The sequence below is a fragment of the Arachis hypogaea genome, chromosome 20 (genome assembly GCF_003086295.3).
Source record: "Arachis hypogaea cultivar Tifrunner chromosome 20, arahy.Tifrunner.gnm2.J5K5, whole genome shotgun sequence".
NCBI lineage: Eukaryota > Viridiplantae > Streptophyta > Magnoliopsida > Fabales > Fabaceae > Arachis > Arachis hypogaea.
The window spans coordinates 133892684-133964772 of NC_092055.1; the positions used below are offsets into that span (position 1 = coordinate 133892684).

Consider the following 72089-nt stretch of genomic DNA (forward strand, 5'->3'; position numbering starts at 1 on the left):
CTTTTTGCTTTGGATTCCTTGTATAAAGAATCCAAAAGAGAGAGGGTGTAGTTAGACATATATGCGATATAATTTCATTTTGCTCACATGATATTATATTATGTGGTTTAATAGTTTTACTTATTAATAATGAACCTTTTTCCGAAGCAAATTGATTCAACAAATGATCTCAATAGCTGTGCCAAACTATGAGCTACCAAAAAATGATCCGATCCCAATTTAATTGAATGTCCTTAGTCAATCAAATAAGTAAGCATAATATTAATTACGTTATATTATAAATAACATAAAAATACACATGATAATACTAACCAAATTCTAATTCAATTGTTTGTAATAAAATGGGTAGAAATATAGCACTCTAATAGTATCGAGACTAATGTGTCTAACATGTCAGAATGAGAAGAAATAAATATTTTTTTGTATAGTTTTTATTTTTGCTTTTGATATTTTTGTCTTTTTATAATTTATAATCTTTGTTAACATTGTTATTACAGTTTGAGTGCATTAATCTAAAGAAGCAATTGGTCATCCAAATGCTTACATCACCTTCAAATACATTTCTTAAGAATCTTACAAAGAGTTCAGAGAAATATAGTGGTAAAGCCAACTCAGACTCAATCAAGTCCTTACGCAATATGCAATACCGACGAATTGATGATAGAATCTCTTTGTTTAGCTGGAAAGCGATTTAGAAAGAAAGCTCTTATTAAGGAGCGCAAAAACTGAAATTGAAAACTTAGTTAGAGTTACCAGCTCTTTTTAGGGGGTCGTTGGATATACTTGTTTTGTATATAATAGGATTCACATTTATGCTTTAATACTATGCTCAATTAAATTTATCATGTATACACGTTTCTAATTGAATTTAGCTCAACTTAATACTTGATAAATTTGCACCCATAAGAAGCCTACTTATGCCATCATAAATTTATGAACAAAAAAGAAGCCCATGTGGATATATGTATCAAGTATTAAGTTGAGTTAAACTCAATTAAAAATGAATGTACATGGTAAATTTAATTGAGCATAGCATTAAAACTTAAATTTGAATCCTATTATATAGGAAATAAGTATATCCAATGATCTTCTAAAAAGAGCTAATAACTTTAACTAAGTCTTCAAGTTCAGTTTTTGTGCTTCTTAACGAGAGCTTTCTTTCTAAAGCCCTTCTTAGCTAACCAAGGCATTTCATCGTCAATTCGTTAATATTGCATACTAAGTAAGGACTTGATTGAGGCGGAGTTGACTTTACCATTCTATATTTCTCTAAACTCTTTATAACATCCTTAAGAAGGGCACTTGAAGGTAATGTAAACATTTGGAAGACCAATTGCTTCTTTAGATTAATGCACTCAAACTGCAATAACAATGTTCACAAAGATCATAAATTATAAAAAGACAAGAACATTAAAAACAAAAATAAAAACTATACAAAAAATATTTACTTCCTCTCATTCTGACATATTGGACACATTAGTCTCGATACTACTAGGGTGCCACATTTTTACCCATTTTATTAAAAACAATCTACAATCATAGCTGAAAAAACAAATGAATTAGAATTTGGTTAGTCTTATCATGTGCATTTTTATGTTATTTATAACATAATATAATTAATATTATGCTTACTTATTTGAGTGCCTAGGGACATTTAAATAAATTGGGATTGGATATTTTTTGGTAGCTCATAATTCGGCATAGTTATTGAGACCATTTGTTGAATCAATTTGCTTTGGAAAAAGGTTCATTATTAATAAGTAAAATTATTACACCACATAATATAATATATGTGAGCAAAACGAAATTATACAGCATATATGTCTAACTGCACCCTCTCTTCTTTGGACTCTTTATACAAAGAATCCAAAACAAAAAATCTCTTTTTATGGATGTCATTAGCATATAGCCACCAATGATAATCATAACATCACACAACAATAACTGCATTATAAATATTTAATAGCTTTAACATGAAAAAGATTACATATACTATACTGATGAGTGATATAATTAATATAAGAAAGTGGAAAACATGATGAGTGTAGAGACAAATATAAAAAAAGAGTTTGAAATTTGAAGGGTTAAACACCGATAACACAGCAGAATAGTTATGTATATAAATACATAAACCCTCAATAGTCATTCTTCAAATAGAAAAATTAACACAAATACATAGAGAGTAGTTTTAATTTTACTCACCCATTTATGTTTTGAAATTTTCTTTTTCTTAAAGAAGCTGTCACCATTTTTTCCAAAATCAGTAGGAAGAGGTACATAATTTTTTTTCTTTCTTTTGGCAAAGTGTCCCCAATGTAAGAATATCTCTCTCCATATATAAAGATATAATTAGATTATAAAATTTAAACTCTCCAATCATGAAATTGGAAAAGTAGTTTGTATACATACCAAAACAAAAGCATTCATGCAATAGACATCCAAGCTAGGTGACCTTAATTTGTTGAAAAAAAAAATTATATAATTCAGAACCTGCATGTTCCAATGTAATGTTAGTTCTAAAACATAATACACATAAAAATATAAAAAAAATAGAAACATGTAATAGTCAAGAAATTTAGCCATATTATTTATCTGATGTCTAGACAACATTGACATGATATCCTCCCTAACAAGCATTGCTCTAGGTATGTCTTTTAAGATGCACAAAATCTCATCCTTGTTCACCGTATCGTCTGTTGTCCAAAAGTATATCTTGTCCTTATCTACTTCTGTTAACTTATTGTCCTTTGTCACATTTTCTTCTTTCCCTATTTTGTTTTTTTCATTTATCACCTTTTTTTTTTCTTTCCTTATTTTGTTTTCCTCATCTATCACCTTTTTTTCTTCTCCTATTTTATTTTCCTCATCTATTCTTAGGGAGAATGATGGAATTGATGGTTACACACATTCTTGTGTCTTTTTTATTGGGGAAGGTGTATAAATATCAGGATCTTCTTTTTCTAAGAATGCTTGGACTGTACTTTGCACTATTTCTCTCCATTCACATTTTATTGCATTATCTAAAGCATAAAAATAGAACATATACACAAAAATTATATTAAAGTATGTACACAAAAATGAGATTCAAATTTGAGAGAAAGAAAAATCTAAATAATAGGAATGTGGGTGCAAACTATGCTAAGTCATGTATGCAGAATTTCATTAGAGTGGGTACAAATTGTTTGATACATGTGTGCAAAATATGCTGAGTGAGGTGTGCAAAATCCCATTAAAGTGGGTGCAAAATGTTTTGATTCATGTGTGCAAAATCCCATTAAATTGGGTGCAAACTACGCTAAATAAGATGTGCAAAATCTCATTAAAATAGTTGTAAAATCTCATATAATCACATAATTCATAGCCAAAACAGTGTGGAATACTCATAATAACTAGTATTACATAACAAAAATTACATTGAAAAATCAAAACAACAAACAACAAACACTAAGAACTATAATTTATACCTCTATTGCTAGGCGTCATTAATTTGTTTGGTTTAGCTTCTTCCACTAATTTCATTAACGATCTCGTGCTGTTTGCATCTTTTTCTTCTTCCCTATTAAATCAATATAAACAATAATTAGATTTACACAACAAAAAACAAAAAAAGAAATCATAACTATAAAGAAGCCTATATACTATTTTTACCTTGTTTTAAGATCCTTCTCCTCATCTTGTTTTGCATCACTATAAAAAAGCACACACTTTATATTTTACTTTACATTCTCTTTTATCAAGAATAAATCAAAACTAATTTTTACCTTCCTTTATCTTTTTTCTCATCTGACACATTGCCTTCTTTTGATATTTTGTTGTCATTATTTTTTCATCAAATCTATAAACAAAAAATCAAACCAGTCCATAAACTTAAAGGTGACCTTAGAACAAGAATTACTAAGCTTTGAAGCTAACATAAAGATAATAGCAAAACATTAGAAAAATCTAGTAGTACCAAAAGTTTAATTAGTGGTAAAAAGTATTTGTAAAACTCATAGGTTTCAGTCCTTTCATTTATAACACCTCAAAACTTTATTTGTTTACCTTTCTTTCTTCTCCTTCATTGTGTTATCATCTTTATTAAGCTCATTCGCCCCCTCCCCCTTTTCTTAGCCAAACTAGTTGATGCTCTTGTTATGTTCTTTGCAAATTTAGCATCAACAACACCTTGCTTAACTAAAAGGGTAACAATATCCTACAATAATAGTCACACAAATAAAGGTTTTGTAAAAAAAGAGAAGAACGTGACAAGATAAAATAGATAAAACAAACCATTGGCCTTTACTTTGATGACTCCTGTATCAACTTCTTGTCAAGTTTTTTTTTTATCCCAATAAACAACCCATGGTGGTGGAGGCCCTATATAATTTTCCTTATCTCCAAATGTGTCTTTGTGATAATAGATAATCTACTAGCAAAATAGTAAATATAATGATTATCATCAAAAGAGAAATCGAAAAATGAAAAAAGAGATAAGTACAATAGATTGATTACCATCAAAACATAAAGACAACTATCAATACTTAATGTATTTTTTTCCTTTAATTTTTCAACCCCTTTCATAAGCTCATCATGCACAAATCTTGTCCAATTATATCTTGTGATGTTCTCTACATCAACAATGGGGATTACTTCTTGGTGCCAAAGTAATCTTCTCCCGTTAGATGTTGAAACATTACATTCTCTTGAATGTAACACTTCTTGTAGCCATGGACTTCTCACAGACTTGAACGGGGCAACTGATCTTTCTTGCTCTGAAGTCCATTCTTCTTCTTCCGGAAAGCTTTTATCAATTGAAGGTAATCCTATAGCTGCCCCAATTTTGTCTGTTGTCACATCAATATCCCCCACCACTAATTCTAGTTTGCTTGTTGTTGTGTTATGTGCTTTAGCAAGTGCACGGAATAACTGCCTATCAACTTTCCAATCTTGAATAGTCTTCAAGGATGAGAATTCCATTTTATCAACTTCGAGTTTTTGCTCTTTTGTAAGTGAATTTATCGTTGGGAAAACCAAATTGGGAGAACAATGACATTCTTTCAATTCTTGCAAACATAAAATAAAAAATCTTCACCCAATTTAACCATGATTTGTTTGGAAAATAACAATAATAACAATAATAATAATTATAATAACAGTAATACTCGCATTCAGATACAGATAAATATGGGTACAAACCATGCTAAGTTATGTGTGTAAAATCTCATTAAACTAGGTGCAAACTGTTTGTAACATGTGTGCAAAATCTCATTAAAGTGAGTGCAAAATGTCTAATTTATATGTGCAAAATCTGATTAAAGTGGATGCAAACTATTTAATTCAAGAACAACATCTACATTATAAAGATGTTTCATACTTACAAGGCAACGTTGTGGCAAGATTCCAAAAGAGCGTAAATTGAAGGATCTTGGAAATCAAGACTCTTTGTCCTTGGGTATGTTATGGGGCAATCTTTTGAAAACATTCTCATCTACAATTCTGAAATGTTTTAAAAATTGGTGATTTATCATTCCACAACATTTATCTACATAATTTCCGTATTTGCTATACAACACGGGGATAGTAAACATCAAAAGGGTTCCTGTCACAATAAAAGAGGAAGAAATGTAAATATAGATACAAAGGGTGTTCATATTTAAATGGCAAAATGACTCTATACAGCACCAAACAAAAAGCATCAAGTCAAACAGGAACAATGACATGACATGCAACCTAGTTTGAAAATACATAAACGTGTGTGCATTAATGGAAACCATGAAAATGCAATGGAAGTTTGAGAATAATTAGGGTGCAAATGAATGGACACAAATCCACTTTGACCTCACACCAGAAACAAGACAATAAGAGAATGCAGTGAAAGGAATGGCAAAAGGAGTTCAAGTAAGGTTTTGAAAACGGAACCGGTCATCGAACCATTCTAGTTACTAGTTTATTGGTTCATAGGTTCAACCGGTTCGACCGTGGTTGAACCGAAAAAACCGTTTTATAATAAAACAATAAATAAAATATAAATACATTCCATGGAAAAATACCATCCAAGGTTCCTGTCATGCATCTGAAACGGACATCACCAAACAAAGCCATATAAATCAATGGCACCAGACATCCAAAGAAGTTGTCTCTTGCCAAAATTTCATTTCATATTACAACATATGCAGACAACAAATGCCGCAGGTGATATGGAAACTCTAATGGTTATTGAACATGCATGCTCTCATGAACACTAATCAACTAATCAATCCCATCAATGCCATCAATGCCGCAGGTGCAAGTCCACACTGCACCATGGCTCCGATCTAGCAACTTGCACTCAAAGTTCTCAGTCTGCATAATAGTTATATGTATGATCAATAATACTAGCTGCTACCTGCTAGTACCATCCACAATGAAAAAAGTTTAGGAATCAACAATTTTAATTTATATTAGCTAACACTTTTAGTCAACAGTTTAGCGCCTTTAGTTTAACAGTCTAATGCTATATTTTTAACCAACACTTTTAAATATTACTGACTAATTGTTCAATAATGTTTTATACATATTAGTTATATACTAGGAACTTAATTCTTACATACATATATATAACATAATAAAGAGTTTCCAGTAATGGTTTTTGTGAGGGTGTCTATTTAGTGATTCCAATGCAATATATATGATGAAAAATAATTTTTTTAGTTACGACAATAACCACTATTTCATTACATAGATAGTAGCATTAGTGTAAGATGTTGAAGACTCAAATTTCAACTACTCTTGACGTTAATTACTTGATTCAGCAGAATAATTTGGAAGTAGGAGAATGTGTATATATATAGTATACCTCACAAAGCAGGACAGCAGTTATGTCTCTAATTCCCTGTTGATACCAAATCACAAATGCCAAGTAATTAGGGTTGCTGCTACTCTCATCTATCTTGAATGTTATGTTCTCGTGTGGATAATTGCATGCAACCCTGCACACACAATACAGAAAACTATAAATACTTCAATCTTAGCTTGCGTGTGTGCATATATAAGGATCTAATTAAGCAAAAATGTTAATTATTAAGGTTTAGCACCCAACAACTAATCAATTATCAATGCTTCAACAATTAATCATGCTTCAAGCAATTAACAGCAAGGTTTAGACTTTAGAACCAACAATTAATCAATGTTTCAACAATTAATCATGCTTCAAGCAATCAGCTTCAACAATTAATCACGCTTCAAGCAATCAACAGCTAGTTTTAGACTTTAGAACCAACAATTAATCAATGCTTCAACAATTAATCATGCTTCAAGCAATCAACAGCAAGGTTTAGAACCAACAATAAATTAATGCTTCAACAATTATTATTACAAAAAACAAAATTTATACCTAAGGTTAGTGGAAGACAGGAAAGAATGCAGAGCTGGCGGTGACCGGGACAGTGGCTGGGGTGGAAGGGTCGAACAGAGCTGGCGCCGGCGGGAAGACTACGCGACGGCAACTGGCGCTGGCTGCGATTTCGACGACTGAAAGGAAAGCTGGCTGAAAGGAACCTGCGACGGTGAGTGACTTCCACGGACCTTGGGACGGCGGCGGTGGCTGGACGGAGGTTGCGCCGGAAGCTCACGGTGGAGACTGGACGTGTTGAGAGCGAGAGGTGAGAGTGGAGGGCTGGAGGAGAGGCTCGAGAGTGGGTCTGTGCAGTGTGGGTGTCTGGGTGAAAGAGTCCTAGGGTTCCCTTTTTGGGGGCCAAGTCAAAACGCCTGCGTTTTTTGGCAAAATTCAAAAACCGGCCGGGTCACAGTTCGGTTCGACCGAGCAGTTCCCGGCCGGTTCGGCGGTCCACCTCCGGTTTGTGGATTTGACGGTTTTGCCTTCTGCCGTAACTGTGTTTGCTAATGGTTCCTGGTTCGATCGGCCGGTTCGAACCGGTTTTCAAAACATTGAGCAAGTTTCTGAGAAACGGACCGATCATCAAACCGCTCTAGTCATTGGTTCACTGGTTTACTGGTCCAACCGGTCAAACCGTAGTTTAACTGAAAAAACTGTTTTAGAATAAAATAATAAATAAATTATAACTATCTGAGCATAATTAAGTCATAAAATTGCATAACACAACAACAGCATATTAATATTACCCTCCCAGCAGCTAAAAGCCTAAAACACAAAACACAAACCACAAAACAGGTAACACAAGTGCTAACTATATTTTTTGACTTGTTTCCTTTGCTATATATGTGAAGCTTCTCTTGGGAACCATGTTCTGCACTTGCTTTTGAGTCAGACACAATGCTCCCCACAACAAATATACTGATACACACGCTTGCAAGCATAGAAGACAATCCACACACCAATACCAAGAGACAGAAGAAGCACCTTCTCTTTCCCATCCCTATAAAGAAGAGTTGTTGTCCATCCAATTCCTAGGACCATTTCTTCATGCCAGCCCTCCACACACTTGAAGCAGACAAAAAAGAGTAAAATTCTTTTCAAAATTGAATTAAAGGATCTTTATGCCTCATTAGCCCTATGCCCCCACCCTTCAATTTATTTTTCTTACCTTAAAAATGAGTTCATTACACAATTTACTAAGTAAATTGATAGTATGAATTATTTTTTACAGAAACAATTAACGAGTGGAATACTAGAATGTAGAATCCATCCTAATTTTCACTATAATACAAAATTGGAAAAGAAATTTTAAAAAGGAAATACAGCTACAAAGCACTTAATTAATATTAAAGTCAGGCTAATTGACAAAACACACAACCCTGAGCTAAATAATCAAATAATCATCTACAAATTTAACTAAAAAAACAAAGCAGCAGCAGCACAGTAGAGCCAGAACCCAGAAATGAAATAATCATTGAATGATTTCAACAAAAACACAAAGCAACAGCAGCGCAGCTGAGCCACAAAACACACAACAGAACACCAGAATCCACAGCAGCACACCAAAGCCAGAGCAAATCAATGATTTGAACAAAACCTCAAATCCCTATAATCATTCAATGATTTGTTGATTTCAGAACAGAGAGTCAGAATAAATCGAAAAACGAAGAACAAATGCACACCAAAATCACTGACCATCGAGAGGGAGACGAGCAGGACGAATCCGATGGAGGATGGGGAGAACTTACTTTCCCATCAGGCAGTGAAACAACAGACTCAGTTCCAGAATAAATAATCACCCTGACCCTGAAATCAATAACTATTTCAACAAAAATTCAGAAACATCATACTCAAAAATTAAAAAACGGCAGCAGCATAACAAATCCATCTCAACAACATAATTTTAACAACACAAAATCAATGATTTACTTAATTTCAGATTCAGAAATCACTAACTATCAGACATTCAAGTTTCAACAGACTCAACAGAGCATAAAAGGAAATCACTAAACAGTGCCACTAACCTTCGACTGAGAGCAAGACGACGACAAAGACACGACGGCGAGCAGCTCAAACTTGAAGTCTCGAACACCGAAGCTAGAAGACAACGCGACGACGACGTGCCAAGCTTGGGGTTTGGGTTTGGGACAGGGGGAAGGAGGAGGCCGCGGAGGCGCCTACAACGACGGACGGCGGCAGCGGATCTGTTGAAGAGGCTAGGTTTTTGGTTTGGGTTTTGAATTGTTGAAGAAGCTAGGGATGGCGAGTGGTGTGACTGATTGGTTTTCTTTTTTTCAAAATAATCAAAACGACGTCATTTATTAAGAACCGACAAGTTTCTGGTCCAACTGGCCGGTTCGACCGGTTTTTAGCGATTTTGAAATTGGCGGTTTTAGGGGGAGGATCGGACCGTTTTTCTCGTCAGTTTTCGGTTGAACTAGTTCAACTGGCCGGTCTGGTCCGGTTTTCAGAACGCTGGTTAAAAGCTCTTCCCCATTCTTCCATGAAAACCCTAACCTCCATTGCGCCGCCGTTGGTCTTACCGTCGCCGCTTGGTTCGTTGTGGTCGTTCGCCAATCCTCCTGGTTTGTCGTGCTCGAAGGCCCTCCCGTTCGCCCAATGCCAGCGTCTCCAGGTTCTGCTTCATCGTTGTCCGTCCGTCGTGTTCATCGTCAGCTCGCTAGCATTCATCGCCAGCTCCTCGTCATCCGTCGCCAACTCGCCAGTGTTCGTCGCCAGCTTCCCGTCGCCCATCGCTCTCAAATTTCTGGCCACTACCCTCGCCTAAGGTAATGCTCAGTCAGTGCTCAGTGCTTTTTCTTGGTTGATTGGCTTTGCTCATTGCTTGATGATAAATTTTAGAGAAAAGGACAAATAGGTCCTTGACCTTTTGTCCTGTAGACATTTTTGTCCTTGACTATTGAAAAATACTTTTAAGTCCCTGACCTTCACAAAACTTGGACAGATCAGTCCCTCCGTCCAAATGCCTCCGTCAGGGACTAATCCGTCCAAATGCCTCCGTCAGGGACTGATCCGTCCAAGTTTTATGAAGGTCAGGGACTTAAAAGTATTTTCCAATGGTCAGGGACGAAAATGTCCGCAGAGCAAAAGGTCATGGACCTATTTGTCCTTTTCTCTAAATTTTAACTCTGTTATTGACTTATTAGCTTTGTTCTTGCTTGTTCTGGGTTGATTAACTCTGTTACCGGCTTAGTGATTGATGATAAATTGATACTGATAAATTGTTACTGGCTTGTTCTTACTCTTTTTTTTTTCTATTGTTAAATTTTGTTAAAGTTTTTTTTATGATAAATTTTGTGCTCATTGCCTCATTCAATGCTTTTTTCCTTCTGTTGTTAATCCTTGTGCCGAGCTTGTTATTGGGTTGAAAATTTTGTTAATCCTTGTTAAAGCATGTTAATTTTTGTGTTAAAAATTAGAAATCATGGATAACAACATTATAGTAAAACAAAATATTTTGTGTATTGAAATGAATTCGCAGGTTATGGCATGTTCTTGTTATGTGTTGATGTTTTCGTTATTACAAGCAATGTGTAACAGATTGTTCCTGCTTTGGCAGGTTGAGTTTCTGTGAATTACTTATAAACCAAAAAATAAAACAAATGCCTCCTAAAGGAATACATATAATTTAATTATTTAATCACAAAATGTGACAAATTGTGTATTGAAATGAATTCATAATATCGTCTTATTGGCATTTTAGTAATTATGTTTTACTGTTTTAGCTCTTAAAAACCAAGAAACTAAGTATCATTATTTCCGTCTGTGTTAATACCATTGAATACAGGGAAACACTGAAATGATATGTGATTAATTACTATTATGTCAACTTGAAAGTAATTATATGCAAAATTTAAATGTTATTAATTTAACTATTTGACATTATGCAATTTGATTTATTGGTTAATAAATCACCTAGAAGAACCTTTAGGATTTCATACTTTAAAACTGGACTTGATTAGCCAAATAAAGTGGCAACAAACATGCAAAACATGAGTATAAGTATTCTTGATAGTACATTTTGTCATAAGTTGGTGCTTCTTACTCTTATTGTATCACAAAACTCTTAAATATATAATTGGAGAAGTTAACACTTTATTTTTTGTCCGATCCAGAGTGCTCTTAGTTAAAGTAATAACAAGCCTTATTTTAAACTTATAACTGGAGAAGTTAAGCCTTTAGTGATATTTTATGTAGTGTTTTAAATTTGAATAACATTTTAATATTTATATTAGACTATAATTATATTTTAGTATATTTATTTATATTTTATTTATTATTTTATTATAAAACAGTTATTTAATTAAACTGGTTAGACTAATAAACCAATAAATCAGTAATTTGAGTGGTTTAATAATCGGTCCGATTTTCATAACCTTGCTTGTATGTAATATCTAATTATCTATAACACTGATTATAACACTGATACCACAATCAGACAATTGTATAAAACCCTAAAAAAAAAACCGATCAAACTCCTCGCACGCTCTTTCTCACTATGGTTTTCTTTTCAAGAAAAGTTCAGAATTCAAGAAACCAGGGTCAGGCTCTATCTAGAAATAAGGCTGCTAGTTAGGACTTAGGACAATATGGGCCTGTGAAGCCCAAACAAGGTAGGTGGAAATCTAAACACAAAAACAAAATGGGCCTATGAAGCCCAAACAACATAGGAAAATTGCAAGGGTCTTGACTTTTGACTTTATAACATGCAGTATCTCACAGCTTCGTTCCAGGCCTTGTCGGCAAATAGAGCAAAGAAGGAAGAACACAGTTACTTGCCATGGCAAGCACACACCTCATTTCTCAATCTCCTTCCATTCCAAAAACCTTGAATTTCAACAACCCCTTCTTTTCCAAATCCCCATTTCCCCAAAACCTAGTTCTTCCCCTCAAAGGTTCCCTTAAACCCCGCGTTCTCAGAGCCGTTAACGCTGCCAAGACTCCCCTGGTGGATCCTGCAGAGAAGAAGACCCATTTTAAGCACTGTTTCACGAAATCCGATGACGGTTACCTTTACTGCGAGACCGTTAAGGTCCAAGAGATCATGGAATCCGTGGATAGAAGACCCTTCTACTTGTACAGTAAGCCCCAGATTACAAGAAACGTTGAGGCTTATAAGGATGCGTTGCAAGGTTTGAACTCTGTTATTGGTTATGCCATTAAGGCAAACAATAACTTGAAGATTCTCGAGCATTTGAGGCACTTGGGTTGTGGTGCTGTGCTTGTTAGTGGTAACGAGCTTAGGCTTGCTCTTCGTGCTGGATTTGACCCCACAAGGTTTGGATTGGATTCGAACTTGTTGCATTGGTTTCTCTGTGGTTTGAGCTTTTTTTTGTTAAATGTGATTGTTTTTTGTATTTGTTGATAACTTAGGTGTATCTTTAATGGGAATGGGAAGATTTTGGAGGATTTGACATTGGCTGCACTGGAAGGTGTGTTTATCAACATTGACAGCGAATTTGACTTGGAAAACATCGTTGCCGCTGCAAGAATTGCTGGAAAGAGGGTCAATGTTTTACTTAGGATCAACCCTGATGTGGATCCACAGGTATGGAATGTATATAGATTTTTAAGGCTTTATGGATAAGATGTTAGAGTTGATTTTCAAGCATGACTAGTGGATTATAGGTAGGAGTAAGGTATTCATACAATTCATGTTTGATTTTTTACTAAAATCGTAAGTTAACTAATAGGGTTGACAAAGGGCAAAGGACAGCCCGGTGCACAAGCATCCCGAATTAACAATGTGTCAATATGCAACATTCATAAGTAATGACACTGTTTTATTCCAATGAAATGGTAAAACCCTCCATTTCAATTGTTATTGTGGTTTCTCACCCTCTTGCTGCTATTTTTGTGATTAACTGCTATGTCCAACTTGACACCTCTAAATTTGTAGTGTACTCATTTGTATGTTTGATGTCCTGTTTATTATTCTGAAAATATCTTAAGAGACTTTTGTTTTTCTGCTTAGGTCCATCCTTATGTTGCCACTGGAAATAAGAACTCTAAATTTGGCATTAGAAATGAGAAGCTGCAGTGGTTTTTAGATGCTATAAAGGAGCATCCTAATGAGGTTAAGCTTGTAGGTGCCCACTGCCATCTTGGGTCAACAATTACCAAGGTACATCCTGAAACCTTGTTCCTTCCTCTTCTTCTGCTTTGTGACTTTTGGGTGTATTTTTCTCCTACCCAGTTTTTTTCTCCTACACTTCTACACTTGCATGTGTGGTTCTTAATCTCTGCTTAGATATAATTGTTGAAAACATTGTTGCATATTTTATTTTATTTTTATAGGTAGACATCTTTAGGGATGCTGCTGTTATTATGATCAACTACATTGACCAAATCCGAGATCAAGGTTTTGAAGTTAACTACTTAAATATTGGTGGTGGACTTGGGATAGACTATTATCATTCTGATGCTGTCCTTCCGACCCCAAGGGATCTCATTGATACTGTAAGTACCGCACCCATATCTCATGCATTATTTATCACATTATTTTTGCGATAAATTGGCATTGCCAATATAATATGATAAAAAATGAAGCATTATGTACCATGCATGGACATGTGGAAAATCAGCCCTTGGAGAGCTATTACATTAGTATAAGTTTAATAATTATATGCAATAACAGTATGAGGGAATAGAGAAATTTGTTCCCTTATTCGAAAATAAGTCGATGAAAGGCACACTAGTGCTAGTTGCTAAGGACTCAATGTATCATATCATATTTTTCATGATTAGATGTCTTCTCTCAGTTGTCTTGTGCATTTACCTTGGTATACATGTGGTAAATGTTGCTACAAAAGGTGCTTTGCATATTCATGATTGTGTATGTTAAAAATCGTTGGTCAGCAACTTTGTTCTTAATAATGCCAATTAATTTGACATTCCTTATCATAGAATAAGTAGTATTATATTATTTACTTGCACACCTCAAGTAGCCCTGCTAATTCCCATTTTCACGATTCGCATAGGTACGGGAGCTTGTTCTTTCCCGTGGTCTCAATCTCATCATTGAACCAGGGAGATCACTTGTTGCAAACACCTGCTGTTTAGTTAACCGGGTGACAGGTGTCAAAACTAATGGGTCCAAAAACTTTGTTGTGATTGACGGAAGCATGGCTGAACTTATTCGTCCTAGTTTGTATGATGCTTACCAGGTAATTTTGTTCAAGCAAGCTACTCTTGTATTATCAAATGTATGTAACATTGTTTTATTCATAAAATTTTCTTTCTGATGGCTTGCTCCTTTGTCCTATGGATAATTTGGAGACCAATAAAAAGTCCTAGATCATAGTACATATGCTTTTAAATAACATGATGTGCTACGCCTATGAGAAATTCACATATTAATATATTATTGTTTGTTGTGGATGTCAATATCTGCATTCCTTTTAAAGCTTACAAACAATCTTGTAACTTTGAGGGTTGGATCTCTCCGGCCAAAGGGCACTCATATTGTTCAGTTTCTTCAACTTGGTAGTTTATAATACTTAATATCAACACGTTCAATTTCTTTTCCATAAATGTTCATTGACATCTCATTTTTCGATTGCAGCATATAGAGCTGGTTTCCCCTGCCACAGCAGATGCCGAGATATTGACCTTTGATGTCGTTGGGCCTGTCTGTGAGTCTGCAGATTTCTTAGGGAAAGGAAGAGAACTCCCAACTCCAGCCAAGGTGATACAACGCATAAGTCCTATATTCAATATTTGCACCATAAATAATATACTATTATACTAACATAACTAGTGACTGATGATTATGACAAAAATGACAACTTGTTGATAGTGTACCATCTAAAACCGAGTTTCACCTGCAGGGTGCTGGTCTGGTTGTTCATGATGCTGGTGCTTACTGCATGAGCATGGCATCAACATACAATCTAAAGATGAGGCCTCCTGAATATTGGGTATGGAAATGCTTTTTCTTATTTTTATTTGCTTGTTTTAAGTTTGTGTTTTATGGGGCGCAAAGTACGGTATTTTGGGTTGATAATGCACGTTGATATTCGTAATGAAAATACAATGCATTTTATTATTAAATCACTGTCAAATAAGATCCTTCTTAATGCTCTCTAAATTTTTTCCAAGGCCTTGAGTAAAATAATTTGAACGCTGTACATCAAGGAAATAAATTAGGGAAAGTAATACAATTTTTTGTGAAAGCTCATGTCATGTTGGTATGAGGTTTACATTAAGTTATGCTTTGATTTTTTTAAAAATATTATGAATAAAAATGTTTTCTTCTGTATATTTTAGGTTGAGGATGATGGATCTGTGAGCAAAATAAGACATGGAGAGACTTTTGAAGATCACATTAGGTTCTTTGAGGGACTTTGAGCCGAGAACAAAGTTAATTTTGGTTGTATTTTGGTTTTTGGTCTTTTGGATATTGTCATGCCAAAGAACACCAACAGTTTTTGTTCTGTTTCTTCGATTCTGGCCAAACTTTGATCCCTTGGCCCCTTGTAGGAACATGAATTAAAACATTGAATCCAGTAAGAGTTATAAGAGCATTCAATCTCCTTGTGGTTTCAATTTAGTAAAATGCAAGTGTGGTTGTAAATTGAAAAGTGGAACTTGTGTATAAAGATATGAAATATGTTCTACATAATCTTAATAATGCATATGCATACTAGGTAGTGTTTAGTGTTTAATAATGAATACTATATTCTACAGTGTAGCTGTGGCTTACTAAGAAATTAAACGAGGCTGTGTTCCAAATTGCGGTGAACAGAAAGAGCATACTAACAATAATTTAGTATTTATATACTTGATATTTCCCAATATACTATATAATTGTAGATTTGTAGGAATCCAATTTGCAAAAGGATCTTCAATTGACATCCTCACATTGCAAAACTTCACAGCTAGCTAAATAACCTATTCTCAAATAGAAAACTTTTATTTCTCTTTTATTTTGCCTCTAGATTTTGTATACTTTTGGTAGATTTCATCTGCTAATTAGCATAAGTAACATCTGCAAAATTAAAATAAAAAACTTGGAAATACAAATAAAATATACTAAGAAGGGTACTTAATAATTAACCTTCTTCACTTTGGCCAAATTAATAAATATTGACCCATCTATGTGTTTGTTTTTGAGATTAAAAATAACGGTAAAATTTTGAGATACAAAATAATTACTAAAACTCAATTTATTTATTCATCCTTATCTTCCTTATAATAGGTATTAGATTACTATTCTTATTATTTTCTTTCTTTTTTTTTAATTCTAATTTTCAAACTATATGTAACAATGAAAATATATACTTACATTTTGCATTAAATAAATAAATAATAAAATCTAATCAAAGTACAAAAAGAACATACTAACAATAATAATATTCATATCCTTGATATTTCCCAATAATAATTGTAGGAATCCAATTTGCAAAAGGATCTTCATCAATTGGCATCTTCACATTGCAATATGGCATATAAAACCTCACACCTAGCTAATAACCTAGTTTCAAATATAAAACTCTTTTTTTTTTCTCTTTTATTTTGCCTATTTAGATTTTATCTACTTCTTTTGATAGATTTCTGCTGCTAATTACCATAAGTTCCATCTACAAAATTATAAAACCTTGAAAATACAAACAAAATATACTAAGAAGAAGGGTACTTAATTATTAACCTTCTTCACTTTGGCCCAATTAATAAATGTTGACCGATCTAAGACTATTCTATTTCAACTATAGCTTAGTACTTTATAGATGATATATCAATCTCATCATATATTGCTACTAAAACTTTTATGAAGGAGGATGGTCCAATAACCAAAAGGTTAGGTTAGTAAATTTAAGGGAATTGTCTTCCAGTGTAGGTCTGTCCAAAGGACCAACTTGGAGGGGCAACATTGTAAGATACCACACTGTGGCCATTACTTGTGGTAACTAAAAATGAAAGGCTTTGTCCATTCAAGTAAGAGTTGCTTTGCCAATTTTGCCCCCAGTTTCTTGACATTGCTTGCCATCTAGTTCTTGAACCTTTGATGGCCACACCATGCACATCACCAGCACCTCCAACATTTGTTACTAGGACTAAATTGAAGTATGAGTGGCCATTTATGGTGAACCTTATTCCCCCTCTTCTCTTGCACCTCACCCTACAAACAAAATCCATCAAAAAGGAAGAAAAACATTTTGTTGGGTCTATAAAATTAATATTTCAGAAGACTAAAAATTAATATTGAGTACGGATGACATTTTGCACATCATATGACCAAAAATTTATAATCATTTAAAGGAAAAACTCAAAATATTTCAGAAGTCATAAAAAAATTATCTACAACCATATTTAATAGGGTAAAGTTCTAAAGTATGTTTTTTTCTTAATATATGCAATTTTTTTTCAAAAATATCCCATAATGTTTAATATCATTTAATTTTATTCTTATTATTTTTAATTTATTCAATTTTATCTTTAATATTTTTAGATGGAATTAATATCCAGTGATAATTTTGATATAAATAAAAAATATTAAAAAAATTAAATAAAATTAAACAACAGAGATATCTAAAAAAAAAAAATACCAAATGCTAGAAATAAAAAACATACTTTACCCTATGTAATATTATATTTACAAGAGTATTTGGTGTGCATTATATATATATTATCATCATATTTCATAAAAGTTTAAATGTATGAAGAGTAATTATAATACACCTATAGTGGACTTGAATCATAACACATAATTCACATACTCAAATCTAAATTCATAATTAGTTAACATCATAATCCCATAAAGCAAGTTAATTAAAGTGAATATTAGAATAACCTTCTGTAAATGACAGGAACAATGCCAGCTTTATACTGAGCAATTTGCTGAAAAACAGGCTGAGAGAGATCAAAATGGTGATTTGGAGGGTCACACCAACCACCAGGGGGGCAGAAGTTAGTGGCGGTTACTACAATTGAGGCAGGGGAACACCAGTGTGGGTCATTTGCACACCTTATTTCATAACATGCTCCACAGCTTAATCCATTGTTGAACAATGCTGTGCTTAGTGCTGCTGTGTTTGTCCCATACCCTTGGCTGTACAGGTTTCCATATCCACAAGCTCCACCTTCATTTTCACATCATATCATACAAATTAGAGCATCTTAATTGGTATTCTGTATTCTTTTGGTTACGGGCTAATTTTAGTGTACACGCATTATGATTGTTTCTTTTAGAGTATTTGAATATATTTGACATCTAATTACGACATTAGTAAAAAAACCACCTTTCACATTAATAGCGTAAATGATCATCCAAAAGAGCGGATGTGATTGTACGACTGTATAAAACGCTTTACACTGTTTGTGCATTAAAATTAAACTCATGTTTAAAGTATTTTAAGTTTGTAACCTTGAATCTTATTAATAAATACTTAGTGCATTGGTTGCTTAATTAAGTTTACTATAATTAATATAAAAGGAGTATAAGTGAAAAAATTTTAAATTAAACTAATCAAATAATTTATGTTAACAAAATTAATTTTGGATTAAAAAAAGTGACCAATGTTATTTAACAGAGAGATTATGTATGTAGCATAAATATGAATATGAGATAAAAAGAAATAGAAGGAATATTATGCAACTAATTGCAGAAACTGAAACACAAAGCTATGCATACCCATTGTTCCAGAAGCATCACTACCACCATAGAATGTGGCATGTGCATTGATCCAACCACCATATCCATAGGCACTAACATATGAGAGCATGGAGATAAACACCAGAAGAAGGAACCCAAGAAGAGCCATGAATTTCCCTGCACAAATTAAATGAGATGATAGAAAAAAAATTAGAATATTCACAAATTCAGCAATTAAAAGAAAGAATAATAAGGGAAGGTAGTTAATTACTTAAGAAGCAGGGAGTTAAGTTAGATTGTTGAAAGAAGAAGTTGGGTTTGAGGAAATTGAGGGGCGAGTTGTAGAGTGAATAAATAGAGAGAGGTCAGTCAACATCAAGACCTGACACATTTTGGGACCATGCATGCAAATTGCAACATCTTCAAAATTACTATGTGAGAAACTCAGAAGGATTACTATAGTGTTCTTGGGACTCAAATTTTACTAGAATCTCTGCTTTATTTTATCTTATGTAAACACAGTAGCGGATCTATAAAATTTTGATTGTGGGAGCAAAATATATATATAACATAATAATAATTTAGGTTTAGCTAACATGTATCCTAAGAGCACATAACAAGCTTATTATTAGTGAAAGATTTTAAATTTTTTCATTTAATAAATACATTAAAAATTTAAACTTTTTGAATTTTCAATAAAAATATTCTCAATTTGTAATCTTAATATGTGTTTTTAAGACACAAGATAGATAAATTCTAATAATTTTTATAATAAAAATATTATATGTACATAAAAATTAGGGTTAAGTACCGAAATCGTCCTTAAGGTAAAGGGCGAAAATCAAATTCGTCCCCGACCTTTTTTTGTTATTAAAATCATCCTCAACGTTATAAAACGTTATAAAATCGTCCTTTTTACCAATTTTATTTTTTTTATTACCAAATTACCCTTTATTCAAAAATTATAAAATAAAATAAAAAAAAAAAGAAAAAAAAGGCTGAGGGAGAAAGAGAATCGGGAGAAGGGGGAAAGGGGGGGGGGGGGTGGGGAAAAAGGAAGAGAGGAAGGGGAAGGGGGGAGGGGGGACGGCGCCGGCGAAGGGGGGAAGGGGGAAAGGACACGGGGTGGGGGTGGGGGGAAGGGGAAAGGACGCGGGGTGGGGTGGGGGAAGGGGTGTGGGGGAGGAGGAGTGGGAAGGGGAAAGGGGGAGGGGATCGCCGCCATCGCGCCAGTCGTCGCCATCGCGTCAGTCACCGCCGCGCCTTCGTTGCCGCCATCGCGCCAGTCACCGCCGCGCCTTCGTCGCCGTTCCTCGCCGCCTCGCCGCCTCCGCCTCCGCCATCTTCTCTCCTCGCCGCCGCCACCGGTCTTCACGTACGCCACCGATCTTCGCTGCCGCCGCCACTGCTGCACCGCCGCCACTGCTGCACCGCCTGCCCTGCACTGCTACACCGCCGCCACTTCTTCTTCTTCTTCTGTAAATTGGATTTTTGTTGTAGAATTTCTGAATTTTTTGTGAATTATTGCTGAGGGGTGATTATTGCTTATTGCTGAATTTTGATTATTGTTGTTGCTGAGTTTGTTGAATTGTTGCTGAGTTTTGTTGAATGTTGTTGCTGAGGGAGGGGTTACGGGAGTGGGGTGAGGGATGTTACAGGAAGGGGGAGGGGTTGGGGGGGGGTGAGGGAGTGGGCTGAGGGGGAGGGCGAAGGGGGGAGGGAGGGAGGGGGAGGCGAAGGGGTGAGGGAGTGGGCTGAGGGGGGAGGCGGCAGGGAGTGAGGGAGGGGGAGGGCTGAGGGGGAGGGTTGAGGGGTGGGGTGAGGGGGGAGGGAGTGAGGGAGGGCGGAGGGGAGGGTTGAGGGTGGGGGTGCGGGAGTGAGGGAGGGCGAAGGGGGGGGGGAGGGGTGGGGTGAGGGAGTGGGCTGAGGGGGGAGGCGGCAGGGAGTGAGGGAGGGGGAGGGCTGAGGGGGGAGGGAGTGAGGGAGGGCGGAGGGGAGGCGGAGGGTTGAGGGGTGGGAGTTTGGGGGGGTTTGTTTTAATTTTTTTAATATTATTTTAAATTATTTTTATTAATAATAAAGGGTAATATGGTAAAAAATAAAATAAAATTGAAGTGAAAAAGGACGATTTTATAACGTTTTGTAACGTTGAGGATAATTTTAATAACAAAAAAAGGTCGGGGACGATTTTGATTTTCAGCCCAGACCTTAGGGACGATTTCAGTACTTAACCCTAAAAATTAACTATCAAATTATTCATTAACCATTATATTTATGTATAAATATATTTATTGTTTAATTTATTTTTAATGTGTATTTTATATTTCAATATGTATTCTATATGAGTAGTTACTTTTTATGTACATATAACATAATTATTGTTATAATTATATTTTGTTATTGTAAAATATGATTAACCTTCAAAATATACAATTTACAAATTAAAACACTAAAATAATAATTCAAATAATAATATATAACTTAAAATTCTATTTTTTAGGTTTCATATTTTTTAAAAAATTGAGTAATTTTTTTAATAATATAATCGAAATGTTTCTCTTTCTATATATATCACTAAATAATTATTTAAAAATTCACTTCTCATACAATCAAAAGTCAACTCTCAGTGATATTCATAGTTAAAAAAATTCTTTCAATTAATGTAGTTGTTACAGGAAAAACAAAACTAATTTTAAAAAAAGATAAATAATATCTTTTGAGTTTATTTCTAAGAAAGAACATCAATCTCATTTAAATTAAAAATTGATCATTCTAATAAACATCTAATATGAAATTCTTAAATTGACTATTAAGTACCAAAAGTTGAGTAAAAAATTATTGTGGGATCAAATTCAATAATTTAATGGGGGCAAATAAATATTATTATCACATACTACTCAAAAAAATTTCAAGTTGTAACGGAGGCAAGTGCCTCGCTACAATGTATATAGATCCGTCCCTATATGTAACACTAAGAAAATGATATTTGTACATTTAAGGGTGCGCCTTTTATTTTTTATTTTTTTTTGAAATAGTAGAAAACTCTAATATTTATATGAGTTTAATTTTGATGTACTAATCGTGTAAAGTATTTTATATAGTTGTGCAATTATATTCGTTTTTTGATGTAAAAGATAGTTATTTTTACTAATATAGCATTACATAATTGGATGCTCGTATACAATTACTTTACACTAACAAAGCATTAAAATTATATATATATATATATATATATATATATATATATATATATATATATATATATATATATTGCCATCAAGATTTATTATTTTTGGTTAATATTTTTAGTAGGGCTGCACATGGATCGGATAATATCCGCATATCCGCGGTAATTATCCGCATCCGATCCGAATTTTGCGGATATTATCCGATCCGCAGAGCCATCAGATCGGATCGGATCGGATCGGATCCGCACTATAGTCAGATCGGATTGCGGATTTGGCAGTGATATCCGCGGATCCGATCCGCAAATCTGCATATCCGCACATCATATATAAATAGCATAGTTTAAGAAAATAAACCCTAATGTGATATGAATTTTAGTGTGTTATTTATGAATTTTATGATATTTTATTTTTAATTTTTTATGTTCTACTTCAACTTAGAATAATTAAACTTAAATCTTGTGTTATTATTTTGTTTTTGTTATTCAAAAGAACTATTATTGATAATATTTTAGGAGTAAAGAGGCTTAAACAGATAAAAAATAAATTTTTTGGATTTTTTTTGTAAAAATAGTCAAATAGAATCTTAAAATAGTTTTTTTTTTTTAATTATGCGGATATACCCGATATCCGATCCGATCCGCATTGCGGATCGGATCGGATCGGATCCGGCCTAAAAAAATGCGGATATCGTATCCGATCCGATCCGATGAGTGCAGTGCGGATCGGATAGAATTTTAGGCTATATCCGATCCGATCCGATCCGTGTGCAGCCCTAATTTTTAGTCATCAATCCAATTCATTTAATTCGATAATCTAATAATATACTTTTTAGCCTTGACTTAAATAGTAAATATTGACCAAAAAACAACAAATTTTGTCGATCTCTAACGTTATATTTAGGGTTAAGTACTTTTTTCGTTCTAAAATTTTGGGTGAAAATCAAATTCGTCCCCAACCTTTTTTTGTTATTAAAATCATCCTTAACGTTACAAAACGTTATAAAATCATCCTTTTTAAAATTTTAGACTAAAATACCCTTCATCATCATCTTTCTCTTTTATCCTCCTTACTCCATTGTTTACCTCAGCCTCCTCCTTACTCCACTTTCTCCACCCAAATCTTCAACAACAACAATACCAACTATTTTTTTTTAATTTCAAAAAATCAAACAAAACCAACACAAAATCAACAATAACAATATATCCAAATTCAAAAATCCATCACAACAACAACACCAACTATTTTTTTAATTTCAAAAAATTAAACAAAGCTAACACAGAATCAACAACAACAATATATTCAGATTCAAAAATCTATTAACAACAACACCACATTCAAATTCAAGACAGAAAATTCAAAATTTCAATCCTTTAAACTCAAGAGAGAGAACGCAGAAAAGAGAGAAGAGAGAAGAGAGAAAAAAGAGAGAAGAGGAAAACTCAGAGAAGAGGGGTGGTATTGCTTCGTCTGTCACCATCGCGGTTGAAGGAAAGAGGAGGAAGAAGCGACGGCACGAAAAGCTACTGCTGTTGCCGTCGCAGCTGTGGCTGAGGAGAGGACAGATCGAGCGAGGGGAAGAGCAGATCCCCTCACCACCAGAAGCCCGACGACGGTGATGGAGCTCGACGCCGACAGAGCAGCTCTCCGCCATCACTCTTCCCTGCCGTCACCTCCTCCTTCTTCCTTTCCTTTCTTCTCCCTCTGTTTCTCTCTTCTCTCGTCTCCTTGTTTTGTCTCTCTCTAGTCACGACACCGGCGACGACGACGGCAGCAGTCGCACTCTTCTCCGCTGTCAACTCCCTCTTCTTCCTTTCCTTCTCTTTCTTCTTCCTCTCTGTTTCTCTTTTCTTTTATTCTGTGTCTTTTGTTTTTTTTTTTTGTTCTGTTTTAGGTGGGAGGGGTAGAGATAGAGATGGAGTGGGGTGGTTTATTTTTTTTTTATAATATTATTTTTGTTTAAGGATAAAATTGTCCGAAAAAATGTTGTTTATAGACAAAAGAATAATTTTATAATGTTTTGTAATGTTAAGGATGATTTTAATAACAAAAAAGGTCAAGGACGAATTTGATTTTCACCTAAACTTTTAGAGACGACAAAAATACTTAATCTTTATATTTACTAATAAGGTACATACAAGTTACCGTATTTGACCGTAGATATTTTAGTCATAGATTAAAAATTAAGTTTGCACTTGTTTGAAATTTTAGAGTACCTGTATTATTGATTAAAGTGTTTATAAGCAAAAAATATTAATAATAAGTTATTTGATTCTAACCATTTTTATTTTAAATAAATTAGTCTCTAAAATTTTGATAAATTGATCCTTGATATTTTAGAGTATTAAATAAATTAGTTTCTAATAAAATAAGAGGCTAAAATTAGCCTTTTATCTTTAAAATTTTTGACGATTAAATTCCTCAGCTATATTATTTTTTAGAAACATCATAGTATAATTTGCCATTTTTTTTTAAAAAGATTAAGAACTAATTTATCTTTTTGTTTTATTAGAGAATAATTTATCTAATATTCTAAAATATAAAAACTAATAATTTGTCAAAAATTTTGTTATTAAGAAATAATTTATCCGAAATGAAAATTATTAACAACCAATTTTGGATATTAAACTTTTTAGAAGCTAGAACTAGTTAGTCCCAATAATGACATTAATTATAAATCTAACACTAAACTGCCAAAAGGAGATTTACACATAAAAAAAATAGCCACTAATTAATTTTAAAATTTTAAATATTGGTCGAACGTACAAAGTTTTAGATAATTATCCGATCAAATTTATGTGTTTAGATAATTTTTTAAATAGTAATGTTGAGGTTATTTTTGATGATATAATAATATTAATTGAATATATATTCAAAATTATTTTACACTATCATCAGTATATAAAAGTTATATAGATATGATGTTTATAAAGAAATTTAATTATGTTGTAAGAAAATGAATTATTTTACTGTAATAGATTTGATTATTTTATTTGAAAAAAAAAATATATATATATATATATATACAAATAGGTAGTGATTTTAATGGTGTGAAATTGGTGTGCGATTTTATTCAATAATTCATTTTTTTGCTAGTCAGAATTTAATAAAATTGCTGGCTCTAGACTTTTCATTTTTTTTATTCATGCGGTATTTTGTTTTATATAAATAGAAGGAACAAATAAAAAGACTAATGATGAAGTTCGCTAAATTTCAAGGGACGTCGTTGTAATTTGCCCTAAATAAATATCCTACAATTTGAAATCCCACTTTACTGGGAGGTATTCCTTCACTCACGCTTCTTAAGATTATTCAGATTTCCACATCCTTATTCCCATTTTGATTTTCCCCCTAAATCAGGAATCCATTCCATTGAGACACTGAAAAATAAAAATAAAAAAGAGAGCCCCATTTAGGCAATATAATTAGCCTTAATACTTAAAGAGAAAATGAGCGTGACATATAAGAGGGGTGACATATAAGAGGGGTGGTAACTGGTAAGTGAGTTAGTCCGTCCTGATCGATTTTATTTTGTTAAAGTTTGTCAATAATGGGTTAGTTCATTTTGTTACGTCAAAATTTGTCAAAATATGTAGATTAGGCCGTGTCGATTAGACCGATTTTTTATGAAAAAGTATAGGGAGTCAATGCCCTAAGCGTATAATGTGTACAATGAAGGTTTAGAAAGTATTAAAGATATGATTATTAGTGTTACATTATCCTGTCAGGTTACGCTTTTGGAATGAGTGGTTTCAGGACATGGTATTAGAGTTTCAGATCCGAAAGGTCAAGTGACAAGTTTAGATTTCGATCTATTTATCACTTTTAATGTATAGTGACTATGTGTGTATGGAGTTAACAAGCATACGGTTATTATATATGAGAAAGTTTAGGGGTCAATAATTTTTGTGTTTTGTGACCAGTACTTAACCATAAAAAAAAAGTGAGTGATCTCTCATTATTGGATATAATTTCACACCATTAAAAATATTATTGATAGTCAATTGATGATTACAAAACATAAAAATTGCTGGCCGTAACACTCCTCATTATATATATTTGTCATCCAAATTAAAATTAGCGAGTTATCTTTTATTTCTTGTTTTTGTTAACAACAAACTAATATATACGTAAACTTGCAAAATTAATTGAATTCTGCTGCATCTATATTTTTTTATAGTAATTATTACTATTTTGATACTAATTCTTTTAACAATTAAATTGTTTTTTTCTTTTGTTTTGTTATTAAAAAATAGAGTCCTTGTAAGTGGTTAATAGAATAGAGTCCCTATTTCTTGGAATAAAAGTGTAAGAAAGTAGCACAATTTATATATGTGCATTAAACCCAAAACTAGTAACTACTATACATAGAAGTTTCATTCTCTCTGAATGAATGAGTGAGTATGTAAATAAACGAAATGAGCTAATAAGTATGTAAATTACAGAACAACATGATTTTAATTATTGAGTTTTCCACTGGTATATTATTTGTCATAATTCTTTCCTCCTATTGTTTTCCGAAAAATAATATTTATATCATTTTTTTTTATCTTTTTTATAGTATATATTTTCTGTTTAATTTTTTTCACTTTTTTATCAATTATTTTTAATACTAAATGTAAAAAATATACAAAAATAGATATGCACAATACAAAAGTGGTCCATATATATTCCTCTTATTTTCCATGAGTAGTCAGCTCCTCATTTTATTTTAATATATTTTTTCCCGTTTCTTTTAATTTTTTCTTTTTTAAAATAAGGTAGTGGCAACCTAACTTTATGTAAGGGGAGTCAGGGTCATGTATATTATAATACAAAATGTGCGTAAAATTGCTGAATATGAATTAGAAAGCACATAGTGGTTTCAACATGGTGCAATTGATATCAAACTATATATATGCCATCTTAATCAAATGAAATCCACATCACAAATGATACATCATAAAAAATAGGGTAAAGTACTAAATTGGTCCCTTAGATTTGAACGTAATTCTGTTTTGGTCCTTAAGGTTTAAAGTGTTCTATTTGAATCCAAAAAAGTTTCATTTAGCATCAATTTAGTCCCACAGTGAGGTCAAAATTAAATAATTAACAAAATGTCCTACATAACAACAGTACAAGAACAAAATCGATAATCTGGAGAACAAGTACAAGCTCCAGAGGCATAAAATCAACCATTGATACATCAATACATTTATTTATTATTTTTTTTATAATATAAATAAAATATTTTCTATAAAACTAAAGAAAATGATAAATAAATGTATTGATGCATCAATGGTTGATTTTGTGCCTCTGGAGCTTGTACTTGTTCTCCAGATTATCAATTTTGTTCTTGAACTGTTGTTATATAGGATATTTTGTTAATTATTTAATTTTGACCTCACTGTGGGACTAAATTGATGCTAAATGAAACTTTTTTGGATTCAAATAGAACATTTTAAACCTTAAGGACCAAAACAGGATTACGCCCAAACCTAGGGGAGCAATTTAGTACTTTACCCTAAAAAATATAGCAACTAGTATAATATATATCACACCACCATTCCATGTCCTAAATGTAGTATGTGTCATGAAATTACATTTTTTAAAAAATTAAAATGATAAAAAATATATATAAATAATTATCTTTTTAATATATTTTTAAAAAACATAAACATTATTTTATTTTATTTTTTTGAAGTCTAACAAGAATTGAATTTTAAATTTTTTTTATTACACAAAAATTCTAATACTATTACATAAAATTATTTTTTAAAAAATTTAAATTAATAAAAAAATATACATAAATAATTATATCTTTAATAATGTATATTGTTAATCGATACTAAAATTAAGTATTTTAATTATATTTTTAATAAATAATCCAGAGAAAGAATTACAAGATCAAACTAATAAGTCATTCTAGGGAAAAAGAAAGGCCCAAGTCATTCTAACTTCTAAGAAATTTAAAATAATTGAATCAGTCCGTGCGTTTTATTTGGAAAAGAAGACAATATATATATATATATATATATATATATATATATATATATATATATATATATATATTGTTTTTGAAGGGGTATTCTTGTCCATATAGACTTAAAATTCTATATATTAATTATATTTTATATACTGACATTCAATTACATATAATTGCATAAAAAAATACATTTTAATTGTTTAGAAGAATAAATTTAACTAAATACTATAAGAAAATGTATATACATTATAGTATATAAGAGTACATTATTCTTCCTAAAATTTGCAAAGAACGTGTATGTTTGGCTAGAACGAAAGCAAAGTTGCTTAGACATTAAAACGAAACATGTGGTGTGGTATATGAAATTATGAATAGAATATCCACACATGCAGGGTGTAGACCACAATGCATATTGTTAGGTATACCGTACCATATCCATGGCATTACACACGTATATCTATAAAAATGAAGGCAATAAATTAAATTTCATGGTGTCCTAGCCATTGCATTAATAGATATATCCTTATTTATCTTTGGCCAAGGCTGCTAATGGTTACTCATACAGATATAGGACATGATACGATATGAAATACATAAATATGTAAATTTATAATTTTTATAAGATATGAAGACATAACATATATATAAAATATAAAGTATTTTTTAGATAAATTATAATAATATTTTAGTATTTTATTGATATTAAAATATAAATTAATTTTTTAATTATTTTAATATTTTTTTTAATTATATAAAGTATTTAAAATATATTTTATTTTAATAATTAATAATATATATTATTTCTAAACTCATTTCAAGAATACATGTTAAGAATAAGACTGAACACACGTACTGACATATTATATAGTATTTAAGTGTATCTAAGCGTATCAGAAATTTTTTTTTTAATTTTTTATTAAGACTCTAAAATATGTCCGACACAAAGATGAAACAAATAAAAAAAATATTCGTACTTTATAGGACTGAGTTATCTTCATGATTTTTTTATAAGATATATATTTTATTAATCGGATCGCATTGAATCACGATAATATATAATATAGTAATTAACATATATCAAATTTTATTAAAATCAGATATCAACAAATATGTAGTTGAAAAATACTTAGTTTATTATACAACAATAATAATTATAATAATAAATGTATTATGTTAATTTTTAAATATATAAAATTAAAATAATAGATAATTATTTTGAATTGACGTAAAAATTTTCTATAAATGACTAAAACATATAAACTTATGATACAACAATTTGTTATACATTTTGTAAATTTATATAAAATCAACTTAAGATTTTTGTTATATATATAACATTGATGTCCATTTTCGATGAAATTTGACACACACACACACAATATATATATATATATATATATATATATATATATATATATATAAAATCTTCATTCTGGTTAAGTTATTGTGATTCAATAATTGGATAAAAAAAAATCTACATCTTATAAAGAATTATAAATGATATAATTTTGCTTAAATTAACACTATCATTTGATCTAACTCTTTAAAATATGTGTATATATAGATATTTGAATTTTATCAAGGTAGACAAACGTGACTTGAAGTTCAAATCGTCGGCAGGGTTTCTATGGCAACATAAGAAATTTTAAAAAAATGGGGTCAATTTCAGACAAGTTTAATTACGATACTTTTCCACATGGGAATGAAGAACAATGACTCTTAGCTTAGCCCTACCATGCCCCTACACTCATCAATTTGCAATATACTTTTCTTTCTTCATTTCAATTTGGGAACACATGGTTTTGTGGGAAATGTACAATATTGAAAATTTCATAACAATTTTTTTCTATAATAAATATTTTTATGGGTAAAGTATATTTTTTGTCCCTGAAGTTTGCCAAAAGTTTTAAAAATACTCCTAAGTTTTATTTTATTTCAATTTTGTCTCAAAAATTTTCGATTTGCATCAAATATACTCTTGACGGCTAAATTTTAAAAAATTTTAAAACCAATTTAACAATAATGCATGAAAATTATACTTGATTTGCTTGTGTTGAGGGTTGTTCTTATGAAATTATTGTTAAATTGGTCTTAAATTTTTTTAAAAATTAGCCGTCAGGGGTATATTTGATACAAATCGAAAACTTTTGGGACAAAATTAAAACAAAATAAAACTTAGGGATATTTTTAAAACTTTTGTCAAACTTCAGGGACAAAAAGTATACTTTATCCTATTTTTATTGAAATGTCAAAGAAGCAAATATAGGATTAATTATTCTCTGTTAGTTTTATAATTTTATTAAATTTGTAATTAAATTTCTATAGTTTTTTCTTTTTAATTGAATCTATATATTGCTTCTAATTTTGTAATTTAGTTATTTTTATGTCAAAAATATTAAAATTAATGAAATATATCTCCTAAAAAATATGTAGTTAAAGATCTAATTAGGTTCTTAATTCTAAATACCTTTAATTTGCGAAAAATATTCAGTTAACTCTAATATTTTTATATTAGAAAGGATCTCGTTACAAAATTAAACGCAGTATGAATCCAATTAAAAGAAAAAAAAAAGATATAGAAACCTAATTACAAATTTAATAAAATTATAGAGACTAATAAAGTAATTAAACCGCAAATATAACATGATGGTTATCAGTGGCTAAGAGAAGGGGGGTTGAATCTTAGCCCCCTTTTTTTCTTGATAATACTTGCTGACTTTTGAAACCAACTTTGGAAACTTTTTGTCTTTTTATCTCGTCACTAGCCACGAGACCTTTTCTTTTTGTCTCGTCCCTAGCCACGAGACTTTTCTTTTGTCTCGTCACTTGATACGAGATATTATTGGTTTTTGCTCCTGTGCAGTAGAAACAGAAATGGAATAGAGAAGAGAGAAAATTACACCCAGATATATCCTGGTTCAGCTGCTAAGTGCAGTGCAGCCTACATCCAGTCTCCATCACAAACATGATGGAATTTCACTATAATCTTCCTGATTACAATCTGTAAAGTGCTAACCCAACTTACAAGGGGATTCCCACAGAATCATGAAACACAACATAGATGAACAAAGGAACTCTAAGAACATCTATGACTTTTTCTTTTAATTTTGCATTCTCTGCCTTTTTCCGATCTATGACTTTTTCATACAAACCTCACTGTTTGCCTTTTTTCCATGAGACTCAAGACATGACAAAATTAAACAGAAAAATACAAAACAGAATACATTGAAAGAGAAGAAAATCTGCTAGCTTAGGTAGCTCTGAGACTTCTGTGCCTTGCACTCTCACTCTTTCTCCTTGCTCCAAACAGTGGCTGTTAGGGGTGCACAAGACCCGGTCCAACCCGAAGATCCGGACCGGACCCGATGACTTTGGGGTTAATTTGGCCCGGCTTCATTACGGTCCGGTCAGATCCGAGGTTTCAATAGATGGTCCCAGTTATTTATTAAATCGGGTTCGGCCAAGCCTCGGGTCACCCAGCCCCGACCCGTTGGACCCGTGTAGTTGTTTGCTATTTAATATTTTGTTGTTATTGGTTGGTATGACACTATAAATTATTATTATTATGTTAATCTTGTGTTGCTTGTTAACTTTGTTTTAATTGTCTTTTGAACTTTGAATGTTTAATGTGTAATTGATATAATTATTATTATGAAACTTTAAATTATTATTATTAGATTCTAAATTATTATTATGCGAATGTTGCATTGTTATGGAATAATTATTTTTCAAAATTTAGAGGTTCAAAAGATGTAGAATCTAATTTTTGGTGATGTCGTGATAAAGTTGATCAAGACCCGGGTTTCACCCAGTCTAGACCCGGTTTAAGTGTGGCCCGAAAATAACACGATTTCATCGGGTCTAGAGTCGGGTAAGGGTCTCATAAATAGACCCGGTCATTATTAGGGTCAGATTCGGGTCACAGTGAACCCGGCTTCACCCGGCCCATGTGCACCCCTAGTGGCTGTTCTCTCTTTTTATAGAAGAGGGAAGCCTCCACTTTTGAAGCCAGAAAACTAAGCCAACTTCTTCTTCTCCAAGAAACAGATCCGGTTCGGCCACACAGAGAGAGAAGAGATAACCATGCAAAACCCAACATGCAATTACCTCTAGTCCTTTTTTGGTCATCACCCTTCATCAATCTGAGCGCTCCATCATTGGCTTGCTCTCCAAGATGGATTTCTGGCCCTTGATGCTTCATGATGATGATGGCTTCTTCTGCTCCAATCTCTGCCTCTTCCATCACTTCGCCACTCTAGCTACTTCCTGTGGTGGTTGAGCAGATTCAAAGACAAGCTATGCCTCCAAGAATCTCTTCCTTGCTGGCCGAATCACCTTCTCCATTTTTGGTATGGAGAGCTCGAGATTACCTCACCAAATCTTACCATTTTTGGTGAAAATCTCAGCCACAGCATACTTTTATTTTGTTATGTTTTCTTGCCATCATCATGATGGTCTTGTAGAGTGTTCTTCCTTCACTTCGGTAGCTCATTTTTGCTTTCATGATTTGCTGGGTATTGTCCGAAAAGAGAAGAAAGAATGAATGAGAGAGAAGAAACAAATGAAAGAGAAGTAATTAAATGAAGTTAAACCATTAGGTAGAAAAAGTAACTTTTACTTCCCTAGCTTGAGTGGCGTATAGCTTAAACACATCAATCATGTCACTCATAATCTCTCTCATAGTTTTCATGCTATTAATGATAATTGAGTGAATTTGAAATCCATCATGTGGCAAGCTTTGAGATCCGTTAGAAGACATATGGCAAATGATAACATTTGCTTTCCTGATGAATTGTTTTCGGATCAAGCATGAGAAACAATTTTGGACTTGGAGCATTGAAACTCATTCTGGCCTAAGTAACATAACAATCAATTTTGCCTCATAACATAAGAAACATTAATCAAGGCTGAATGTAATTTTGATTTGGGCTTGCACCAGAATTCTTTTTATTTTTGGCCCAATGGTTTCAGCCACTATAATCACAATAATTTAATACCAAGACTGAATTGGGCTTGCACCAGAATCTCATTATCGGCCCAATCAAAACTGCATCACAAAATTATTAATTAACACATGTTTAATGAAGATCAAATTAATAATTTTGTAATTAAATATTTCAATAATGTTTGTTCATCATCAAAATTAAATTGGAGTTTTCCAAACTCATCAGTCTCCCCCTTGATGACAAACATTATTAAAATTGAAATGGAGAGAAATTTAAGAATTAGAGTAAGAGTACTCCCTTTGAAGATTTGAATTTCTCCCCTTTCAAGTTTTCACATGGCTCCCCCTTAATATATACCATTTTTACCAAGGGAAGCACTAACCTGTAACATTTTAATCAAGTTTCAAGTAACAATGTTTTTTAGCATATTCATTATATGATGCTAAATGCTTGATTTATGAGCAGAGTTGTATGATAATCAAAACTCTTTTGTTATCAATAAATTGATTTTCTGTTCAAATTATACACTCATCAGTTGAGTACAAAACAATATTGTTCAAAAATTTTAAAAAAATTTCAGTCAAGATATCAAAGCAACATTATTCAAGTAAGAAAAATATTTTTGAATCACACATGATTACATCAAAATATGACAGCTGTTAGATATTACAGTTTAAAGGAACTGCTAAAAATAAATTATCAAACCTGCATGTTTGCCAAGATGAATCAGAATATTCAATATAAGTGTGCATATTCATCAAGGTTAATTAACAGCCAGGCATTCATGTAATCAAAACAAATGCATTGCCAAAACATCATAAATCAATAGCAGTAATCATAATGAAGCAAATACAGTTTCAACATTATTAACATGCTTTCATCAAGCATCACAATATATCACATCACAATATATCCTTTTAACAAGGGTGATCATGAATTTTCAAGAGAAAATTTCATCCCCTGTTTTCCACCTCTGTTTTTTAGATTTCAATTTTTCATTTTTTCTCCCCCTTTTGTCATCAAAGGGGCACCTGCAAGATATAACCCAGAACATAGAGAACAGAGTATGCAAAAAATAACCCAGAACATAATCCAAAAGTATTAACAGAGTATCACACAGTTATACTACTATCAGTCTTCAACCTAACAAAATAACAAATTGAGCCAAAGTGTGCCAATATCAAATAGTAAACTGAAATTTAATCATCAGAAAGATTAAAGTCCGAGTCCTCGGCCCCTGCTTCATTACCAACTTCATCATCAAGGCTTTCCAGCATTAGACCGACCCTTTCTTGGCATTTCTTCCAGGCCGACTCATTTTCATATGCAAGTTTGCGAGCAGACTTGTAAAATTGAACCATGAGATCAGCATGTTTGAGAATTCTGTGAGAATGTCTCTTAGGGAATCGGTCGCCTTTGAGGATTCTGGCCGGCTCTCAAAGTCATCATCAGAAGCCATAGATTTCTTTTCCTTTTTAACAGCCCCGCCTCCTTTGATCATAGAGACTTTGTTCTCTACATCCTCATTTGTTAAATCTACCTTAAAGTACTCAAAGATGCACGTGAGAAACATTCCATAAGGTAATTAGCCTTTTTTGTACTTTTTACAGACTCCCACATATGTCTAATCATTAGATAACTAAATGAAATGGAAGATGAAGTAACAAGAGCAAATATGATGAGACAGTCAGATACGGTTACCCTGTTATGAGAACCACTTTGTGGGGTGAGAATGTGAGTTATGATGCGGTGCAGCAGGGAGTTGGTTGGACCCAAAGCCTTGTGAGTAGGAACGGATCCGTCCAGTCCAGACAGATTTTCACAGATTTGATGAAGAACTTGCTTGTATGCAACCCCAACGTGTGAATCCCATTTATCACTCATGTAAACCTTCGGCCCTTCATCAATGTAACCAAGGGCAGAAGCAATGGTCTCAGCATTCAGAGTGATATGCACACGTTTCACGTAGGAGTGAAGGCTGCCATCAATAAATCTCAGATTCGCATAAAACTGTCTTACCAACCCTGGGTAAACCATTTTGTGAATAAGGAGCAATGGTGACCATTTGAGACTATCAAACAGGGGTTGTAGATTGATTCCTTTGGAGGCCAGAGACTCGAGATTCACCAAGTAGGATGGGCACATATGCCATTTTCCCAAAACCTCTTTGTGGAATTCATAGAAGGCACAAGTAGAAAACCTTGAAGGATCAAAATGGGAGTGTGGTTTGTGAAATTTATTCTTGAACTCCATTGAACCAAGGTTCGTGGGTTCTCTGGTCTCATGAAGCACGAAACCCTTAGTCTTTTGAGAGCTTTTTCCGGATGCATGAGGAGTGAATTTCTTCGGTGGTGATGGTGGTGGAGACAGAATAGGTGATGTGTGAGACTCTTCTTCTTCTTCCACGGGAGCTTTTTCTTTCTTCTTCCTTGAAGAGGTTTTCGTGGCAATGACTTTCCTTCTCATGGTGTCGGTTTGCTTTGAGGGAGGTGAGGGTGACGATGATGATGTAGAGTGAATATGGATGTGAGTGTGAGATTGTGGAGTGGACGGTTTTTGAGAAAATATGAGCCTTTGACTTTTTCTGGGAGCAGTTTTCTTTTTCATGGTTGGGAGAGTGGAGAAGTTGAATATGAAAGGGTGAGGAAGGCCGAAAGAGGTGAGGGAGGAGGGAGGTTAGTGGTGCAATAAATGTGGAGTGGAGAGAGATAGTGGAGGGAGTTATTAACCATTAATGGTGCGGTTATTAACCAGGGAAGTTTTCAAAAAACTGAAAAAGGAGGAGTTTCCTTGAATCAGGGGATTAGTTGGAAGGAAAGATTTGATTTGACAACATACTTCTTCCAACAAGATTTGATAAGACAACTAATGAATTTTATGATTTTATTTTTAAAAAAAATAAGGAACTAACAAAACTGCCATGGTGGGGTCAAATATATTTGGTAGGGCCCATAAAACTTAAATTCTGCGTTGCCTCCCCCTTAATTATAGCTCTTCCATCATGCCCTCATTTTTATCTCGTCCAAACCTACGAGACAAAACTGAGTAGAGTCAAATATTCACAAGTTATCAATAGAACTTAAATCAAACATTCCCAAACTTTTTCTCAGGGTGCAGAATCTGTCTTCACAGAGGGGTTTTGTAAAAATATCAGCAATTTGGTCTTCAGATTTTACAAATTGAATATCAATAGTACCCTTTTACACATGCTCTCTAATAAAATGATATTTTATCTCAATGTGCTGGGTTCTTGAGTGCAGAATAGGATTTTTTGAAATGTTTATAGCACTCATATTATCACAAAATAAGGGTATACTATTGATTTTTAATTTGTAATCTTCCAATTGTGTTTTTAACCAAATTAATTGAGAGCAACAAGCAGATGCGGAAATATATTCTGCTTCAGCCGTGGATAAAGCCACTGTGGCTTGCTTCTTGCTTGACCACATGTTGAGTGAGCTTCCAAGGAAGCAACACATGCCGGATGTGCTCCGTCTATCCACTCTATCTCCCGCATAATCTGCATCACAAAACCCTACTGCACAAAAATCATCAGATTTAGGATACCATAATCTAAAATTACAAGTCCCCTTAATGTATCTAATGATGCGTTTAACAGCCGTAAGATGGGATTCTTTTGGATGAGATTGAAACCTTGAGCATACACCCACACTTTGAACAATATCCGGTCTAGAGGAGGTAAGGTACATAAGTGAACCTATCATTCCTCTATACCTTGTTTCATCCACATCTTGGCCATCATCATCCTTTTCAAGTTTTGTGTTAGGGTGCATTGGTGTACTCATTGGTTTGGAATTTTCTAGGCCAAACTTTTTGATAAGTTCTTTTGCATACTTTCCTTGGTGAATAAAAGTACCACTAGGAGTTTGTTTGATTTGGAGGCCAAGAAAGAAAGTTAGCTCTCCCATTAAACTCATTTCAAACTCACTAGTCATAAGTTTTCCAAACTCTTCACACAAGGATACATTGGCCGATCCAAATACAATGTCATCAACATAAACTTGAACAAGGAGTATATCATCATTAGATGCTTTAATAAATAAAGTAGTATCGGTGGTACCCCTTTGAAAATGATTTTCTAACAAGAAGGCACTAAGCCTTTCATACCAAGCTCTTGGAGCTTGTCTAAGACCATAAAGAGCCTTAGATAGTTTAAAAACATGATTTTGGAAATCTTTATGTTCAAAACCGGAGGGTTGAGCCACATACACTTCTCTATCAATAAAGCCATTAAGGAAAGCACATTTAACATCCATTTGAAACATTTTGAAACCTTTATGGGCAGCATAGGCAAGGAGCAACCTAATTGCTTCCATTCTAGCTACCGGAGCAAAAGACTCATCAAAATCTGTACCCTCTTCTTGATCGTAACCTTGAGCCACTAATCTAGCCTTGTTACGAACAACTTGTCCATCCTCACCAAGTTTATTTTTAAACACCCACTTAGTACCTGTAACTTTCTTACCATCCGGATGAGGTACTAGTGTCCAAACCTCATTCTTGTCGAATTGAGCAAGCTCTTCTTGCATTGCTTTGACCCAAGATGGATCTTCAAGAGCTTGTTTGACATTGTTGGGCTCCATTTGAGACAAGAATGCAAAATTGCTTGGTTCGGATTGCTTTTAGTGGAGGATCTTGTTGTTACTCCTTGAGAGGGATCACCAATTATGAAGTCATGAGGATAACCCCTCATAGACTTCCATTCTCTAGGCTTCCGAAGTGGTGTTGAGCTTTGATGAGTTTCTGATGGTCTCACTGTTTCAATTTCTCGTGTCTGTTCAAGAGATAAAATGAAAATGTCTCCTCCAATCTGACGAGACAAAACTGGACTGGCAGATTCTTCGTTATGAGCAGATTTAGGATTTTCTTTACTTGTTCCAGCCTCTTCACCATCTGAATCATTACCTATCACAACACTGGGAATTAAGTTAGAATCACAAAACGTAACGTGTATGGATTCCTCTATGGTTCTATGTTCTTTGAGATAAATTCTATAAGCCTTGCTTGTGGTGGAATATCCAACAAACATTCCTTCATAGGATTTTGGATCAAACTTCCCAAGGTTTTCTTTATTGTTAAGTACAAAGCATTTGCATCCAAAAATATGAAAGTACTTAAGATTCGGAGGGGTTCCTTTCCATAGCTCATAAGGGGTTTTCTTCAACCCTTTTCTAATGATTGTCCTATTCAAAATGTAACAAGCTGTATTCACAACTTCAGCCCATAAAAATTTAGGAATCTCATTTTCACAAAGCATAGCCCTAGTCATCTCTTGAAGGCTCCTATTCCTTCTTTCAACCACCCCATTTTGTTGGGGGGTTCTAGGGCATGAAAAGTTATGAGAAATTCCTAAGTCATCACAGAATTTTTCAAAGTCTTGATTTTCAAATTCTCTTCCGTGATCACTTCTCAAATGAGCAATTTTTAAATCATTTTCATTTTGAATTTTCTTGCAAAGAGTTGAGAAAGCATGAAAAGCATCATTTTTATGAGCAAGGAAAAGTACCCAACCAAATCTAGAGTAATCATCTACCACCACAAGACCATAGTGTTTACCTCCTAAACTTTGAGTTCTTGTTGGTCCAAAAAGATTAATATGTAACATCTCTAATGGCCTTTTGGTTGAGATTCCATCCTTAGGTTTAAAGGAGGATTTTACTTGTTTGCCCAATTGGCAAGCATCACAAGTAAGATCCTTATCAAATTTGATGTTTGGAATTCCTCTAACCAGATTTTTCTTAACAAGCTTAGAAATTTGGTACATGCTTGCATGACCCAACTTTCTATGCCATAGCCATTTTTCAGATTCAAGAGATGTAAAGCATGTCACATTTTGTTCTTTTAAGTCCTCAAGAGTTAATCCATACACATTATTGCATCTTTTAGCTTCAAATAAAATATCCCCAGTTTTCTCACAAATAACTAAACAAACAAACTTCCTAAAAATAACTTCAAAACCTAAATCACACAATTGACTAACACTAAGCAGATTATGTTTCAAGCCTTTTACAAGAAGGACATCATTTATACAAGATGAAAAATTTTTACCAACTTTTCCAACAGCCACTATTTTTCCTTTTGCATCATCACCGAACGTGACAAGTCCTCCATCATATTCATCAAGCTTTACGAAGAAGGTTGTCTTTCCGGTCATATGTCTAGAGCATCCGCTATCCATATATCACATATTTTCTTTCCGTTTAGATGCTAGGCACACCTACAAAACAAGCTTAAGTGACCTTAGGTATCCAAATTTTCTTGGATCCTTTCACGTTAAACCATCTCTTATGTCCTAAGCCATTGTAATAAAAAACAACTTTACAAACTTTATCACCAATCATTCTTTCACCAAAAAAGCATTGAATAGGAAAGTGTCCATTTCGATTGCATAGTCTACAAAATCTTGGAGTTGCTGTTTTGTTAAAGTAGGTGGGATCTTGAAATCTTGTATCATTAGAGGATGAAGCAAAGTTTTCAAAATGAGATTTTTCAGCAGATTTATAAAACCCCAACCCAGTCTTATCATAAAGAGGTTTTTTACTAGCCAAGATTTGATTCAGATTTTCAGAACTTTGGGTGAACTTGGCTAAGTCTTCCTTAAGCCTCTTAACCTCTTTAAGCAACTCTTCATTTCTTTTAAAATAGTCTACATATGCAAGAACGGAATGATCACTTTCACATCTCTTAATTTGGGCTTTTAACTGCTTATTTTCTTCAACAAGATCACAAGCAGTTTCGGCCTCCCTTACTTTTTCTTTAAGAAAACTATTTTCAGCTTTAAGAATGGTGATTTGTTGTTCAAGTTCTTGATTTTCCAGCAGAAAACATCTTATTTTTTTAGAAAGGTGGTCTATCATAAGATGAAGATCTTCAGTGTTAGGGTTATGAAAGACTACCTGATCTATGTGATCTGCCATGAGACAAGGTTGTGACTTGGTCTCGGATTCTTAATCATCATCATCCGAGTCATTTTCCAAATCTTCCCATGAAGCCATCAGTCCCTTCTTCTTACCTTTTTTTGGCTTCTCTTCCTTCTTTAACTTGGGACAATCAGATTTGAAATGCCCCATTTCCTTGCAGTTGTAACAAGTTACTTTGCTAAGGTCTTTCTTCATTTTTCTTGAGCTGCTGCCTTTGCCTTTGAGCTTCATCATTTTCCTTTCTTTTTTGAAACTTTTTTCAAGTAGGTGTTTTCAAAAGCAAGTAAATTTCCTCTCAAATCATCATAAGTCATAGAGTCAAGACCACTACAAAGATAATTAAAGCTTTTGTTTCCCACTCTTTTGTGGGACATCTCAGCACTCTTCTCACTAGTACAGATTCAAGATACTTGATTCCCATAGCATCCAAGCCAACAATAATGGTGTTGAAGCGTTCAAACATCTCATCAATGGATTCTCCTTCCTTCATTGCAAACATTTCGTATTCTCTATTTAACATATCAATCCTGGTCTTTTTCACAATGGTTGTTCCTTCATGAGTAACTAGGAGTTTATCCCAGATTTTCTTTGCTGTTGTGCAACGTGATACCCATCGGTACTCCTCAAAGATGATAGCACAGTTGAGCAGATTGATGGCCTTGGCGTTGAGCTCCACCTTTTTTCTATCTTCATCCATCCAACTTGCTTCAGGTTTAAGAGAAACAACTCCTTCGGCACTTGTAACAGTTGGATATTGAGGCCCTTCCAGGATGATCTTCCAAAGTCTGTAATCCACTGCTTGTACAAATATCTTCATCCTCTCCTTCCAATAGGTATAACTTTTCCCATTGAAAAGAGGAGGTCTGTTGCTTGATTGTCCTTCAGTCAGATTGTAGGACACCACATTTGAGCCACTATTTTCTGCCATGAGGATCTTTACTCCAAGCTGCAAAGCTTGATCTCTTTGAGACCAAGCTCTGATACCAATTGATGGTTATCAGTGGCTAAGAGAAGGGGGGTTGAATCTTAGCCCCCTTTTTTCTTGATAATACTTGCTGACTTTTGAAACCAACTTTGGAAACTTTTTGTCTTTTTATCTCGTCACTAGCCACGAGACCTTTTCTTTTTGTCTCGTCCCTAGCCACGAGACTTTTCTTTTGTCTCGTCACTTGACACGAGATATTATTGGTTTTTGCTCCTGTGCAGTAGAAACAGAAATGGAGTAGAGAAGAAAGAAAATTACACCCAGATATATCCTGGTTCAGCTGCTAAGTGCAGTGCAGCCTACATCCAGTCTCCATCACAAACATGATGGAATTTCACTATAATCTTCCTGATTACAATCTGTAAAGTGCTAACCCAACTTACAAGGGGATTCCCACAGAATCATGAAACACAACATAGATGAACAAAGAAACTCTAAGGACATCTATGGCTTTTTCTTTTAATTTTGCACTCTCTGCCTTTTTCGCTCTATGGCTTTTTCATACAAACCTCACTGTTTGACTTTTTTCTATGAGACTCAAGACATGACAAAATTAAACAGAAAAATACAAAACAGAATACATTAAAGGAGAAGAAAATCTGCTAGCTTAGGTAGCTCTGAGACTTCTGTGCCTTGCACTCTCACTCTTTCTCCTTGCTCCAAAAAGTAGCTGTACTCTCTTTTTATAGAAGAGGGAAGCCTCCACTTTTGAAGCCAGAAAACTAAGTCAACTTCTTCTTCTCCAAGAAACAGATCCGGTTTGGCCACACAGAGAGAGAAGAGATAACCATGCAAAACCCAACATGCAATTACCTCTAGTCCTTCCTTGGTCATCACCCTTCATCAATCCGAGCGCTCCATCATTGGCTTGCTCTCCAAGATGGATTTCTGGCCCTTGATGCTTCATGATGATGATGGCTTCTTCTACTACAATCTCTGCCTCTTCCATCACTTCGCCACTCTAGCTACTTCCTGTGGTGGTTGAGCAGATTCAAAGACAAGCCATGCCTCCAAGAATCTCTTCCTTGCTGGCCGAATCACCTTCTCCATTTTTGGTATGGAGAGCTCGAGATTACCTCACCAAATCTTATCATTTTTGGTGAAAATCTCAGCCACAACATACTTTTATTTTGTTATGTTTTCTTGCCATCATCATGATGGTCTTGTAGAGTGTTCTTCCTTCACTTCGGTAGCTCATTTTTGCTTTCATGGTTTGCTGGGTATTGTCCGAAAAGAGAAGAAAGAATGAATGAGAGAGAAGAAACAAATGAAAGAGAAGTAATTAAATGAAGTTAAACCATTAGGTAGAAAAAGTAGCTTTTACTTCCCTAGCTTGAGTGGCGTGTAGGTTAAACACATCAATCATGTCACTCATAATCTCTCTCATAGTTCCCATGCTATTAATGATAATTGAGTGAATTTGAAATCCATCATGTGGTAAGCTTTGAGATCCGTTAGAAGACATATGGCAAATGATAACATTTGCTTTCCTGATGAATTATTTTCGGATCAAGCATGAGAAACAATTTTGGGCTTGGAGCATTGAAACTCATTCTGGCCCAAGTAACATAACAATCAATTTGCCTCATAACATAAGAAACATTAATCAAGGCTGAATATAATTTTGATTTGGGCTTGCACCAGATTTCTTTTTATTTTTGGCCCAATGATTTCAGCCACTATGATCACAATAATTTAATACCAAGACTGAATTGGGCTTGCACCAGAATCTCATTATCGGCCCAATCAAAACTGCATTACAAAATTATTAATTAACACATGTTTAATGAAGATCAAATTAATAATTTTGTAATTAAATATTTCAATAATGTTTGTTCATCATCAAAATTAAATTGGAGTTTTCCAAACTCATCATAACAAAACAAAATGTTATTGTAGTAACAAATAGTTTTAATAATGGGATCTATAATATACCTCTTTTATGTCTAAAAATGATCATTTATAAGGTGAAATTAAATAAGCTTAATAATTTGATCTCAAAAACTAGGATTTTTTTTATTTAAATTAAAAATATATAATATTTACCGATTTAAATAAACATACAACTATTTACTAAAATACATTTTGGATTACATCTCGGATGCACTGGGAGAAACCACACTAAAAACGTATCACTGTGTTATGACACGCCACGTGCTAGTCATATCTCGGATGCACCCAAGATATGAACAAAACTATATCTTGGATGCAGTGCATCCGTGATATGACCATATAATTAGTTTTTACCCACTGCATCCGAGATATGCACAATTAGAGTGATTCGGGGCAGTGCATCCGAGATATGGTCAAGTGTGCATGACAATTTTTATTTATAATCATTACAATATTTTTTTTAAAAGACATCTATTTACATGGATAAACAAGTCAAATTATACATTTGGATGCACTAAAAAAGAGTCATACATTTGATGGAGGTCTATAAATATAAGTATTAAGCAAAATACATATATGAATAATGGTAACTAACGCCGTCCAGCGGCAGGATCCAAGTGGTGTCCAGTCCCAGATCCACGAGGACGGGACACCCTGGGAGGACAGTATGGATGAGAACGAACACCTGGCTGGCTGAAAGTGAGTGGTGGACGCTGGTATGATGGCGGAGGAGGAGCTGATACAGTCATGGGAGGATGAGGAGCTGATACAGTCATGGGAGGAGGCGTACGAGGTGATCTCCAGACAGTACCGGACGGTGGAGTCGGCGGTGGCAGGGATGGAGTCTGAAAGTGGGGCGACGGAGCAGAACCTGATTGGTGCGGTGGTGGAGGAGGAGTCTGATAGTGCCCTGGAGGAGCTGTCCCATGACAGATGGAAACACTGCTCGACGTCCCTGGTATGTCGGTGTCGTCTCTCCTGTGGAGATAATGACTGGCCAAGGCATCCATCGCATGACTGGGTGCCCCGAGGATCTCGAACATGTCATCGATGTCCATCATATCATCGGATCTAATGTCAAACTGGGGCTGCTCCAAAGTTCTATCATCAGTCGGGTGGTCAGCTGAGGTACCCGGCATAAGCCTCGAAGCAACGTCAGCCTTATGGTCAGCGAAGAATGCGTCAGAGGGATGCTCTGCATGCGCATCGGGAATGACATTCTCGTGTACCTCCTCCTGTCGGGCGTACTCAGCCTCCTCATCTGACAACTGCTGGTCTGCATCAGGAGGATCCCCACCGTCCCTATGGGCGCGCTGACCACGTGCATGCCCAAGTTCAACCTCCCTTATATAGGGAAGCAGGATGGGTGGCGGCGGGAGACCTAGCGTCACACGGCGTGGCAAAAGTAACCGTGGTCGCTGCAATTCCCAAAACAGATAACTAACACATATTAGTTACATCTAAATCATTAATTGTCCCTAAACAGTACTACAACCTATAATGTACCAACCTATGTGTTTACGTTAAACGTAATAGAAGTATATAAATTTCTAAGTCACTAAAGAGTAATACCCTAAACGCATTACAAGATAATTATATAAATCTACAAATCTTAAACCTATTAAACACGGATATTTTTTTATTTAAATTAAAAAATATAACATTTACCGATTTAAATTAAAAAAAAATTAAGCACTAACTTCAAGGTCCAACACTCCAGCTACGTGCCAAATATCATTCAGCCTATTAATGTCTCCTGTGCGGACATATGCTCGGGATGTCATAACTCGTGAAGAGTCTCGCTTTCACATGTGCAGAATCTCAAAAGTTTGAAAAAAATGACCCTAATCCACGCTGATTTCGGATGCTGTGGGTTTATATATGCTCCAAACCATATCTCGGATGCACTGCCTCTAATCACTCTAATTGTGCATATCTCGGATGTAGTGGGTAAAAACTAATTTTGGTCATATCACGAATGCACTGCATTTGAGATATAGTTTTGTTCATATCTCGAGTGCATCCAAAATATGATTAGCACGTGGCGTGTCACAACACGGTAGCAATGCATCCGTAATACGTTTTTAGTGTGGTTTCTCCACTGCATCCGAGATGTGACCCAAAATATATTTTAATAAATAGTTGTACGTTTATTTAAATCGGTAATATTATATATTTTTAATTTAAATAAAAAATTTCAAAAACTAACTCTTGGATAAAAAGGAATATTTACATTTATAAACTATCTAAATAAATCCTCAAATTTCTTTTTATAAATCTCTCAAAATTATATATACGTAGCTCCACTCATTTTTATTATTATACCTTTCTCCTTTTATTGTTTATAAGTTATTATCTAGGATATACAGATATTGACATAGATATAAAATATGATACAATATAAAATATATAGATATACAAATTTTAAATTTTTATAAGACATAAAAACAAATGATATATATAAAATATAAATTAATTTTTTAATATCTTTTAATTATATAAAATATTTAAAATATTTTTTTATTTTAATAATACATGTTAAAAATATGATTGAACATATTAACATGTAATAATACTTAAATATGTCCAAACATATTTGACAAAATTTTTTTATTTTTTTATTAAAATACAGTTAAATACAAAAAACACATGTCAAACGAATATCAATAAAATATCGTATTCAAAATATATCTCCCACACAGACGATAACAAAGTAAAGTATCCGTGCTTTACATGTTATAACAATGGCATGCCTTGTAAAATAAATTAAGGTCGCTTAGCTTATATGTCCTTGTATTCACTTTGAACTAAAATCCATTTTTACATCCCCACTCCGCCCACCGGCACTTGGCCGCATAACTATCCGAGCGGTGATCTGCCGCTTGCCTTGGTGGCGTTTTGGCCAACAAGGTTGCAACTTGCAAAGACTAACCCTCACATGAATCCATCACTCATAATGAAAAACAATTTTGAGATTCTTTAAAAAATAAAAAATAAAATTTGAGATTAAAAAGGTAGAACATGTGTAGTATTAAATTAGTATAACTTTTAACCAAAATTAGTAAAGAGACGAGGATAAAAGTTGAATACACAGCTTCAAACTCAAACGAAGTGTATCCGCAGAAGATACGGAGAATCAAGCATTGAAGAATTGCTCACCGGAGAGGGAGAGAGTATCTTATGAACAACACTTGGTGGGGCTCCATATCTTTGGTTGAGTCTCATCAATGGTTTAATTGACATAAATTATATCAATAATTAATATTTCGAAGGCAATAAAAAATCTAAAATAATTTTATTTAACATTCATTAATTATCATTAGAATAATTTTATAATTTTAGATATAATGAATACGTAACTACGAATATTATATGTATAAAATTATAAATATTATGTTATATAAGATAATTCTAGATATTGTCTCCTTAACATTATCGAAATTATATTTGTATTGCTTTTTAATAATTAAATATATATTTTTCTTTTTATATAAAGTTAAATTTTGTGTATTTTTTGTTATTCACTTGTAATATTAACAATTTTTTCTATAGTAATAACTACCCAAGTGTACGTTAAAGTACAATATCATTGAATTTGAAATGTAATTCAGATTACAATTATAACATTAAATTATAAACTCAAATTTAAAATACAAATAATGTTAACTATCGAAAAATTAATGGGGAATGCTCCCATAAAGACGCTTAAAATATCTTTTTTAAAGACGCTTACGTTTCGCATTATTATTAAACGTATTAATGAATTGGTTATTTTAAATTTTTTAATAAATTAGAATAAAATCGATTTTTTTATAACAATAACAATAAACTCATTTTTTTTAGAAATTTAATTGTATTTTTAAATTTTTAGGGATTTAAATTTCTACAAAATAAAAATCAGGAATATATTTATCTTTTTATCAAAAAGTTTAAAGATATTCGATTTAGATTGTGTAATTCGATCGAATCAAATCAGATCTAATAATTATAATACAAACAATTGGGTTTATTATTATTACTATAATAAATCGATTTTATTCTGGTTAAATAAAAAATAAATTATTAACCAGTTTAATAAAAATATCCAATAATAATATAATACTTGTAAACATTTTAAAAAAAAAATATTTTTAGTATCTTTATTAAAGTGGTCTCCAAAATTAATTTCTTATAACTCCTGTTAATTTAAAATTGAGAACGGAACATAAAGGTAGGTGTAGATAACAGTGAAAGAAGTATATATTGCACAGGACACAAATGTGGATCGCGAGTGAAAGTGTGAAAGCCAAAGTCAATATCTGTGAGACAATGATGAAATTTTCATAAGAAAACGGAACATGGATCCCATGACCAAGATTACCAATCCATATACGTTTTATTCTTAACGTTTTTAATGTCCTAATGAGAATATATAATACCTAATTACTTGACATAATCATCACATATTTGTTAGTAAATTATATAAAAAAATTTTAAAGGTATCTAAATTATTTTTATATAATAAAAATGATACATTTAAAAAATATTTTTATATAATTTATTAACAAATATATATTACTTACTATAATTTTTATTTTTAATAAAAGATATTATTATATTAAATTGAGTCTCATAAACGTTAAGGACAACTAATACGCTTTACCCGATCTAAAATACTATATCAATATATACCAAAAAAAAAAAAAAAAGAAATTAAAATCCTTTAAATCACAGAGCATCCAGCATCGGTTATGTCAACTTTGCTATGTCATGCCATAGTCATACATGCTACACACAACATTATAAAAGTCTCATAAAGCAACCCAGTAAAGTAAGTTTAAAAATCCAATTTCAGTTTTCACTCCTGTTACGGTCTGGCCCAGAGTCCCAGAGGGTCGACCCGACCCGGACGCCACCCGAATCGGACACATGCCCCACAACGACCCGGACACGCGTCCAGGATAGCTCATGCACAGCTAGGGGTAACCTCCCTGAAAACATGGGCCTGTTCTCATCGGGCCCACCTCTGACAGGTATATAAAGGGGAGACTTGCTCTCCCCCAAAGGTACGTCACATACTTTATCACCCCATCCGCCTGCACACCTTACTGACAAGAGCGTCGGAGTGTCTTTGCAGGTGGCACCTCCCCTCTCACTCGAAGTGCTCGGGACCTTGCATACCGCCGACCAGCAGTCCACGACTTGACGAGCCCCTACCATCATCCCGGATCACAACCCGAACCGTTCAGCAACCGACATACCGAACATTGGCGCCGTCTGTGGGGACTCGTCCATGGACTTCGTGCTCGTCGAAACGGAAGCAACCCGCGAGGCCGCACCCGGAGGCGATGCCGCCGGGGCGGGAACCCGACAACATCCGAGATCTCCCCCGAGGGATGCAACCCAGGCGCATGAGAGACGCCCCTTCGGGGGGACTGGCGACAACCACGCCAGAATAATGCAAGAGCTACGCCATAGAATGCAAGACTTAGAGCGCCGGTTAGCAGACAGGGAACGCGACCAGCGCACCCCGGAACAGAGTCACTCCCGTTCTCGCTCTAGGAGCCGCTCCCGGCGCACGCCCAGCCCCCAAGGCGAGTCAGAAAGCACTGGGGAGAGAGGACGCGCGAGGAGGCGTCATGACCCCGTCATTTACGCCAGGCGCGAAGGGCGGCGTACCACGAACCGAGAGGACGAAGACGCCCGTCGGGAGAACGACGAAGGGAGAACGAACACCCGGGGACACGTGATAATAGGGGCCACCCCATTCCACCGCTCCATACTCGAGGTCCGGCTGCCAAAGCATTTTGACAAGTCGATGGACATGAGGTACGATGGAACGCAGGACCCCCTGGAGCACCTAACGGCCTTCGAGGCCAGGATGAACTTAGAAGGAGTAGGAGATGAGGTAAGATGTCGCGCTTTCCCGGTCACTCTGGCGGGGCCTGCAATATGGTGGTTCAATAACCTCCCGCAGGGCTCGGTGACCCAATTCTTCGACATCAGCCATGCCTTCCTAGCTCAATTCACGACCAGGATCGCCAAAGCCAAGCACCCAATCAATTTGCTAGGGGTGACCCAAGGAGCCGGGGAGTCGACCAGGAAATACTTGGACCGTTTCAACGACGAGCGCTTGGAAATTGACGGTTTGACGGACTCAGTGGCAAGTTTATGCTTGATGAATGGGCTCCTGAATGAAGACTTCAGGAAGCACCTTACTACAAAGCCAGTCTGGACAATGCAGGAGATCCAGTGCGTGGCTAAGGAGTATATCAACGACGAGGAAGTAAGCCGGGTCGTGGCTGCCAATAAACGGCAGCCCGCCTACAACCAAGCCCGGCACTACGAGGGCAGAGAGAAACCAAGGGAACACGCCAGGGACGGCGGCTCAAGCAAAGCCTCGAAGCCATTCCCCCGAATCGGGAAATTCACCAATTACACCCCCCTCACGGCACCGATCACGGAAGTCTACCAACAGATAGCAGAGAAGGGGATACTGACAAAACCCCGACCTCTGAAGGGCAGGACGGGGGGAGACAAGAGCCTCTACTGCGAATATCATAAGGGATACGGACACAAAACCCAAGACTGCTTCGACCTAAAAGATGCCCTGGAGCAGGCAATCAGGGACGGAAAACTTGCCGATTTCTCCCATCTTATAAGGGAGCCGAGGAGGCGCAATCAGGATTACGAAGGCGAAGACAGCTCCCGGGCGGGAAGACAACGCCGAGAACCAGAGAGGGACGACCACGGTCTCACGGTGGTGAACGTAGTAACAACGAGAAACTCCGCCCCAAGGTCGAAATCAGCACAGAAAAAAGATACCAAGGTCCTCACAGTCTCCTCCTCGTCTGCCAGAAGTTCTCGGGAACTCCCACCCATCTCCTTCGGCCCCGAAGACCAATGGTTCGACGAGATGCCGGAAAGTCCCCCCATGGTCATAACGGCCAGGGTCGGAACCGGCCTCGTCAAGCGGATCCTGGTAGACACGGGGGCAGACTCGAACATCATGTTTCGAAATGTCTTTGATGCCCTGGGACTACGAGACACCGATCTGGCGACCCACCAGCACGGTGTGGTAGGATTGGGAGACCACTTCATCAAGCCGGATGGAATCATCTCGCTCCCGACCTCAGTGGGGCAAGGGCAAAGGCGAAGGACTGTGATGGCCGATTTTGTAATCTTACGAGATTCCACAGCTTACAACATTATCTTGGGGAGGAAAACCATTAACGACCTGGGGGCTGCCATTAGTACGAAGCTGCTCGTGATGAAGTTTGTCGCTGATGACGGATCCTAGGAGACTTGGAAACGGCGGTTGCCTGCGACCACGCCAGCCTCTCTCTCAGGAAAAAGTCCAAAGAAGCTTCAGGAGTTTTCCTCGCCGACCTGGACGCCAGGATAGAAGATAAGCCCAGACCTGAGCCAGAAGGGGATTTGGAAAAATTCAGGGTTGGTGATGGGGACGAGAAGTTCACGTTCATAAACAGAAACCTCCCCCATGAATTAAAGGAGCCTCTGATGGAGATGATCAGAGCCAATGCCGACCTCTTCGCTTGGACGCCAGCCGACATGCCAGGGATAGATCCCCAGCTCATGTCACACCATCTGGCCGTCAAATCAGAAGCCAAGCCAGTGGCCCAGAGGAAGAGAAAGATGTCACAAGAAAGGGCAGAAAAGGTGGCCAGGCAGGCGGCCAGCCTCCTTGAAGCAGGGTTCATCCGGGAATTGGACTACTCGACCTGGCTGTCGAACGTAGTTTTGGTGAAAAAGCACAATGGGAGGTGGAGAATGTGTGTAGACTACTCTGACCTCAACAAGGCATGTCCTAAGGACTGCTACCCCCTGCCCAACATTGACGCGCTCGTCGACGCAGCGGCGGGGTACCGGTATCTGAGTTTCATGGACGCCTATTCTGGGTACAACCAGATACCGATGCACCGACCCGACGAGGAAAAAACGGCGTTCATAACGCCAGGAGGGACCTATTGCTACAAAGTAATGCCATTTGGTCTGAAAAATGCTGGCGCCACATACCAAAGATTGATGAACAATATATTCAGTGAGCTTATAGGCAAGACAGTGGAAGTCTACGTGGACGACATTCTCGCCAAAACCACACGACCAGACGATCTCCTGAGCGACCTGGGAGGCGTATTTGCGTCCCTCCGGCAACACGGCATGAGGCTTAACCCGCTCAAATGCGCCTTTGCCATGGAGGCTGGAAAGTTCCTGGGATTCATGATCACCCAAAGAGGAGTAGAAGCCAACCCCGAGAAGTGCCAAGCGATCCTCCAGATGAAGAGCCCAGGTTGTATCAAAGATGTCCAACGATTGGCGGGGAGACTGACGGCATTATCCCGTTTCCTCGGCGCATCGGCAGCAAAAGCCCTGCCCTTCTTTAATCTGATGAAAAAGGGAATAGCATTCGAATGGACCCCTGCGTGCGAGGAGGCATTCAACCACTTCAAGGAGATCCTAGCAGCGCCTCCTGTGCTCGGAAAGCCCAAGGCTGGAGAATCACTCTACCTCTACCTGGCAGTAACAGAGGAAGCGCTTGCAGCGGTGCTCGTAAGAGAAGAAGGGAAAGCTCAGCAGCCGATCTACTTCGTGAGTAGGGCTCTACAAGGAGCCGAGCTGAGGTACAGCAAACTGGAAAAGCTGGCGTTGACACTCCTAACTTCCTCCCGAAGGTTAAGGCAATACTTCCAGGGTCACCGTATAGTCGTGAGGACGGACCAGACAATTCGCCAAGTACTACAAAAACCTGATTTGGCTGGTAGGATGATGACCTGGGCCATCGAGCTTTCCCAATACGACTTGCAGTATGAGCCCCGGCACGCAATCAAGGCCCAGGCAATGGCAGACTTTTTGGTTGAGGTAATGGGCGATCCCCCCGAGGAAACGGGCACACGGTGGAGGCTCCACGTGGACGGGGCCTCCAACCAAACGTCCGGGGGCGTAGGGGTCATCTTAGAAAGCCCGGCAGGAGTCATCTACGAGCAATCAACCAAGTTCGAGTTTCCCGTGTCGAACAATCAAGCGGAATATGAAGCTCTCTTAAGCGGACTAATACTAGCGCGGGAAGTCGGGGCAACGAAGTTCGAAGTATGCAGCGACTCACAGGTCGTCACCTCACAGGTAAACAGAAGCTACCAAGCCCGGGACCCTCTCCTGCAAAAATACTTGGAAAAGGTTAAAGAAATGACAAGTCAGTTCCAAGAGGTCACGATCCAACACGTCCCAAGAGAAAGGAACACACGGGCGGACCTCCTGTCCAAACTAGCGAGCACGAAGCCAGGAGCGGGTAACCGGTCTCTCATCCAGGGCATGGCGAAGGAGCCAACGGTCGCCCTCCATCTGACGGAGTCAAGCCCCTCATGGTTGGACCCCATCATAAACTTCCTGGAGCTCGGCAAATTGCCTGACGATGAGAAGGCGGCCAAAACATTGAGAAGGGAGGCGGCCAGATATGCAATCATACAAGGGCAGCTGTTCAGAAAGGGGCTCAGCCAGCCCCTATTGAAGTGCTTGCATCCCGACCAGACGGACTACGTACTTAGAGAAGTCCACGAGGGATGTTGCGGCCACCATATCGGGGGCAAAGCCCTAGCAAGGAAGCTCATCCGAGCTGGATACTACTGGCCATCAATGATGAAGGACTCCAAGAAATTCGTTAGAAAGTGCATAAAGTGTCAACAAAACGCCAACTTCCACAAGGCGCCGGCCTCCGAACTGAGCCTTCTGACGACCACACGGTCTTTCGCTCAATGGGGAGTCGACCTTCTAGGACCCTTCCCGGTTGGCCCAGGACAAGTCAAGTATCTCATAGTGGCCATCGACTACTACACCAAATGGATAGAGGCCGAACCACTGGCCAGCATATCCTCCTCTAATTGCAGGAAATTCATGTGGAGACAGGTGATAACCCGATTCGGGATCCCGGATGTCGTCATCTCGGATAACGGAACACAATTCACTGACAAGAAATTCACGGAGTTCCTCACCGGCCTAGGGGTAAAACAAAAATTTTTCTCAGTTGAACACCCCCAGACAAACGGACAAGTAGAGTCCGCAAACAAGATCATCTTACTCGGCCTCAAGAAACGCCTAGACAACAAGAAAGGCGCATGGGCCGACGAGGTCGCTTCGGTCCTGTGGTCCTACCGAACGACCGAGCAAAGCGCTACGGGGGAAACCCCTTTTCGCCTAACATACGGGGTCGACGCCGTGATACCCGTCGAAATCGGCGAACCGAGCCCACGGCTACTGCTCGCAGGTGTGGACGAAGCGGTAGAAAAAGACCTGGTGGAGGAAACGAGGAAGATGGCCCATTTGTCAAAAACAGCGTTGAAACAAAGAATAGCCCTACGCTACAACGCTAAAGTCCTCAGGAGGGATTTCGGGAAAAGAGACCTCGTTCTGCGACGCAACGACGTAGGTCTGCCGACCCCTGGGGAAGGAAAGCTGGCGGCAAATTGGGAAGAACCCTACAGAATCAGAGAAGTGCTTGGCAAGGGTGCCTACAAGCTCGAGAGACTTGACGGCAAAGAAATCCCTAGAACATGGAATGCAGGTAACCTGAGGAGGTTCTACTCCTGACTCGGGTAAACCGACCAGGAACCCTAACGGACTTATGTATGCTTGCTCTGCGCACATGTTAATTCTTCCTCACTTTTTAGCTATTTATCCTTATTGAATACTTGCCATATTAACAAGCTTGCTTAACTGACGATTAATTCTCACTTGTCAAAATATTCTCCTACTCGTTTGTTGCTTCCCAATACGCGTAGCACGCGATTGCGTCCTAAAACGGCAGCCCGGGACTGATCACCCCGAAAGCCAGATGGACCATCGCCATAACCCACACGGCGACAACACGACCAAATCGGTCCGAATCGTTACCAACGTAAAAACGACAAAACGGGCACAAGCAATGAGCCCACCACGAAAAAGCGGTAACAAAAACAATACGACGAGCAAGGCAAAAGATAGTAACGGCCACCCGGCCAAACGACTAAACTAACGCAAATGTCACGAAGTATCAAAATACAAAACACACAACAAACGTTCAACAAATCTACAGCAAAATGATCAAGTTATAAGAAGTCACTTCCTAGGAATATCGACAATCTTGCCGTCTTGAATCATTTTGAAGACCCCGATAGCCGATGTGTCGAACTCGGGCGCCACAATCTTCACCTGAGCCTTCAAGGCGTCCTCAGTCATAGAGATCGCGTTCTTACCTTGCTCTTTGGTCGATTTCAGCTTCTTCTTGAGCTCCTCGACCTCGACTTTAGCGGCTTTGGCCGATGACACAGCTTGGTCCCGCTCCTTTTCCAAGGCTGCCACACGCCCCTGGGCGGCGCTCAGTTGGCTCTCCAAAGTCATCTCTCGCTCGGCTAAACGGGCCACCGTCTCGTCCGAAGCCTTCAGTTTCTCCTCGGCAGACGTCGTCTTTTCCTCGGATGCCTTGAGCTTCTCCCCCATTTCAGACAACTGACTCTAGAGCAACTCGACCTGTGCCTTAAAGTCATTGTTTGCTTTGACAGAAGACTCGAGCTTCCTCCGGAGGGCCTGCATTCCCGACAACTCGAACTCAGCCTTTCGAGCTATCACAGCCCCCCGGAACAAAGTCCGATACATCCATCTCGCCTGCCCGGCTAGGTCGGTCCCGTGGAAATGCTCCTCTGTCCCAGGAATCAGCTGCGAGTCAATAAAAGTTGTGGCATCGAAATTTCTCTCCATGATGGTAAGAGCCCCCTCCGGGCTCGAAGACGCCCTTCGCCTCTTAGGGGTGTGGATGAGTTCCACATCGTCATCCACCTGAGGAGCAGAGGGCGAGTTCCCGCCCACGACGACCTCGGGAGGGGGAGAAGCTTGCACCCCCTCTGGGTTCACACAGGACATATCGGTATCCTGGGGAGGGGGCTCAGTCTGGTCCTCCTTCTCCCCAGAAGGTCCAACCGACTTCCCGGCATCTTTCTCCTCAGCTTTCTCGTCATCGCTTTCTGAGAAGAAGGTCTTCATCAGGTTCTCAAGACCAGTCACTGTAGCAGACATTTCCACTGCAACAAACAAACACATCAGCCGTTAGATCGTGTAAAGCAAACAATAATAAACAACACAAAAATAGAAAACGAGACAACTCACGGATATAGCTCCTGGCGGCCTCCCGTTCACCCATAAGGAGATGAGGATTTACGGGGTTCTTTTCAAAAATAGCAAATAGCACATCGGCTATTTGCTTATCTACCGAGGACATCCTCTTATATGTTACCTTAATAAAAGAATTTGACCCCGCCCCAAAACTCCAGTAAGTGGGGATGAGGCGCTCCCCCTCCAAGGATAACCAAAAGGGATGCCGACCTCTAACGGGACGGACTTTGAAAAACTTATCTTTAAACCCGTGGTAGGAATCCTCGAACAGACCAAATATTCTCCTACCCTGGGCAGACCGGAAAGAAAGGAACCCTTTCCTCGCCTTCCCTTGTTTGGAAGGGTTGGTAAGGTTGAAGAAGAAAAGGAAGACATCCACCGACACCGGCAGCTCGAGATACTCGCACACCATCTCAAAACAGCGGATAGAAGCCCAACTGTTCGGATGGAGCTGTGACGGAGACACGGATATCCGATTTAAAAGCGACATCTGGAATTCGGAAAACGGAAGGCGAACCCCAACCTGGGTGAACATGGATTTGTAAAACCAAATCCAGTCGGCAATCTGGGGAGAATGAAGATTGACCTCGTAAAGCCGCTCATGGGGGGCAGGCACGAAGGTCTCATAATTGGCCTCTTCGTCTGTTCCCCCGCACAAGTACCCGGTCTGCCGGAACTCCGTCAATTCCGCCAGATCCATCTGGTTTGGCGAATCCTTTACATCCGAGGTTACCCAGGCGTACGGATCATAGCTCGCCGCGGAAGGGGAAGCCCGGGAGACGACACGAGGTATACCTACAGCGGGGTACCACTCCGTTAGTCTACGAGATCGGGAGCCCGGAAAATACCCAGAAGTTATAATTCGTCCTACTGAACAGTTAAGATCAAGTATGAACCAAGCAACCCACCTAAAAATCTACCCTGGAATGGTACCCCTGCCCTAAAACTCTACCTATCATCAGAAAGCCATGTAGCAACATAACAACAAAAATGGCAAAACAAACACATACAACAAGCACGCAAGAACAGAACAGAAAAGAGAAGGATTCTAGAAATACCTGAATTAGTCGAAGGAACTTGAAAGTGGTTGGAGAAGCACAAAGACGCTCGAACAAGTGGTTGAAGAGGCACAAAAACGCTTGAAACGGAGGAAATTTGGATATTAGGGAGAAAAGAAAGTGGGAATAGCAAAAGTGGGAACAAATGAAATAAGAAACTGTTTAAAAACCGCTGCACGAAGCGCGAAGAGGCCAGGGATAAAATGGTCTTTGCACGCAGGATTTTAGTAACCCATTATGAGCATTCAATGCTCAGCGCGAAGAACGAAGCGACGAAACGATCGCCTTGGCAACCAAGAGACACGCGCGCAGGGAGCACGTCATTCCCACGAACAACCGATCCGGCGGCAACACACGAACGAGGAAATCACGCGCCATCAATGTCTCCCGTGAACATTACTGGCACGTCGGGGGCACTATTACGGTCTGGCCCAGAGTCCCTGCGGGTCGACCCGACCCGGACGCCACCCGAACCGGACACATGCCCCACAACGACCCGGACACGCGTCCAGGACAGCTCATGTACAGCTAGGGGATAACCTCCCTGGAAACATGAGCCTGTTCTCATCGGGCCCACCTCTGACAGGTATATAAAGGGGAGGCTTACTCTCCCCCAAAGGTACGTCACATACTTTATCACCCCATCCGCCTGCACACCTTACTGACAAGAGCGTCGGGGTGTCTTTGCAGGTGGCACCCCCCTCTCACTCGAAGTGCTCGGGACCTCGCATACCGCCGACCAGCAGTCCACGACTTGACGAGCCCCTACCATCATCCCGGATCACAACCCGAACCGTTCAGCAACCGACATACCGAACAACTCCAAAACACACAACAAAATTAGAACCATCAGCCCAAAAAAAAAAAGCAAATAAACGAAAAATGAAAGGGAAAAAAAAAACAGCTTGATCAACACATTCTCACGTAATGCCAATCGCCATTCGCCACCCTATTCTCAAATGCAGCACCACCCCTAGCTACTTGGTTACATAGGTTAAAAATTTTCATAGTCTCTTATTGATATTGAAGAGACATGTAATCAAATCCTTGCTATTTAGCTACTAATTTTTTCTATCGATAATAATATTCTGTTTTTTTTTTTTTTAATGTTGATTAAAGTATAGTTTTTGACTCTAACGTTAAAATAGGTTTTAAAGTTGTCCCTAACGTTTAAATTATCCTATTTAAGTTCTTAACATTTCATAATTATCTTAATATTGTCTTGCTATTAGTGATCTATTAAATTAAACATTAAAGAATTAGAGACAAAAGGTACAATTTATACTTTATTGTATATGTATCATTTTTTTTTCAACAAATTTATGTACTAGTCATTTTATAAACATTTCATGATGAGTAATCTTTAAGAGTAAAATTATAAAAAAATAAATTTATTTAGAATAAAAGTAACGTAATTAAGTATAATTTACTTAAATGTGATTAAAAAATAATTGAATAACTATGTACCGTAAAAAAAAGATATTATTGAAGGATAAGATTAAAATTTATTTATATGTATCGTTTTTGTCCCCAATATTTTCGTCTTATTTAAGTCCTTAAAGTTTTAAAATTGTCTCAGTTTTGTCTTCGCCATCAATTTTGTTAACGAATTCTTAACAGCAAGACAACATTGAGTTAAAAATTTAGGAACTTAAATAGGACGATTTAAACGTTAGTGACAACTTTGGGACTTATCTCAAACATTGGGACAAAAATAATACTTTATTCTTTAATCTTTTTAAACAACACAATTCAATTTTAACATTTTTAAGAGTGTAGAAATTCAATTCCAAATTTTTAAATTTAGGAGCCTAATTACAATAAATAAAATCATAGGAGAACTTGTAAATTAGTTTAATCTAGATAGCTTGTTTTGGGCTTAAATCACGGGGGGTCGTCATCACTAGGTCAAGATAGTTTTTTAGAATTCAAAATTAATAAAGTTGATCGTTACTGTTTTTCTCGCAATTGTTAGTGGTTAAGTTCATCACCATATATATATACTAACAGCCAAGTGTATTTGTACAATCACTCAAAGATACCATTAATTATTGAGTTGTGAAGATGATGTGGTTGTCAAATTAGTATTATCGCTTATTTTTCTTGCTTGACAGAGTATTATACTTTTATCATTGGATATTACGCGTGAAACACTTCAATGTAATCAATTCTCCTATGTAAGATTCAAATTATATTGTAGTTTCGCATGTTGTGGTGGATTAATTCTCAGTCTTCTTTGAATTTTTTTTTTCTTGTTCATATAAACAACTTGTTATTATTTGAATATCACAATCACATTATCTCAATTTCCCAATAATCATTACGAAAAGGAAAAAAGAAAAAGAACTTGCATTGTGTGCAGTGCTTTCATTTAAACCCACCTAATCATGTGCCCACTATAGGTCACATTTTCATTTAAATTTTTTGTTGAAACCAAACTACTCATACTTTTCTCTATTAATAATGTCTATATTTGACTTTTATTTTTTTTTTCACTTCAAAATTATTCTTTTTCTTATATTAATTTTAAATTATAGGATAAAGTATATTTTTTGTTCTTAAAATTTGTCTAAAATTTCAAAAATACTCCTAAATTTTATTTCTATTTGTACCACAAATTTTTTATTTGCATCAAATGTATTATGAAATCTAATTTTTTAAAAATTTTATGATCAATTCAATAACAATTTCATAAGAATGGCTCCAAATTGTCGAATATTATTGTTAAATTAGTCCTAAAATTTTTGAAAATTTTAGCCAGGAGTATATTTAATACAAAAACAAATTTCTAAAAAAAAAATTTAGAGATATTTTTAAAATTTTTAATAAATTTTTAGTATATAAAATATTCTTTATCTTAAATTTTAATTGGTTTGAGAAACCTATTTGGGCTATATATGAATAAATAAGTTGAAATTAAGTTGTCCCCACTTTTTTTTTGGTTTTTCTTTATCATCAATTTGCCATGACTAACGAGTCTTCGATTCCACATTATGTATTAGCCAGTAAAAGAGAGGACGATGAACAGTTTAATGTGTGGGGTTGCGTTCAAATTACCTAACCTAGCATGCATGCTAAGGTATTTATTTATGGAGCAATGATAGCTGAATTGACGAAAATGAATTTGTTACCATTTTATAGAGAGGGTAGTAGATAAGGTGGGAATTCGTATGCAGTAGTTGAATGTGATATTTAAAAATCGTTAGATGATTTGATAAGTTTGATTAAATTATCATCTAACAGTTTTTAACTATCAACTTTATATAAAAATAACTGGTGAGTGTTCACGAGTGAGACCATATATTTATTTCTCTCCATATGTTATTTTAATATTTTTGTACAATTAAAAAAATTAATTTAAGAAAGAATGAATATAAAATAAAAATAAAAATTAATAAATATAAAAATAATATTTAATTAAATGTCTTAGATTACATATAAATTAGGAAATATGATATATAGCTCTGTAATATATTAAAAAAAATAATATATAACAAAAAACAATTTAGCCTCGTGGTAGCCAATTTTTTTTTTTATGATATCTTTTAATTTGACAGAATAAAGACTAATTTTGCTGTGGATTTGAGATCCGTTTAAAAAGTTACCACTCACTTATGGGTTGCTATACATAAGATGATATACAAACTCTCAGACATTTATTTAAGTGGATGATTGACCACTCAACTAACTTAAATTGGTTCTAGTGATAGTCAAATTGCTCTCTATTCCTTTGTTTGTTTCCAAAGTATCAACACATAAAGCTGCAAGTTGATGCCATAAATGACTTGAAAGTTGAAACTGTCAAAGAATTTGATAAATAGGTATTGGACTATTGGTCCATGACACATAACTATAAAGGAGTTATTGCGGTACCTCCTAGTGTAGTTGAAATTTGCTACATATTTCATGAACTAAAATGAATTCTTAAAATTTAAAAAACTTAAAGACGAATCTTAAACCACTGTATAAAGAAGGGTATGTAACAATTTCCAAATATAAATGTTCACTACTCAGTGAGGTTTATGAGCACATAACATGGAAGCTAAAAAGGAAAATTAAAAGAAATGGAAGAACATTGTGGGGCATGATATGAAGGGCATCCTTCGATGCCGTAGATAAACGAAATAGCCCTAATTAATGGATGCTGAGACATCCAACTGTAATTTGGTCTTTGATTTGTTATTTCTTGAAAAGATTTTCCAGGTTCGGTCTTAATCTAAAACTGAATTTGTTTGTGTTCACAGCTAAAAAGGACATGCAACTGCACATGCAATGTCAAATATCAAAACAAAATATCGACACTTTTTCCTAATATGCCCAAGCATATTTCATATTTGATATTTAGGCCTCGCTTTATATTTTAACTTCTTATTTTATAGGTATAAAAAAAGATTAACGAAATTAAGGATGCTATGGTAGCTATTTCTGTTATGGTAATGAAATATTGATTGAGTTGCTACCAGGTGTTTGGAAAATCAAGGAGTTAAATTCAACCAAGAAAAATGAGTTCAATTCATCTCTGGTTTGTTATCAGATAGTATCGTTAAAAGCAGGGCAGTGGGAGTGGTGATCGAGTGCTATTGCAGGGTGTAGTGAAGTAGAGAGGGAGGTTGTGGCAGCAACGGCTACTGCAGAAGAGGAGAGTGGTGGACAATGTGACCGAGCAATCACTGGTAATGACGGAGGAAGAGGACTGAGGTCTGCCAGCAAGGTCAATAAAATCAGGAGACGCAGGGAAGGGTGGGTGTCGGCATAGGCGTGGCCGGTGCATTTTCACCTTTACAAAGGATCCTAAAACAAAATGACCATCAGATTGATTTTTTTAACTCCCTTCAAAGTTTCATCTTTTAAAATTGTATGGGTAACCAAATTTAATCTTATTGTTTTAAGACCAAAAAGAAATGTAGTTTATGGGTCCCTCTCTCTTCCTCACCCCATCCCTCTTTCTCTCAATTGTTTTGTTAAATCTAATCTTTTACCATTTAATATTTTCTCACGTGTTTTCTCTTGATCCCATTTAAAATTTCTCTTGATCCCATTTAAAAAGTGTCGGGTGAAATATCACATTTGACAATAATTGAGAAGATCCATTCTGGATGAGAGATGAGAATAAGTTTAACCAAAAAGTGAACTGTAAATACGTGGCCTGTGCACAAGTTTTCCACAAATGCATAGTTTACATTGTTTAGGGCAGATGCAGCATACAGAGAGAACAAAAAAGCCCAGCAAGCAGCAAGTATTATACTCGGCAAAGCGTGGATAAATAGAAGAGGCATTATCAGACACTGAAATTACAGTTGAGACAGAATTATGAGATTCAACTAGAGATGTTAAAGGGGAAAACTTTTCTATCAGAGTGCAACGGATTCTCACTCGGTTAAATTATAATCAACTGAAGTAAGGTTGATGAGCAGGAGGTGATGCACCAGCAATTGGGCTGGCTTGCATAAGAGGCGACGAAGCAGGAACTGAAGGTGAAGCACCACCGGGTTGCAAATTCACATTCAATGGAATCCCAGGCTGAGTGATTCCCATGGAACTTGCATTATGAACAAGAGGATTGCTCTGAGCAATAGGTGAGGATGCGGCAGCAGTAGGATAAGCAGGAGTTGGAGGAGCTGCATAGGTATGACTGGGATACGTACCGGGTGCGGATACATAGCTCGGTGTAGCTGCCTGCTGGGCTGGATCCCAAGATAGCATTTGTCCTCCGGGAACTTGACCTTGTAATGCAGGGGCAGGACCAGGATACATAGGACCAGCCTGAGGATTCTGCCAAGGTACTGCAGGAACTTGTGGCACTGTATAGTCTCTACTTTTGTCGCTGAAGGCCTTAAAACCAAAAAACAATAAATTAATCTTTATTTTAATACTAACATCAGATTCAGTGATACTGATAGTCATTCAAAATTTCAAACATTAAAAATAGAATAGCTATGAAAGGTCAATTAAGTTTTGAGAAGCATACACTTCAGAACCATTTCTGATCAAGAAAATGTCCACATTGCTTCTAAGATTATCTTTATCTTTAATCCCCCCATTTTCTCATATTCTCCCCTCATGAACATAACTCTAAACACATTTTTTATACCTTCACATTGAGATCAGTATGACGAGAGTATGTTAGATGAAGCTTACAATAGCCACCATCATATATGCAATGCCCCTCCAAAGCTTCCTTGGCAGTTGCCGCTGTTGTGACATCTGAAAAACCAAAGGTCAGGCATGGTGAATATACATTAGGTTATCTCTTAATCCATAAGGTTGAAAAGCTCTGATGTTGCAACATTCATGGGTTTTCAACAATCTGACAAGTAACTACCAAAAACAAAAAGCCTAAAATGCTAATCTCTAGGATTTTGGAGAAGCTTCTGGAAAATTATATTTTTTTCAATAATAATAATAACCATTTTGTATAATTGAGTTTGATTCAAGCCTATGTTGAACATGCCCTGTAAAAGGACCCTAATTCACAAGACAGCCAGAGTAAAACAGAAAGAGTGATAACATAAGAGAAATACAACAAAAGACTGTATAACAAAAAAACAGAGGAAAAAAGGATAAATACCAGGATATTGAATTAGTGCCTGAGTTTGGCCATTCTTTTCGAAGATAGCAATTTTCTGCACAGTACCAAATGCAGAGAACACCTGCAGCAGATTGCCAGAAGCATTGAGCATAAATCAAATACAAATCTGAAAACAAAAAAAAAATGAGAAATGTGAAATACCAAATTCTAACCGTGTGAAGGACATCTACAGTGACGGCATACTGCATATTTTCAATTGAAGCCAAAAGCACGTTACTCTCGGGTTCTATCTTCTTCCCATCAGGACCTACAACAGGCTGAAGATGATAAATTGTTAACACACTATAACAACAGAAAATACATTATTTACGGTGAAAGGAGGGGGTGGGGGATTACAACATACCTGTAATGCCCCATCTATGGCAGTATGATTAACAGGAAGCATGGGATTTGTGTAGTCCCTACAAAGACAAATAATAATAATAATAACAACAACAACAATAATAACCAAGCATTGACATTGGGCTAAACCTAATAAAACATTTAGAAAATGGAAATTTAATTGCCCATGATCAAACGATGCCATGCATGAATTAAAGCTTAAAAAGAATTGTGTTGAACATTTCTTTAATCATAGACTACGAAAGATGACCAGCAAGAAAGCACAAGAGTGATCAGACAACCTGTTAATTCTAATTCTGAGAATGGAAGGATAGTAAAAATAGAAGATGCTACTTCGGAGCTCAAGCTTACAGGCTTATTCAAATTTATGGTTCACTAACAATTATTCAGTTTTGCAGTCACCCAGATCAAATTTTATCAACATAGTTGCCCTCCAAGCTGCAAGAATAATAAAAAAATTCAAACATATGGATTCAATGAAGAGGAATCACAGATGTTTCATTTCTTATTCATTTTTCCAGAATCCAGAATGTACTGTGTATCATAAAACCAGAATTTAAACACACTTTTATTTTGTCAAGAAGGATTTGAACTTTTGAAACACCATTAAAGAGGAAAGATCAGTATAACCTTATATTCTTTTATAGAACTAGATACAGATACTATTGGAAAGTCCCACCAGATCATGGCCAGTGGGAATCTTGGCATCAAAATTGTTACCAAAGATGAAGGGGAGGCCATGAAAATACTGTCAATATATTTTTGTCAAATAATAATAGTAATGTCATTATATATTACTCTCCAGTCCACTTTCTGATATGATAAAACAAATTATCCACAGTCCACACTGCAGAAAGTTTAACTAGTGGAATCAATGGCTTCAGAGAGAAAAATAGTAATTTCATAATTAAGATAACAATTCCATTTTAATATTCAGAAAAAGATCAAGAAAACTACTTAGGGGTCATCAGAACACAAATATAATTTACCTATAAAGCTGTACAGACATCTACATGAAAAAAATAACAAATATCAAATATCAATTAGCAGACAAGAGACACAATGATGGTTTTTGTATGCATGGGCTTTCACATTCTTTCAGAGGTCACAGATTACATATCTGCCCAACCCCAATAAAAAAAGATCCAGAAAAACAAAATTAAAAGGAAAATGAAGTATAAACACCACAGAGGACTAATGTAAGATAGTTGTCATGAATCCCTATCCCTACCTGCTGCGATTAGATTGAAATTTGATATTGAGATCTCTGTGAGCTGAGTATGAGATACGCAAGTGACAAGCACCAACATGCTCTGGTAGCAAGTATCTGGATAAAATGGATAAGCAAATCAACAATTTTATGATTCACCAACCTATCACCATTCCTGATGATGGGGTGAAGAAGAAAGCATGAAATTTAAAAGCGCCACTTGCCTAGGTATGCTTCTTCCATCCAGTGCGTTCCTAGCAGCAGCAGCAGTATCAGCATCAGTGTACTGAATCAGAGCCTGCAAACAGAAACACAGGGTTAATACTGGCAACGACACATCGAAAGAAGTGCAATTTACAAATTCACCAACCTGAAAACCTGCAGTCTTTTCAAATGTAGCTATCTTGTGTACAAAGCCAAACGCAGAAAACACCTATTCAAATAATAAAGAACTTGTTCACTCATATATTTCTTTTCTTTATTTTTAGTTAAAAGAAAATACGATCATAGTAGGAGAGATATGATCTGAAACCCTCCCAAACAATGAGATCAGAAGATGTGAAAAAGCGATAAGTAGTCCCAAAAGGATAAGTAGTAAGTTCAGAATGACGCTTACCAAGTGAATAACATCAATGCTGACATCTCCAGCTTCCACCCCTTCAATCGTTACCAACAAGACATTACCAGGAACATCCCCAGGGCTTTTGTTGTTGACAATTTCATGTCTATTAGAATATTGAATGTAAACAGTTTTACCACGAACTTGAGCAGGCTCGGAAGACGAAGCATAATATGAAACCATTGAAATGGCTTGATTTAGATCCGCCTGAGAAAGCATTCATAATTGAGAGCTTAGAATCATGAGTTGGGAAAACAAAATGACCAAATCCAGGTGTCTTTGAATATTCATACACAAGAAATTTGTCAGTTGTCACAACACACAAATCTAATCAAGGTAAAAGCATAAAGTAAGTAAAGGAAAGCTTAGCGAATTCCATGATCAATAGCAAAAACTAACTTCATTAGATGAGGAACTATCAAACTGCAAAAATTACCAACCCTTTGATTAACTTCCTTCATCTTCCAAATCTAAACAGTTCTTCCTATCATATTTAAAACTCTTTATCCACAAATGTATTTACTCTTTTAATCTTCACAAAATAGTCTCTAGTCCAATCTCTTGAATACCTAGGAGCAATACTTCAAAATCAAAACATCTACCACAGCAGTATCAGTTCTCCTTGTTATATATTCCTTCTAATCTCAATTGAAGTGTTTCATGAAATATAAAATGTATCCTAATTATTATTTTTTTGTTATCGTCTGTCATATCCTTACATTATTACATATAGAAAAGAATAATAGATTGCACCATGGGGTATCTATATCCTATCGAGCTCAAAATCTTAACCAGAAATTATTAAAACCCTAACCCTAAAAAAACCAGAGAACTGAATGCGGAGAAAGCAAAAAGGAGCTTACAAATTCGACAAAAGCCTGGTTGCGATTGGCGCCAACATTGCACTTAGTGTTAACGATCTTGCCGAAGGGTCTGCAAAGCTCAACGAGCTCGTCATCGGTGCACTCCCATGGAAGGTTGCGAAGGTGGAGAACCTTCGAAGGGGTTTGAGTGTACCGAAATTGGTGTTGTGTTGACGTGGACATTTCGACGAATTGAAATCCGAACGCAGTTTTGGGGACGAAAGGGAGAGTTTTTCACTTTTTGGTGGTGTTTGGTAGTCGAGAAAGTGTTCGGTGGATTTTCCGGGACAGTTTTTTTTTTTTTTTTTTCTTTTTTCCGGGGGAGAGAGTGAGGGATTGGGAAAAGTTTTTGTGAGACCACAGATAGAACGTTGCAGGGGATAATAGAGATTTGCTGCCACAGATGATGATAGTGATTCAAAGGTCTCAGACTGAGGTTTGATTTGATAAAATTTTTTGACGGAGTGATTGTGTTTTTTAGCAAATAAAAAATATTATCAACTTCTGAGTTTTTAAAAGACAAAAATATTTTTAAAAGTTTTTAAAATTAATTTATATTTATTAAAATAAAAAAATTATAATATAATTTTATATAGTTATTAATTTTTAAATTTAATTTTTAAATTTTTTTATTATAGTATTTTAAATTTTAAAAATAATCTTACTAAATATATTTGTTATTGTTTATGTTTATTAAAAAATATTTTTAATTTAATTATTAGATATAAATATTATCACTTTTAAAAAATCAAAGTTTTAATAAAACAAAGTTCAGTAATTTGTATGGATGGGTTTGGATTATTACTTACTTTAAAATAGTACCCATTACCCGGAAGTTTACTAGTCATATTGTTTTTTTTTTTTGGTGACTAAATAGAAAAGAAAGAAAAAAAAAGATACAAAACCAAATTAATTGGCTAGAGTCATATCTAAATATATTAGATGTTGAAGTTCACTCCATGGTTGGCTCCAATTCGAGTGAATGTCCGCGACAGAAGCAGCTGCTTTAGCCATACAATCTGCAACACTATTTGCAGTCCTCTGAATTAAAAGAATAGAGACTCTCCAATTCCAATTCATAACCTCCTGTATATGCTTTGCCAAATCCCATTCCGGAATATCCTTACCAAGCATTCTTTGGTTTACCAAGAAAAGAGCTTCTAAACAGTCTGTTTCACAAATAACCTCACGAAATCCACTCTCCCAAGCAAGAAATAAACCTCTCCAAATTGCATACAATTCAGCAAAAAGAACACCGCACACTTCGACTTTCCCAGTGCAACCTTTCAACCAACATCCATCAGGATTGCGAATGATACAACCAAAACCAGCATAGCCAGAAGGAGCAAACCAACTAGCATCACAATTCAATTTAACAGAATAAACTGGAGGTGGAACCCAATGCAAACAAAGTGAAGGAGGAGACAGAGATTGATGCATAGCAAAAATAGTGTGAAACTCCCTTACTGAACTACGAATCAAACTCACCACTTTACTAGCACTCCATGAATCATCTATATTAAATAAGTCCTGATTCCTGCTTCTCCAAATCCACCAGATGGTCGAAAAGAAAAGAAAAACATTTTCACTCCTTGCACCTCTGTAGAGCCAATCATGTAAATTCGAGTTATCTGAATACAGGCCTAAAAGGTTCCAGACCTCCTTGGCACTAGGGCACTCCCGAAGACAATGAAGAATTGATTCAGAACCATTCTGACACCGATGACAGGTGCTAGATAAAGCTAAACCACGACCCAAACGAAACTCTGCCGTAGGAATAGCATTATGAAGACTGAGCCAAATCAAGAACTTGTACTTCTCAGGAATATGCAGTCGCCATACCCACAACCAATTATCATGCTCATTCCAGTCAAACTTTCTTTTGGCTAGCCAACTGTACCCACTCCTAGCTGAGTAAAGTCTAGAAGATGCCACACCCCACGACCAACCCGAACTCTCTCCAGCATTCAAATCCGGATTATAAGCATTCAAACGCTGTTTGACATCTTCTGGAATGATAGAGAAAATATCATGGAGATTCCGTTGACCATCTTTCCAAACGTCTCTAATAGTTAAATCAGAGTCAGATATATGTACAAAAGGGACATCTTGAGCAATTGGGCCCTCAATACTCCAATTGTCAAACCAAAAAGATTGATCAAGTGACCCAACGCACCAAGAGAAGGCATCCTTAAGAGCACCAAAAGCCTTTGAGATACTCTTCCAAACATGAGAAGCATTGCAAGGGACAGGGCCATCTAAAACTCCCTCATTCCTCAGATACTTCGCCCTCAATAGAGCAACCCAAGGCTTGTCCTGACAATGAAAAAGTTGCCACACCAATTTACCAAGTAAAGATATATTAACACACGCAGGATCTCTAACACCCAGGCCACCAAATTTTTTTGGAGTGATCACGGTCCTCCAATTAACAAGAGAAAGACCTTTACCATCAACTTGACCCTTCCAAAGGAACTGTCTCATCATAGAAGATAATTTATCGCAAACCCAATTTGAAAAAAAAGATACCTGCATATGATAGACAGGAATGGATGCTGCAACAGAATTGATCAAGCAAAGTCTCCCTGCTTTATTTAGAAGCCTTCCTTTCCAATTAGCTAATCTTCCCCTCACCTTTTCAATCACCGAATGAAAAGAAGCCCTACTGATACGGGAATGATTAAGGTTAACTCCAAGATATCTTCCTAAGTCCAAAGCAAAACGTATTGAAGAAACACTAGTAAAAATATCTCTTCTACGAGCAGTCACATTTTTAGAACAAAAAGCTTTAGACTTTTCAAGATTCACTTTCATGCCAGATGCCTTGCAAAAAATGTTAAGAGAATGCATGACCATTTGGACCTGACTCTTTGTAGCCTGACAGAAGAGTAAGAGATCATCTGCAAACATCAAATGAGAAAATTTTGGGCCACCCCTAGTGACAGAAACTGGTTTCCACACACCCTCAACCACCTTATGAGATATATAGCAAGTAAGTCTTTCCATACAAAGCACAAATAAGTAAGGAGACATTGGATCGCCCTGTCTAAGCCCCCTTCTAGGAGCAAAACTATCCAATCTATTCCCATTCCACATAATAGAAAGAGATGATGCACGGACGCAAGTCATAATCAAATTAACAGTGATGATAGGAAAACCAAAAGCAATGAGAGTACTCTCCAAAAACCTCCAATCCACCTTATCATAAGCTTTTTCAAGATCAATTTTAAAAGTAAGAGTACCTTTCTTGAATTTTGTGTGCTTCATGAAATTCAGAATTTCTTGGGCCACAATAATATTATCAGGAGCACCACGACCCGGAATAAAACCTCCTTGTAAAGGACTAACAATATTTGGAAGAAAAGGCCGAAGTCGGTTAGTCAATACTTTGGTGATAATTTTATAAACAACATTACACAAGCTAATAGGCCTGAAATCCTTCATAAAGGTAGGGTTATCAATTTTAGGAATAAGCACAATCAGAGTTTCCATGATGCTAGGATTTAAGAACTCTCCCAAAAAAGCGCTCCGGACAATATTCCAAATCTCAGTGCCTACTATCTCCCAATATTCTTTAAAAAAATAAGCTTGAAAGCCATCTGGACCAGGAGCCTTAAAAGGGCTCATACTGAATACTGCTGACTTGACTTCCGCAAAAGAGACAGGGTCAATTAACCTAGCACAAGCCTCAGTGCTTAGAGTGGGCATCGGAACATCCCCTAAACAATCAACCTCAACCTCTTCCGTTGTACCAAAGAGATTCTTGTAAAAAGAGAGGGCTTCTTCCTGGAGAATATCTGGATCAGTAGACCAAGACCCATCTTTAACATATAATCCATGTACTCTATTATGGTTTCTACGCACCAAAGTCTGAAGATGAAAGAATTTAGTGTTTCTATCCCCATACTTGACCCACTGCTCTCTAGATTTTTGGTACCAAAAAAGTTCCTCTTGCAAAAAAAGCCTATTGTAATCTTCCCTCAGTTCAGCTTCTTTAATTCTCAGAAATAACACATCGGTAACCTCTAAACGCCGTTGAATCTGATCAATCTGATATTCCAGCTTATTTTTTCGCACAAAAATATTTTCAAAAATCTTTGAGTTGAAGTCCAAAGAAGCCTGTTGAACCATCTTAAGCCTTTCGGTAACGCCTCCAAACTCTTGATTCCAAGCCTTACTAATAACATGTTTATAAGAAGGATGTGTTGCCCACGCAGCTTGGAACCTAAAAGGACGTGAACCTTTCACTCTGGGGCTACCATGACAACGAACTAAAATAGGACAATGATCAGAATGAAGCCTGCTAAGAATTTCAGAATAACCCTCAGGAAACATTGTCATCCACGCCTCATTAACTATAGCTCTATCCAACCTTTTAGCCAAGTCCCTGCCAGCCTGAACTGCTCTATACCAAGTATATCTCCTACCAGTCACTTTAAGATCAAAGAGCTCACAATCATCTAGAGTAGTAGCTAATAGACTAGCTCTGTGAGAAGAAAAATAAGCACCTGTACTCTCATCTGGTGCCACAATCTCATTAAAATCACCAACTGCCATCCATGGTCTATTATGGCCTGAATTAATAGAACGCAAATGATCCCAAAGCATACATCTTTTTTCGAATTGAGGACTCCCATATACTGCACCACAAAGCCAAACTAAGTTACCCACACTCACTTTCACTGTGATACATTGGTCAATTTGATCAATAACCACACAAGAAGCATTAGCAATAGAAGATAGAAACCAAATGCCACCCCTGTGTCCTACTGCTTCCTCAATACCAACACAATGAAAACCCAACTTATCCCAAAAATTCTTCAAATTATTAAACATGGTATGAGTCTCAAAGAGAAAGAAGAAAGATGGTTTATATATTCTCACCAAATTTTTGCAATGCACACGGGCCATCTTGTTAGACGCACCCCTCACATTCCAGGCTATGATATTGAAACTATCCATAAAATAGCAAAAAGGGAGCTCCAATAACAAACCCGAGACTCAACATGATGTCCCTGTCTTCGACGATCCTGCCTTTAATGGACTCTCAAGTTGCAGCCCAATTTTCTCCGTCGAAACTTGCACCATACCCGCCGTCGATGCTCCATCCTTATCTACTGGTGAATTCTGCAAAGAGTTTGGGCGAGGACGCTTTCGCACAGTGCCATTTGTTGTCTCACCTTGCTGCTGATGATGAACATTGTGCCGGGTCCCCGAAGAAGCCACACTAACCGGTTTTCCAATATTGATGCCCCTGCTTAATTTTACTTTGGATCCAGTAGCATGTGTTGTACGTTGGTGATTAGGCCTTGTCCAAGTATTGGTAGCCTTGTTAGGAGTCTTCTTTACTTTTGGTTGGACCTGATGGGTGCTAAGAGAAGGCTTTTGACCCATTTTATACTTTCCTTTCCTAATCACTTGAGTCCAACCTTCCAAATCCTCATGTTGTGCATGGTTTACATGAACAGCATGCAAATCACTCTCCACCAAATCCGGGACAGTAACTTTTACAGTCTCATCTCCAAGATTCTTGCCAAAATGAAAACTTGCCTTTTCTACATGTACTGGATTTTTTGAATTTGAGCTTTCTGGCTGCTTTGCTACATCGCTGATCACCTTGGCATTAGTTCCTCCTCCTGCATTGCTGTCAGTCTTGCACACCTTCATATCATGACCAAACTTGAGACAGGAGCCACAAATAAGGTGAAGACTTTCATATTCAACCTCATATTCAACACCTTCAACAAGAATCTTCTTAGTCACTGGCAATCCTAAATCTATCTGAACACATGCTCGAGCATATCGTCCTCTTTCAGCTAATTTTGTTGCCAAATCAACCTTAACGGGAATGCCAACTGCAGCCGCAACACGGAGCATTGCATCTTCTTGGTAGCACCAAATTGGTAATCCAGAAATTCTAATTCACACTAAAGTTGCTCCAAAACAGTTTTCACTTGATCTAAACTCTTGATCCCAAGGCTTCACAGCCACATAATTTCCCTCGATCATCCATGGACCTCCTAAGAGAACTTTTTCTCGCTCCTCAGCTACCTCAAACTTCACAAGAAAGTAGTCAAATCCCACATCCAATAAATCAAAACCTCCCTTAATCCTCCATACCATTCGGAGTTTATGAGACAATGTAGTGTAGCTATAATGTTTACCTAGCACCTTAATTACTATAGCATCCTTATAAGGTTCTGCCAAGCAATTCTTAACTTCTTGGGTAAACGTGACACTCGGTGGCAAGAGATCTCCTTGCTTCCCAGAAACTACCGCAATATTATCTCCCGATAAAGTTTCAACAAGTGAAAAAGCTTTAGCAATCTTGGAACCCACAACTTTGTCCCTGAAAGAAACCTTCAAAGGCTTAGAAACCCCTCCCGA

At 36.3% G+C, this 72089-nt stretch overlaps 3 protein-coding genes across 5 annotated transcripts; 1 reads left to right on the plus strand and 2 right to left on the minus strand.

The window, feature by feature from the left end:
- The first annotated feature begins 12076 nt into the window (after window positions 1–12076).
- Window positions 12077–15998, plus strand: LOC112782553 (diaminopimelate decarboxylase 1, chloroplastic). The gene is made up of 8 exons (XM_025824994.3): window positions 12077–12652; window positions 12749–12923; window positions 13350–13499; window positions 13673–13834; window positions 14356–14541; window positions 14940–15062; window positions 15205–15294; window positions 15644–15998. The coding sequence occupies exons 1-8, from the start codon at window positions 12156–12158 to the stop codon at window positions 15722–15724; spliced, it is 1464 nt and encodes a 487-aa protein (XP_025680779.1). The 5' UTR covers window positions 12077–12155; the 3' UTR covers window positions 15725–15998.
- A 716-nt stretch (window positions 15999–16714) lies between these two features.
- LOC112782554 (expansin-A15) lies at window positions 16715–19454 on the minus strand. The gene is made up of 4 exons (XM_025824995.3): window positions 19240–19454; window positions 19008–19145; window positions 18168–18456; window positions 16715–17495 (listed from the first exon to the last, which is right to left on the minus strand). Exons 2-4 carry the CDS (start codon window positions 19135–19137, stop codon window positions 17189–17191), a joined length of 726 nt encoding a protein of 241 aa, XP_025680780.1. The 5' UTR covers window positions 19138–19145; window positions 19240–19454; the 3' UTR covers window positions 16715–17188.
- Window positions 19455–61206: 41752 nt separating this feature from the next.
- Window positions 61207–66194, minus strand: LOC112783157 (polypyrimidine tract-binding protein homolog 1). Of its 3 annotated transcripts, none has more exons than XR_011879281.1 (10): window positions 65703–66194; window positions 64837–65046; window positions 64591–64653; window positions 64445–64518; window positions 64242–64337; window positions 63012–63069; window positions 62821–62925; window positions 62648–62729; window positions 62048–62283; window positions 61207–61911 (listed from the first exon to the last, which is right to left on the minus strand). XR_011879281.1 is itself a non-coding variant. In XM_025825954.3 (10 exons), the coding sequence occupies exons 1-10, from the start codon at window positions 65883–65885 to the stop codon at window positions 61892–61894; spliced, it is 957 nt and encodes a 318-aa protein (XP_025681739.1). In that variant the 5' UTR covers window positions 65886–66194; the 3' UTR covers window positions 61207–61891. The 3 variants fall into 3 exon arrangements, 2 of the variants coding, with proteins under 2 accessions (XP_025681739.1, XP_029152148.1); XM_025825954.3 differs by having other exon boundaries at window positions 62218–62283; XM_029296315.2 differs by having other exon boundaries at window positions 62171–62283.
- Between the last annotated feature and the right edge of the window lie 5895 nt (window positions 66195–72089).

Coding starts and splice junctions, on each gene's coding strand:
- LOC112782553 (XM_025824994.3), top strand. CDS start 12,156: ATGGCAAGCACACACCTCATTTCTCAATCTCCTTCCATTCCAAAAACC. Junction 13,835..14,355: donor CAAGGGATCTCATTGATACT/GTAAGTACCGCA, acceptor CGATTCGCATAG/GTACGGGAGCTTGTTCTTTC. Junction 15,063..15,204: donor AACTCCCAACTCCAGCCAAG/GTGATACAACGC, acceptor TTTCACCTGCAG/GGTGCTGGTCTGGTTGTTCA.
- LOC112782554 (XM_025824995.3), bottom strand. CDS start 19,137: ATGGCTCTTCTTGGGTTCCTTCTTCTGGTGTTTATCTCCATGCTCTCA. Junction 18,457..19,007: donor TGATGCTTCTGGAACAATGG/GTATGCATAGCT, acceptor GTGAAAATGAAG/GTGGAGCTTGTGGATATGGA. Junction 17,496..18,167: donor GTTCCTGTCATTTACAGAAG/GTTATTCTAATA, acceptor TTTTGTTTGTAG/GGTGAGGTGCAAGAGAAGAG.
- LOC112783157 (XM_029296315.2), bottom strand. CDS start 65,885: ATGTCCACGTCAACACAACACCAATTTCGGTACACTCAAACCCCTTCG. Junction 64,519..64,590: donor AAAAGACTGCAGGTTTTCAG/GTTGGTGAATTT, acceptor TTCTGTTTGCAG/GCTCTGATTCAGTACACTGA. Junction 62,284..62,647: donor GGCACTAATTCAATATCCTG/GTATTTATCCTT, acceptor TTGGTTTTTCAG/ATGTCACAACAGCGGCAACT.